The sequence below is a fragment of the Azolla caroliniana genome, unplaced genomic scaffold (genome assembly GCF_043228905.1).
Source record: "Azolla caroliniana isolate FFs.n. ecotype wild unplaced genomic scaffold, voAzoCaro1.0.p SCAF_6, whole genome shotgun sequence".
NCBI classification, from domain to species: Eukaryota; Viridiplantae; Streptophyta; class Polypodiopsida; order Salviniales; family Salviniaceae; genus Azolla; species Azolla caroliniana.
In genome coordinates this window covers 22358733-22430821 of record NW_028230441.1, presented here as the reverse complement: position 1 = coordinate 22430821, position 72089 = coordinate 22358733, and the positions used below count along the sequence as shown (strand labels likewise).

Sequence of the window (72089 nt, the reverse complement as noted above, 5' to 3'; positions counted from 1 at the left end):
TCGAGCAGTATGCGGATGCGTGTCTCATCCATGCCGGGCTGTGCTCGGATGGGTGCTAATTCTTGTTTTAAGCCGTCGACCTCGGCCTGAATCTTCTGTGTCTTTAGCTCATAGATGGTCTGACTGTTCTTTGCATCCGCGGTTACGAGCTGGAGAGCCTGCTCGTAACGCTTCGTGAGTTCTTCAGTGGCCTGCTCCCGTTCTTTCTAACACGTGGCCCGGATTTGTTCCCGTTCGACGATTTTCTCTTCTTGTAGGGCGAAGTAGGAATCTGATAAGGCCTCTTTTTGCTCGGAAAGTAGCTTGCACTTGATGAAAAACTCATCAGCCATCTCTTTAAGGGTCGTACGCTGACTCTACAGCTCGGCATTCTCCCCGTTCATCCTCTCCTCCCGTTCGCGATTTCTTTCCTCCTGCCGCTGGTTCCAGTCGTGGGCATTGTCTAGAACCTCCGTCTCTTTCTTCACTACTGTGGCTGCGTATTCCTCCAGCTTGCTTTTGAGTTCGGCTTCCTTGGCCGCGGCTTGCGCTTGTACCCGGCCCAATGCTTCGTGTTGCTCGTGTATCCTTTGGTTGGCCTGGGCTCTTATCTCGGCCATCTGCTTGGAAGCTTCTTCTTTGAGGCGAGCCATCGCCTCTTGATGTCGTTGCTCGTGTCTCTCGGTTCGCCGTTGCTCTTCTTTAAGCTCCGCACGGTAATCCCGGAGCGGGGGTTCTGTCTGGGTTGCCACCTCCTTGGTTAGTGCGGTTAGTTTGGGTTGCTCCACGGTCGTGGCCGCCTCGGTTGTTGTGCAGGCATCAACCATTTGTAACGAGTCCGTTTGTGTACTGGCCTGCACCTTCAGGATGGAGTTGGTGATGGTGCTTCCATCCATCATCGTTATGCGTGGGGGCGCTGGAAGGCCCTCGGTCGTTATGCGTGGGGGCGCTAGAAGGCCCTCGGTAGTCGTTACTGGAAGGCTCAGGACTTGTTGTTCCAGCCGGTTTTGCTCCCAGGCTGCCAACTTCTGGTTCGCAACGTGCCATAGCTCTGTAGCCATCTTAGCCTGTTTTTGGGCTACTTTTATCTTTCGGGCCATGTCTTTGGCTGCCCGCGTAGTGTGATCTAGGTCTCGATATGCCTCGATAAGGGCCGTGTTCAACTCGGGGACCTCCATGAGGAGAGTGGCCTGTTTTGCCTGCTTCTTCCTCCCGATTTTTTGTAAAGCCCTGTCCTCCTGGGGCTCAATTTCACCTATTAGCGCGCGTTGAACCATTTTTGTTTCGGTGTGCTCTTCCGCCATCCGAGCGGCTGCCGCGACTTGGGCTTTGGCGAGGAAGTCGACCAGCTCGAATGACGTACCAAGGCGGAGGAGCGCACTAAATTCGTAAGCCTCCGCGGGGAGGTCCTTATACCCGAGGACTTCATCCTCCGAGATCTGTGTTGTCTGCCCATGCTCGATCGTTCCGTGGTTCAACGATGCCTCCGCAGGGGTGGTAGCCAAGTTGCTCTGTCTGACCACTAAGGCTTGCTCCTGTTGTGGCTCCTTCCGTTCTTCCGAGGACTCGCGGTTGAGTCGTCTTCTTTTGCCTGGCTGTGGTTGGGGTTCCGGGGCCGGTAGTGTTGTTTCCTCCGCCTGCTTCCTTTTCTGTGGTCGTGGTGGTGCAGCCTGCTGTGTGTTGGGGCGTGGGCTAGGTCCTGGGGACGTTACCGAGGGCCGTGACGTTGGCTGTCGAATGGTGACGTCATCAGCTGTGTTGTCTTCCGCGGCTACCTCCCCCTCCCATTCTTGGCAGGTCTCTGAAACTACCCTTTTTTGTTGGGGTTGGGCAGGTAGTGGTGCAGATGCGGTTGTCTGGTCGGCGGCAGGGGGTGAAGGCGATGTAGGCTCCTTCCCAGGCTTCGTGGCTGATGGCCACGAATTTCTCTCTCTGCCTTCGTGGTGGTGGTGGGGACGTGAGTGCGCGAGGGGAAGGAAGCGAAGAGGGTGGGTATAACACCATCAAAAAGTGGGTAAGAACAGACAACATCTTCTTACCGGACTGAAATGAAGCTCTGGCGGCGCGGAGTTCTTCACCTGTGATGATTCCCCAATCGATTTTGTTTCCTTCATAAGCGCTGATGATGATGGCTGCCTTGTTCTGCGGCATGCTCGTTGGGTTCGTATGCACAAACGCATACTCCATCAAGATACGCGCAATCTCCCCGAAAGCTTTGTTGGGCCCGCCATACGTGCGATATGCCTTCCCTGTGGCTGAGTACTCCCCGAAGTACGCCTTCATCTTTGATTCCAAGGGTATGTCGACCTCATGGTCCCCTCCCCATTGCAGGTCCAAAACAGCCTGAAGCACGTTGTTGGTGATGGCTTTGGGACTTATACGTTTCGCCACATTTTGGGCATCTGGGTGCGCGGGGGCATCGATGATCTTCAGATAACCGCCCATTCCTCGTTCCTGGAGCCAGGTGCGGGTTTCTGCTGAGGCGGTAAGAGGCATAGTGGAGATGGAAGCGGGGTTCGACTGTGTGGAAGCGTGAAGCAAAGTGATGAGGCGAGGGCGAGCGACCGCAGGAGCAGCAGGAAGTGGAAGTCCAGCAGAGAGTTTATGAGAGTGGAAGAGGGCTTGAGAGCAAGAGCGCTTAGTGTGTTGAGAGAGAGATGGGGTTTCTGATCTTGAGAGCAATGGAGATGGAGAGCGATAATGGTCTGTGCTGCGTTTTGGAAACGGTTTTGGAAACTTCTTCCTAGGGTTTTGTACCTGCAGCGAATCCTGAAGATTCTGAGTCGTGGGTGCCATAATAAGTGACTAGCACCACGTGTCCTGAAGGTGAGTGGGGTGCTTCTAGTGTGCCTTGCATGTGGTTTGCATGTGTGAACAGTTTAAATAGGTACTAACTGAGTGGTGGCGAGGGGTGCTCCTAAAATTGGGGTGCCTAGGTGGGTGGTGTAGGTGTAGCTAAACAGTGGCTAAACTATGGTTAATCCTACTTACTACTACTTTTATTAATTTCCAGAAGGTGGGTGAGTCCTTATTCAGGGGCACCCGTGGCGTCCTCTGTGGTGATCTCCCGAGTCTCGTTGGTGCCATGTGGCTTGGTAAACGGGTTGGGTGGTGTAGTCCCGCGATATGGTCTAAGCCGAAACCCATTGGCCCAGCTTTTGACCGTGTCGCCGGCGAGTGTGCCGAGCAGGAACGTCCCGTTGGACCGGTCCACCGAAATCTTAATTTTCTCGGCATTGACCCGAGTCGTGTTTGGAAAAGAAGGACTGGTTTGCCGATGGTGTGCTCCTTCTCCAGCCCGTGTCGATGTCGATCCACGAAAGCCTTGCGTTGCCGTTGGCGGTGTTCGAGCTGGGCCATACTCTCTATCCTATCTTCCCCGAGTTTGAGGAGTTGTTCCAGCTGGTTTTGTTCGGATTCGGCCTCGGGGAGCCGTGCTTTGACTTGAACTCGGAGGCTCGGGACTTCGAACTCGACAGGCATTACAGCTTCTAACCCGAACGCCATTCGAAAGGGGGTTGATTGGATGCTTGTTTTGAAGGTCGTACGATACGCCCAAAGCGCGCTCTGGAGTTTGTCATCCCAATCGGTCCTGTTTTCATTGACGATCTTCTTCAGTATGGTTTGGAGGATTTTAATTGTCGATTCTGCCAAACCGTTCGCCTGCGGGTAGTATGGTGTGCTTTTCTTGTGCACCACCGCGTAGTGGTGTGTAAGCTCACGTATTATATGATTGATGAAGTGCCCACCTTGGTCACTAACGAGCTCGATTGGACATCCGTAACGGCACCAGAGGTGCTCGTACACAAATTTAGCCGTGGATGCCGCTGTGTTATCTCGGAGTGGCTTAGCCTCGACCCATTTGGTGCAGTAATCCGTGGCCACGATAATATATCGATTCCCTGTTCGGGCCGCGGGTGGTTTGAAAGGACCTACAAAATCCAAACCCCATTTTTGAAATGGGTCCAACGGAAGAATCGACTGGTGTGGTATCCGTGATTGTTCCATTGGTTGCCCCAGACGTTGACACAAATCGCACTGCCGGCAAAACTCGTGAGCGTCTTTCTTTGTTGTCGGCCACCATAATCCACTTTGCCAAACTTTCCTTGCCGTAGAATCCCCGGCGTAGTGTCCCCCAGATACTCCCTGGTGGGCTTCCTGAAGAACCGCATTCTTCTCGAACTGCCGAATCGCTCGGCGCCATATGCCGTCCGAGCCTTTGTGGTAGAGAATGTCCGAGACGAGGCAAAAATTCCGGCTCCGCACTGCTAGGCGTTTTCTCGTGTCAAGGGTCATGTGCTCGGGAGGTACACCGGTAGTGAGAAAATGGGTCATCTCCGTTATCGTCTGGTACCAAGGTCAGGTTAAATAGGCTGGCGTCTGGTAGCTCGTCGTACATTGTTTTCGCCGGTTCTCCTAACTCAAGACGGCTCAAGTAGTCGGCGACGACATGTTGTACCCCGGGTCGATGCTGAATCTGAAAATCAAACTCTTGTAGTAGGAGCATCCATCGAGCCAACCGGCCGGTGAGGGCTTGTTTATTGACCAAATAAAGAAGGGCCGAGTGATCCACGTGAAAGGTAAACTTTCGGCCCAAGAGATAATGCCGAAATTTATTGATGCTATAAATCATACCAAGAGCCTCCTGCTCAGTGGTGGAGTAATTCTTTTCCGCAGGCGAGAGCCGTCGGCTGGCGTAGTATACGGGCCTATACCAATTCGGGGGTGTGCATTGCATTAGCGCACTTCCGATGGCGATGTCCGAAGCATCCACGAAGACATGAAACGGTTCGGACCAAACCGGAGACTGGACCACCGGGGCATGTGACAGCATTCGTTTGAGGGTTTGATAGGCCGTGTCCTCGACTGATGTCCATTGGAAAGGAAGGCGATGGACTGCCGCGTGTAAGGGTGTCGCGAAATCGGCCAGGTGTCGTATGATTAGGTTGTGCCACCGGATCTGTCCCAAAAAACAGCTTAGTGCCTTTGCGTTCGAGGGTGCAGTGGCCTCCAGGATTGCCTTTACTTTATCTGGGTCCATAGCAATGCCTTCTTGACTAACAATGTGGCCGAGAAGGTTGCCGCCGGTGACTAAGAATGCGCATTTCGCCGGGTTTAAACTCAATCGAGCTTGGCGACATCGGTCCAGGCAGAGTCGTAACTGGGTCATGTGTTCCCGTTGATGGCCATACACGGCGAAATCGTCGAGAAAAACTTCCATGAACGCCGGAATGTAGTCATGAAAGATTTCAGTGATGATGCGCTGGAACGTAGCCGGCGTTGTTTTTAGACCGAACATCATCACTTCTGCTACAAACACACCCCATTCCGTGACGAAAGCGGTTTTCTCCTGATCCTCCGGGTGCATTCTTATCTGGTTATAGCCGCTGAACTCGTCGAGGAAACTGTAGCATTGGTGGACGGCTACCGTGTCGAGGACGCTATCCGTGAATGGGAGAGGGAAACCGTCGGTGACTGTTGCCGCGTTAAGCTTCCGATAGTCGACACAGACGCGGATGTTTCCGTTCTTCTTTGGGACCACTACGATCGGGCTCAACCATGTAGCCCGTTTAACAGGGCGAATGAAGCCCACTCGGAGTAACTTGTCAATTTCCTCTTTGACTTTAGCGGTGTAGTTGGGGTTCATCCTGTAGCGCCTCTGCTGAACCGGCCGAGTGTCGGGCAAGATGTGAATTTGATGTTGGTAGTACTGAGGATCCAGCCCCTTCATATCGGTGTAAGACCAAGCGAAAACATCCTGGTAGTCGGTGAGTAATTTTACGAGGCATGCTCGTTCGCCGGTTGGTAGATTATTGGCAATTTGTACCGTACGGGGATTCTCGTCCGAACCAAGGTTTATTGTTTCCAGGGTTGATGCTTTCACTCGTTGTGAAACGGCGAGTTCGCGTTCGAAAGCCTCCCGAGCATGACGTAGCTTGGCCACTGTGGTTGCATCGAGTTCATCCTGGGTTGGTGACTCCTCCGTGACTCCCTCGTCTTTAGATGGCTCGATGGTTGGTAAGGCATTGATTTTGAAGAGAGGAATGATCGTGGGATGATCATCTAGGAAGTCATCGACCTCCGTATGGGCCAATCCGTCGAGCATATGGACTCCTTCCGCGTATAACGGCGAAGTGTTGAGGGCGACGGGGACTCGTTCTTCAGTGATGATCCAGACTTTTGTCTTCCCTTTCCGGAATGAGATCATGTTGCGTTGCCAATGTTGCTTGATATTCGTTGTACGCAACCACGGTCGACCTAGTAACATTGGGTAGGCGCCTTGTGTCTCCAGTCGTAGCACGACGGCCGAGATCGTGAACATGTGTCCTCCGAGTGTGAAGTCGAGATGGTGGATTAAACCAATTGGGCGAACGGAGCGGGTGTCGGCCATCCGAAGCCAAAAGGGGCATGGTTCCCATTGATTCAGGCCGAATTTGAGACACGTTGATTCACTAATAACGTTTACACCGGACCCGCCGTCGATGATGCATCCTTGCAGGTCTTGTCCCTTAATGATGATTCGCACGGCTGGGTTCTGAGAATCCATGAGTGGTGGACCGGTACCTGCGTCGGTGAGGTGTACCGGTGGTGTCTCGGTCTTAGTATTGGCCCGTAGTGCCGCTAGGGTGTCCCGAAATCTCGGCATGAGTGGTAGCAATTTATGTAGGGGCAGCGAGATGCGGGAATTGGTAAGCACATCCCATAGTTGGTTGTCCTCCGACGACGTGGGTGGGGCCGAGGTGTGTGGTACTTCACTGGGCCCGTCCCTCATGTCAGTTTGCATGCGTGCGGCATTATTTTTATTGGCCGTGTCGACCCATTCTTTTGCTGCTTGTCGTACTTCATCCTGGATTTGCCACTGAGTAGGTTGTGCTTTACTTCGGGTAGTGACCGTTTGCACATCGGCCATGATACTGTTTACCGCGGGTGCCTTGCCACGGTTGGTTGTCGGACATTGCGTGGCGTAGTGGCCTGGTTGGTTACATTTAAAACATGTCACGTTGGCCGAGCTGTTGGTGTCTACTCGATCTGTGTGTGGAAGCTGTTGTTGTGGATCCTCAGTCTCGTTTAGTGAAGGGTTGTTCCGAGGTGTGTTGGAGTTGCGTTGGTCCTGTTGAGGAGCGTCCCGTCGGCGGTTGTGATTAGGTCTTCTGTTGTTGCGTGTGTTACGATTGCCGTTTCGCCGATCCATGCGTGAGTTCCTTCGGTCATACCGATCATCGCGATCGTCATCGTACCGAGCATAATCGTCGTGCTGGTCATCGCGATCATAATCACGGCGATTATCACGTTGGTAGTCATCGTTTCGGTGCCATCGATCCGGGGATCGCGGTTGGTTCTTATCCTGGTCGCGGTAGATGTATCGCTTGTCCTGCCGAGAGTATGTATTGCGTGGCTCGATCTGGCGGACTGGTGCTGCCGTTGTGCGGTTCAGCATATTATATTCGCATTGCTCGACCGTGTGAGCTCGAGACTGACAGATCGGACACTGTGGTCGGTGGGGACATTCGAGGGCCAGGTGCCCTGATCCTGAACACGCAATGCATTGGAGAGCTTGGCGAAAGCGATTGTCCTCTTGGGGAAGAGTGGTTTGCAAGGATGTCATCGAGAAGGCCGTGCCGTGTTGGTTCCGATCGAGGGCGAGAACGCGCGTTATGACTTGTTCGATAGTATGGTTGGCGAAATTTGTAAGTGCGAGAGTCGTTCGTAGAGGCTCTCGTAAACTGGATAGGAAAGTGTCCGGTATATGTTGTGCCGAGACATCATCGACCACTTGTTTGTAGAGGTCCTGGAACCGGATCGTGAACTAGGTGACCGTTTCGTGCGGTTCCTGGCATATAGAGAAGAATTGCCGTAGCAGTTCCCGTTTAGGCACCTCGCGATGAAAAAGTTCAAGGAACTTTGTGCGCACGATTTGGAAAGTGGGGGTCTCTCCTATTTCAAGACGAGAGTACCATCGTGCGGCCGGTCCCTCAAGGGAGTGTGAACTCGGCAATCTTCGATGCATCGATTTCGGCCGGTGTGAGGCGGTGCGTGGAGTGGTTAGCCTGCCACGTGGATATGAAGGCACGGACATGTGACTCCGCATCAGGTCCGTCGGCATATCGTGGGTATGGGTACGGCATGATGTTGTACTGTGGTTCTTCTGGTAGCACTGGAAAAGGGTTTGGTTCCGGTTGATTGACCTCCGGAGGGCTCGACGGGGGCTCTGGTGGTGAATCCACTCGTGATCGAGTGTCCGGTGGCGAGGATTGCATTGGACAAGCCCTCGATTGATCGGGAAAGGATTGGTCAGTGATCGCCGAGTCGGAAGTTCCTTCGACTGGCTCAGGGCGTCGGGCATGTGGCCGAGACCTCGTGGTGCGAGAGGGCGCCGTAACGACGACTGGTGGTTACCTTCAACGAAGTTTGCTGTGCACTCACAGCTGTAACCGGGCGTGCCAAATTGTGTTACCCGTTCCTTTGGGCGAACACCTTCGATAGATCTGCGACTATCTGTCTTCAAGGGCGTGGTACGTGAAGACTCGTACAGAAGCGTCGAGAGAGATACAGGGTTCAGAGAGAAAACACTAGCGAGGTTTGGACAGACGTGGTGGCGTGAAACTCATAGGTATAGATCGAAACACAGAATCATGCAACCAAAATAGGCACAAATAAGATGTATTACTATGGCCGAAAGGATTACAGAACACGGCCTATGGCCGGTGACCTTACAAGTTTATCTAATTCGAATGACTAAGCTAGTGCTTCCGCCTATAATTTTCTTCTCTCCCTTTCTGAGGTATTGTTCCTCGTTTAAATAACTTTTCCCCTTACACACAGCCGAGCCCTTGGTGGCCCGTGATACTCAGACTCGGCGTCTACTAATTTCCTAATTTTACATTTCTGTCCTCTGGACAACATCCGGACCGTCTCAACCCAGTAGAATTTGGGCATGCTCTTCTCCTCCAGCATCGCCCTTGCCACGTCGATAAGCGATCGCTTCCTCCTCTCGGCTACACCATTTTGCTCCGGTGTGTCTCTGTAGCTGAACTCTCTTCGAATTCCTTTTTGTTGTAGATAATTGTTGAATTGACCAGAAAAATATTCTTTTCCGCCATCCGACCGTAGGCACTTGATCTTCCTCTCCATTTCTCGTTCAACCAGGCTTTGCAGGTTCCAGAAACACTCGAAGACTTCGCTCTTCCGCTCAATGAGGTAAATCCATGTGTGTCGGCTGTCGTCGTCAATGAAGAAGACGAAGTATTGACTCCCGCCAAGACTAACATTCTGTGCCGGTCCCCATACATCAGAATGAATAAGGTCGAGCTTGTTACGGCTACGGTTTCATTCGGTGGGGAATGGAAGCCGGTGTTGCTTCCCAAGTTGGCAGGCTTCACATATTTGGGCCTTCCAGCCACTGAACTTCGGCAAACCGAAAACAACTTGTTTCGTTTGCAGGACTTGAAGCCTCCGGTAATTGACGTGGCCGATCCGCTTATGCCAGAGATCAATATCCATTTCAATCTTCCGTCATTTGGCGAACAAAGCGGTGCCGACGTCATTGGTGTCGAGGATGAACATCCTCCCATCTCTACGCCCTTGCGCAATAATCTGACCCTCTTCCTCGATGAAACACCCGAGGTGCGTAAACCACACCTGCATTCCCTGGTTGACAATCTGTCCAACCGACATCAGGTTTTTCGTGATAGTCGGAACATGTAATACGTTCATCAACTTCCCCCTTTGTCTGACGTGGCTCAAAGGGACTTCTCCGACGTGCATGATTGGATGAGGAGTGTCGTCTCCGGTTTCGACAACTCCCAGGTCCGGTTTCTCCAGGAAAGAGAACCACTCCTTGTGGCTCGTCATGTGATTCGAGGCACCGGAGACAACGTACCACACTTCCTCCGATTTGGAAGTGATCTTCTTCATCAAGTTAGCCTCATGTTTTCATCACCAACGCTGGCCCTTTACCGGCTTTTCCAGTTTTGGATCCTCCCGATCCTTTTGCGTAGTGCAAGTATTGCCGGTTCTCTCTGCCAAACTTGCCGGATCCGGATCTGTTCGAATCGGCGCGCTTCTTCCAACACTCGCTTTCTCTATGGTCCTTTTTACCATAGTTCCAACATTTCGTGTCGGCCTTTGCTTGCCGACCTCCGGCGCTGCCTTGACTCCCCCTACTTGTGGAGGGTCCGGAACTGCTGTCAGCACGTTCTATGTGCCTTTGGTCCTGCTCTTGCTGGCCGCTACCATTGCGAGCCGACCCGCCTCATCCACCACGCCCACGGGGCCGATCTGCCTCCGTGTACAGCATCCGGTTGTCGGTGGTTGCACTTGTTGACGCACCGACGTGGTTCTCCTCTACAAGGAGCATCGATTGTAAGTCGAAAAATGACGACATATTCTCCCTTGTACATACCACCGTTCGGAACGCTCTGAACTTAGATGCTAGGCCCCCAAGACAGATCTGCACCATCTCATCTTCCTCCACAATGACGTTGATAGAGGCAAGTGAGTCACAGATCTCTTTGATTCAGGTCGTGTAATCGGCTACCGACATGTCCTTCTGTTGGACATTGCTCAACTCCTGTCGGAGTTGCAGCTTTCGGGCCGTAGTGCTTGCCGTGAACACCTTCTTCAGGTTTCCCCAAGCTTCTTTTGACGTCTTGGCATCTCGGACATGGCTCAATAGCTGGTCTCTGACACTAGACGCAAAGCAGTACATCACTCTGCTTGCGGCTTGTTCCCACACTGGGAAATCCTTGTGTGCCGCATCAAGTGTTGTGTCATTAGCTTCATCGACATAGCTCCAATAACCATGCCCAAGCAGGTATTGGTGCATCCTGTAAGACCAAGATGCGTAGTTGGATTTGTCGAGCTTCTCCCTCGGGAGCGAGCTAGCCATTCCTTTGTCCATTTTGTTTTTCATATTCTTTACGAAGGTTAGGTTTTCTTCTTGAGCTAACCTTGTGTGCCGCATCAGGTGCTGTGTCGTTAGCTCCGTCGACATAGCTCCAGTAACCATGCCCAAGCAGGTACTGGTGCATCTTGTAAGACCAAGATGCGTAGTTGGATTTGTCGAGCTTCTCCCCCGGGAGCGAGCTAATCATTCCTTTGTCCATTTTGTTTTTCCTGTTCTTTAGGAAGGTTAGGTTTTCTTCTTGAGCTAAGGTCGGCTGCAAAGGTTCTCAACCCTCTCGCTCTGATACCATGTAGAAACGAATAGCGTGCGGAAGCAATAGAAAACCGAACACAAAAACGCAGGTTTAATGGAGAGCTTGACAGTATGCGGGAGAGATAGAGAAAGAACAGAACAAGATAAATCTATTTCAAAAAATAATGGTTCTTTGTACATAAAACATGTTCAACAACACTATTTATACAAGTCCTAAGAGGACTGACAGAAGTACTATGTACTTCAATGCTCATACGAGTGTTTGACACTAACTATGAGACATTAACTACCTAGTAGTCTAGGCTGCTACTAGGCTTCCGGTTATTGTTGGATCCGACTAACCGGCTCACTTGCTCACCGGCTCATCCTTCCGGATGTCGATCTGGCTCATGCTTATTTAGCCGATTCGGATCCGGTTGAACTTGCCGCTCAACAAAGATTAACATTCCCAAGAGTTTACAAAGGCTCCATGAATGAGGAAGTGGCCAATAAACATGGTGAAGAATTGAATGGTTTTCTAGAAGTCCTAAATGTGCATATGAAATAACACATTCAGTAAGGCAAGGATGCCCACTTGCCTTTTACCTATTCATTTTATATGCAAAGTCTCTATTAGCAAGTTTACAAGTTGATGAGCCACAGATTTAAGGCTTGTGATTTCCAATGCATGATAAAAAGTTGATTATATCAGCCTTCAGTTATGATACGATGTTGTTTGTCAATGGGATGCAAGAAAACTTCTACAGATATGAAAATCTTATTAACAGTTTTTGTAGAGTTTTAGGGGCCAAGATAAATTGTCAGAAGTCCAAAGGTTGGTTGATTGGAGGCAAGAAACCATAGTGGTGCCTAAACCCTTCATTTTGTTGGTTGCAAGAAAATGTTGCAACCAGATACTTAGGTTTCTAGATCAAGATTAACATTCCCAAGAGTTTGCAACTAGAGGGGTTGCAACGCTCAGTAAGAAACAACCTGAAATACTGGAATTCTGCCCAACTCTCAATAGCGGGTAGAGTACTAATAGCAAATCAGATAGTGCTTGCAACCATGTGGCATACATTGTCATGCTAGATCTTTGACATGAAAGGTATAACTAGTATAAAATATAATATTTGAATATTTTAACGGGCAAGAAAATCGAAGGGTAAAGTGACAACCAATGGAAGAAAATAACACAATGCAATAAAAAGAGAGGACTTGGACTCATCAATCCAGAAACTCAGAGCAAAGCATTATTGGGAAATTTAGTAGTAATAAGTCTCCTCCCTAGCAAGGAAATTTGGAAAGTGTTGACGAGCCATAGAACATGAGGCAAATGGTTGCCGACAAACATATGGCTTTTTGTAAAGGAAATGAAGCTAAAATCTTCCAAAGTTCCTAAAGACCATCTGATGCTTTCCATCATTACTACTTGGAAGATGCTCAAGGAAGAAATCCATTGGAGGTTGCGATCCTCTCCCATGGAGTGGGCTCGCCAACCTCTTCTATGGAATCCCAACATTACAAATGTTACCGGTAGAATATTGGGAATGGATGTGATAATTCCTTGGGCAAATCTTGAAAAGCAATGGTGGCCCATAGTGGCTAAGTTGTGGGAGCACCAACAGTAAATCAATAACATAATGGAAATTGGCAATATAAAATGGACGAAAATGATAACATCCGTAAAAAACTCTATGTGGATGTGTCATTTAGAAGTGGTCCATCTTATGTGGATGCCCACTACGTCAAGAAAGGGAGAGGACGACCATTGTTGGATAAAGGCTGAAAATATCAATCATAATCTCCTTCACGTTGACATCCGTGTGATCTTCTGTAGTCCATATAAGACTAAAATCCTTAACCTTATGCTCCTAGAGTAAGCTTTTACAATTGAGATACGCCTTTTTACACCTTATGTGTCTTCTTCTATACATATCCTTGAACCTTTTATTTAGATATAGTTTGACTTGTTTCCTCATGTGTGCTCCCTACATCATGACATCATGAGGGTAAGGGTGGTGACCATAGTGTTGAATACTTTCATACAAGGCTTTTGGAAGTTTTATTGGTGGTACTGTAGGTCTAACATGGTGAGAATTGCATAACCTCGAGTGAGTTGATACTTGGCGGCTTGGATAATAGAGAAGCATGCAATCATGCCTCTAAATGTGACTATTGTGAAATGCACATAAGAGATCAAAACCAACCTACTTAGCTTCTTACTTATTGCTCAATTTATAGTCAATACAACGGTACCCATTTGGGTTGGCTTAGCTACATGCATGCTAAAACGGGTGTGCTAAAAGTATGGGTTGACTTAGCTACATGCCTACTAAAAAGGGTGTGCTAAAAGGGTGACACAAAGGAACACATGCACACCACATTTCCCCCCTGAGAGAAACAAGGAGGTTTGCAACATGGGAAAAGGACGGGGGTCAATGGATGATTCTGGTGGGAGGCGAGGTGTTACGAAGGCGCTACGGCTCTTCTGTGTGCACAACGGATCGTGATGTGCTGATCGTTTAGCGCTCAAGACAGAAAGGGGAAGGGGAAGGAGACTTACCTTTGCACAATCCAAAAGCTTCTATTCAATTACACGCAGAGCTCAACTCGCTCTCATCAGTTTTCTATTTTTCTGTTCTTCTCTCTACTCTCACTCTTCCTTACTTTACTACTTAGTTTTTACCTAAGTTATAAGTGACTTATATATGCAGTTAATTAGCTGCCAATAGCTAATTCGTTGTTTGTAGCTAAATAGCTATCTGTAGCGAAATAACTATGCATAACTAAATAGTTGTTTCTGTCGAATACAAGTGTATAATGGACGTATTCACACTATCCCTTTGTATAGATCAAGTTTGGGCCATTTGTGTAATTAGCATAAATGGTAGATGCCCTAAGTCTGTCACTATATATAGTGACCTTGTAACCTTTTTGTAAGGTTGGGTTGTATTATTGCTTTATGGAATAGAAAGAGTCGTTTTGTGCCTCTCTCTCTCTCTCTCTCTCTCTCTCTATCTCTGTGCAACGACCTAAAATCTGTCATACGCAGGTACAGAACAGAATCGAATGCTTCTTGATCTTCCGCATAGACGACCTTGTCTCCAACATCTGGTATCAGAGCCTGCACAGTATTCGGTCCTTCAATCCGCTGTCGGACGTCGTCTCAGCCTGCACAGCATTCGGTTTCCTGCGTCATTCGAAGAAGAGAGAAGAAGAAGAAAAAAACGAGGCTTGCATCTCATCGCGTTAGATCATCTTCGCTTGGAGTAAGCCAGCCGGTTGTACTCTGTTTCTTGTGATCGTAACCGCTCGAGGTGAAATCCCCTTGTGCAACATTGACACGATCGTGCTCCACTCGGTTAAACGGCATCCGAAGAGGTCATCAAACGCTGCTCGCCGCTCATTGTAACCACTCGGTGCAGATCGGTCTCAAGACAACAACCCCAATTCGTGCTTCATCCGGCTGATCGACATTCGAGAGGATCAGTTGGATCCGTCTCTCTCGTCGCTGCAGTCACCCGAAGCAGAATCGGTCCAGACAATCGGATTCAATAATCGGTATTTGGCATATATATTCGGAAGCGAACCGGGCTCACTCCGACTCGGCAACATTCGGGAAGACCAGTCGGTTCTGTCCCTCAAGTTACCGGAGTCAATTCGAGCAAGTTCAACAATACATATATCCGAAGCCGAACCGACTCGGGTTCAAATCCGACTAGAACGATACCGGGTGAGCCAACCGGCTGCACTCCAACAAGGTTCGTAGTCAACTCCGAACCGAGCTTCGTCAACCGAAACCAAATTTGATGGCATCAACATCCGGCTCGTCAGAAATGAGTCTACGAAAGTTCGATGGATTGAACTTCAACTTCTGGAAGGAGCAAATGCAGGACTATCTCATAGTCAAGGGGCAAATCGATCCCATCGAAAATGAAGAACCTCCAGAAGGATACAAACCAATTGAGTGGCAGAAGCTGGACAGAATCGTCCGCGCCACGATTCGGATGCACCTATCGGAATCGGTATACTTTACGGTGCAATCGTGTACGACAACATTCGAACTGTGGAAAACACTGTCGGACACCTACGAAAAGAAGGTCGCTGCAACGAAGATGTTTCTGATCCGGCGCCTCTACAACTTGCGGATGAAAGAATCCGATTCGGTTCAAGCACATCTCAATGAGTACGAAAGCATAAGCTCCCAAATCTCGTCACAGGGGACGGCAATCGAGGATGAACTCAGAGCAATGATACTCATGAACAGCCTTCCCTCATCATGGGAAACTTTCGTCACAACCGTGTGCAACGTGTCAACCACGGCTGTTAAATACTCCGAAGTCACGAGCGCAATCCTGACCGAAGCAGCTCGGAGAAAGTCTTTCGCCAAAGACTCAACAGACGATGCTTACGTAGTACAAGGTTCGACAGACCGATCGAACATACGAGGAAGAGATTCCTCACGGCCGCCGAACAATCAGCGAAGACGGAGCCAGTCACGGGATAATCGAATCTGCAACTATTGCAAGAAACCCGGACACATCAAAGCCGACTGCCGCGCACTCAAGAACAAGAACGACAAGTCTCAGAGATCAGACAAGAAGAGTCGCCGGCATGAGGAGATCAATTACGTCAGCTTCTCAGCTGATGTACTACCAAACGACCCGAATATACTATCAATCGAAAATCCAGTCGGATCAGAAGTTTTGCTCACGACTGAAGAATCGAGCACATGGCTCTTAGATTCGGGCGCGTCATTTCACGTGACTCCTCATCGATCCCAATTTCGGCAATATACGATCCGTCACTCCGACTCAGTTCGAGTCGGTAACTCGCAACACTGTGACATCATTGGAATCGGCACAGTAGAGCTCAACCTTGTAGGTGGCTCTACACTTGTACTTCACAATGTCCGACATGTACCCGAGCTCTCAAGGCCATTGATCTCAGTCGGACAACTAGATGAAGACGGCATTCGTGCCGGTTTTTCTTCGGGAGGGTGGACACTCCACAGGGGGAACCTCCTGCTTGCTAGAGGACCCAAGATACACTCACTGTATCCGTTACATGTTACGCTCAGAGAGGGTAACCTGTTTTTGGTGGATATTCCTGTGTCATCACTATGGCACAGAAGATTAGGACACCTCAACAAGGCCGGCATTACGCATCTATCTAGAGCCGGATACATCCCTAAACTCTCCTTCTCCGACCATCAATTCTGCGAGCATTGCCAATATGGCAAACAAGCAGCCGCATCACACCCGACATCAACACCAAGAGAAACGAGACCTCTCGATTTGGTCCACTCGGACGTCTGTGGCCCAATGCCGCATCAGTCTCTTGGCGGTGCCTCTTACTTCGTCAGTTTTATTGACGATTCGACTCGAAAGGTGTGGGCTTATCCAATTCGCACCAAAGATCGTGTCTTCTCGATCTTCTCCGATTGGCTCGCTATGGTAGAAAATCAAACCGACCGAAAACTGAAATGCTTTCGGACCGACAATGGGGGAGAGTTCAAATCAGAAGAATTCGTCAAATTCTGCCGACAACGCGGCATCCGACGTGAATTTACGGCACCACACAGTCCGGAGCAAAACGGGATTGCCGAACGCATGAATCGGACAATCCAAGAACGGATAGTTTCCATGCTCCAACACTCCGGACTGTCAGATGGCTTCTGGGCAGAGGCTCTACTCACGGCAGTACAAATAATCAATATGTCGCCAAGCAGACCTCTAGGACTTCAAATTCCTCAGGAACTATGGATCGGCAGTAAGCCGAATTACGACAAGCTGAGGATCTTCGGATGCGAGGCGTACGCCCTTATTCCGAAAGATGATCGCCGAAAACTTGCACCTCGGTCCAGGAAATGCATTTTCCTTGGATATGGATCCGACGGCGAAATGGGATACCGACTCTGGGATCCCGAACGCAGACAAATCGTCCGAAGTTCGGACGTTGTGTTCAACGAGTCGGCTATGAATCCATCAGTCAAAACACCGATCGAAGTCTGAAGGGTAACATTTTCCGATGTGCCGACCCTTCAAGAAGGCCCCGCTCTTAACACACGGTCAGCTTCACGGGTAGTTGAACCTTACACTACCGATTCGGACAACTCTGACTCGGCACAGCAGCTTTCGGACCATCTGACCTCGATACCCGATGCGACCAGTCCAATCATACCTCGACGATCCGAGAGACTGTCGCAACCTCCGGAGAGGTATTCTCCTGGAATTTTCTTCACCGACGCCGGCGAACCGACGTCTTACGAAGAAGCATCGACATCTGTCGATTCCGCCACCTGGCATCTGGCGATGGAGTCGGAAATGCACTCCATTCGGGCAAACAAGACTTGGGATCTGGTCGAATTACCTAGGAACCGACGTGCTCTTCCTTGCAAGTGGGTTTATCGACTAAAAGAGACGTCTGATTCGACCACCCCAAAGTACAAGGCCAGATTAGTTGCGAAGGGCTTCCGACAAGAATATGGCGTCGACTTCGACGAGATTTTTTCACCAGTGGTGAAAATGACAACCCTTCGTTTTCTACTCGGCGTAGTGGCAGCCGACAACTTGGAGCTGATTCAGCTAGATGTCAAAACAGCATTCCTCCATGGTGATCTTGAAGAGGAAATTTATATGGAGCAGCCAAAAGGCTTCGTGGCAACTGGCCAAGAACATCTAGTCTGCCGACTCAGGAAGAGTCTATACGGCCTCAAACAGGCACCGCGACAATGGTACAAGAAGTTCGACGACTTCATCCAATCGATCGGCTTCTCAAAAAGCGATGAGGACCATTGTTTTTTTACCAACACAGCTCAAGATGGATCACCCCCATCTTCCTCATCATTTACGTGGACGACATGCTAATTTCTGGACGCCACGCGGGCGAACTTGCCGATCTCATTCGGCAACTGCGGTTGAAGTTTGCCATGAAGGACCTCGGTCCGGCACGACACATACTTGGCATGAAGATTAGTCGGCATCGCGATCAACGACATCTTTTTTTGTCTCAGACCGACTATATCGGACGTGTCTTGGAACGCTTCAACATGCAATCAGCCAAATCTGCTTCAACCCCGCTCCCCATGAATCTTCGGCTCTCTCAGCGAGACTGCCCGACATCCGGTCCGGAGGGGGAAGATATGAAGTCGGTACCGTATGCACCGGCAGTCGGCTCCCTTATGTACCTGATGGTCGCGACACGGCCTGATATTTCTCATGCCGTAGGAGTCGTTAGCAGATTTATGCACAATCCTGGCCGATCGCATTGGAACGCAGTCAAGCATGTGTTCAAATATTTGGCTGGCACAAAAGACCACGACATTCTTTTCGGTCCGAACTCAACTATAGGCGTAGTCGGTTACACCGACTCGGACTTCGCCGGCTGTATAGACAGTCGGAAATCAACAACTGGATACTGCTTCAAATTCGGCAATGGAGCAATTTCGTGGAAGTCGAAACTTCAGGAGTGCACAGCGACCTCAACGACCGAAGCAGAATATGTAGCTGCGTCCGACGCTGCAAAAGAAGCTTTGTGGCTCGGCCGGCTGGCGCACACGTTTCGACAAGTCGACCATGACTCGGCCCCAGTTGTCTATAGCGACAGTCAAGGTGTTGTTGCCTTGTCGAAAAATCCGGTTCACCACAACGCCTGCAAACATATCGACGTTCGATATCACTTCGTTCGGGACTGCGTCATTTCAGGGAAAATCGGTCTAGAGAAAATATCCACAACCGACAATGTCGCAGATGGAATGACCAAGTGTCTTTCGGCAGACCGCTTTCGGTCCCTTCGGCATCAGATGGGCGTAACGACAAACCAGTCCGGTTAGAGCCGGACACATCGCAGGATGGTTTCCGACAACCGACATCAGTTCCTTAATGATCGGCTTCAACTCTTCCGACCCGACCAGTTCGGTCTTCTGCCTTCGGACCCTGCCGACTCGAACAAAACTGATATGTCCGAGAACCTAGGTTTATGCCTGTAATCTTAGATAACCCATGTATACGCCCATTACAGGGGAGTGTCGAATACAAGTGTATAATGGACGTATTCACACTATCCCTTTGTATAGATCAAGTTTGGGCCATTTGTGTAATTAGCATAAATGGTAGATGCCCTAAGTCTGTCACTATATATAGTGACCTTGTAACCTTTTTGTAAGGTTGGGTTGTATTATTGCTTTATGGAATAGAAAGAGTCGTTTTGTGCCTCTCTCTCTCTCTCTCTCTCTCTCTCTCTCTATCTCTGTGCAACGACCTAAAATCTGTCATACGCAGGTACAGAACAGAATCGAATGCTTCTTGATCTTCCGCATAGACGACCTTGTCTCCAACAGTTTCACCTTTATGTCCACTAGTAGCTAATTAACTAATAGCTACTATAGCTTATTTTTTAATAAGCATCACATAGCTTTGTTGAGATTGCTTCTCAACACTCCCCCTCAAGCTCAACTTATCCTTTCTTGGGATCATCTTCAATCTTCTTTTCTTCATGTTTTTCAGCTACCATGCTGATGGTTATAACTCCCATCATGTCTCTAAACTGTGTATGTTTTTCCATGCTCAATCCCTTCGTAAGAATATCAGCAACTTGCTGATTTGTACTTACATACAGCATATCCACTTCTCCATCAATCACTTTTTCTCTAACAAAGTGATAATGCACTTCAATGTGCTTTGTTCTTGCATGGAACACTGGGTTTTTTGCCAGTTGAATGTTGCTCATATTGTCACACCAAATTGTGACAACACCATCTATATATTCTCCCAAATCAGAAAGCAATCTTTTGATCCATACCTCTTCACAGGTGGCTATTGCAGCTCCTCTATATTTAGCTTCAGTACTTGATAGTGCAACTGTAGCTTGTTTCTTGCTACTCCATGAAATGGTTGCACTTCCCAATGTAAACATATATCCGCTTATGGATCTTCTGTCAGTTTGGCTTCCAGCCCAATCAACATTTGTATATCCTTCCAGCTTTATGTCCAAATCAGCCCTGTAAAACAATCCATAGTTCTAGGTAGTTTTTACATACCTCAAGATTCTTCTAATGCAGTCCAAGTGTGGCTTTGTGGGTTGTTGCATAAACTGGCTAACTAGTCCAACATCATAACTCAGATCAAGTCTTGTTATAGTCAAATATATGAGGCTGCCCACCATAGACATGTACATGTTTACATCTTCTATTTTGGCTCCCAGATCAACCCTCAATTTGCAGTTCTTACCTAGTGGTACACCAATAGGTTTGCATCCAAGCATTCCATACTTCTTCAACATAGTTGTTGCATACTGTTTTTGCAACATGTATATACCACTTTCATATCTGATCATCTCAATGCCAAGAAAGTATCTCAGCTCTCTCAAATCTTTCATATGAAATTGCATTTCCAGAGTTTTTTTCAGCTTTCTTATTTCATCCATGGAATCACCTCCAATGATTAAATCATCAACATAAATCAAAATAAAAACAATGCAATCATTTATCCTTTTTACATACAATGATGGATCAGCCTTTGACATTTTGAAAGCAAATTTTTTCAGAGATTTTGAAAGTTCTTTATGCCATGCCCTTGATGCTCGTTTCAATCCATAGAGAGCCTTTTTAAGCCTGCATACATATTCTTGATGCTTCTTATCTTCAAAACCTGGTGGTTGACACATATACACTTCTTCTTCTAAGTTACCATGTAAAAAACATTTTTTACATCCATATGGTGCAGAACCCATCTTTTGGCTACACTCACAGCAAGTAGTGTTCTCAATGTTGCCATCTTTGCAACCAGTGCAAATGTTTCATCATAGTCAATTTCTTGCATCTGGGCATATCCCTTTGCCACAAGTCTTGCTTTATGTCTAATTACATTCCCATTGGAATCATGCTTTGTTTTATAGACCCATTTGCAACCTACAACATTTTTTTCTTTCGGTAACTTTACCAAATCCCATGTTATGTTTTCAGCCAATGCATCTATTTCTTCTTGCATTGCATTCACTCATTTTTTCTCAGCTTTTGCTTCATCAAAGTTGTTTGGATCAGGGATTTGTACCACTTTAGACATGTATGCATAATGCATAGCCACATATGTGTCATAGCCAAATCTTTCAACAATCTTTTTCTCTCTATCTGATCTTCTCAGTTTCTGATTTGCATCTTTCATTGCTTTTTCCATACTAGGGATTTTCATGGCCCATATACCAAGCTCATCATCCAATGATGTATCTGAGTCTACATCTTCCATGTTTCTAAACCCATCATCAAGCATTTCATATTCTAGCATCTTCTATTTTCCCTTTATATCATCATATTTTTTGTGTCTTGCATTTTTTCCACTCTATGCATTAGATTCAAATTTACTACCTGAGCTTTCAGATGGTCCAGTACATTCCATTGATGTGGAACTTTGTTGTCCAACATTGTTTCCATCTCCATGGCAATCTCTAACATTTTTAGATTTATCTCTGTCTTCATTTTCATTGTCTTCATCAGTTTCTACATTTTGTTTTGGGCTGTACCAACTGCCCAACTCATCAAAAATTACATCCCAACTTACCACAATCTTTTTTGTCAAAGGGTTATAGCATCTATACCCTTTTTGCTCCTCTGAATATCCAACAAGAACACATTTTTCAGCTTTTGGATCAAGCTTACTTCTTACTTCAACAGGTACATGAACATAAGGCATCCAAACACTTTCAAGTGTCCTAAGCTAAGTTTCCTTCCATAGAAACATTCTTCAGGAGTTACCTCATGTACTCCAAAGGTTATACACCTATTTAGAATGTAGTTTGCCGTGTTTACAGCTTCTGCCCAATAGTACAATGATATATTTTTTTCAGTCATCATGGCTCTTGCTATGTTCACCAGAGTTCTGTTTTTTCTCTTGGCAACTCCATTTTGTTGTGGAGTATATCTACATGTGAATTGTCTCCTTATCCCTTGATTGCATAGAAAATCAGAAAATTCATTTGAGAAGTACTCTTCTCCTCCATCAGATCTTAAGCATTTTATTCTAGTTCCAGCTTGCTTTTCCACCATACATTTAAACTTACGAAAGCAATCAAATACTTCACTTTTTTCTTTCATGAAGTAAACCCATGTTTTCCTTGAACAATCATCAATAAAAGTTACATAAAACTTACATCCACTAATTGATGCATTTTTTGTTGGTCCCCATACATTTTTATGTACCAAATCAAACAAATTTTTGCTTTCATGTCTTTCATGAGGGAAAGGCAACTTGTTTTGCTTTCTATATTGACATGCTTCACATATTTTGCTCATCTCACAGTCTTTTAACTTAGGCAGTTCAGCCACTGCTTTTTTCCTCAACATATTTTTCAATGTTTGCATACTTATGTGACCGATTCTTTTATGCCACATTTCCACATATGAGATCACACTCATTCCTTTTGCAAACATGGTTGTAATCTTTTTAGGCATATCCACATCTAACACAAACATTCTTCCTTGACGTTTTCCTTTCGTAATATTTCTCTATAAAGCATCCACTTTGATTAAACTTAACTTGCATTCCTTGCTCCACTGTCTGTCCAACAGAAATTAGATTTTTTGTTTGGTACATGCATAACATTCAACATATATTTTGTTTTTCCATTTTCTTCCCACAATGGGATATCTCCAACATGCTCTATTTGGTGAGTAGTATTATCACTTGTTTGTACATAACCAGGAATCTCTGGTTCTCTTAGACTTTCAAACCAATTTGCATGTCATGTCATATGATTAGATGCCCTAGAATCTACATACCACATAAACTCTTCATTACATCTCTGTGAACATTCAACCATTGTTGTTGTTTCATGTTGCACCACAAATGCACCATCTTTATCACAGTCTTCACTAGTTGAGGCATAATTATTTTGCTATCTCTTCCCTCTTTTTTCATCATTTTGCTTTTTATAGCATTCAACCTGTGTATGGCCTAGTTTTTCACAATACTAACAACCATCATCATTCAAATAAGTTTGCTTACCTCTACCTCAATTGCTCCCCCTGCCTCTGATGTTGTTTCTTCCACTTACAGCCTGTTGTCCTCTTCCTTGATAATTGTTGTTGGTTCTAGCTAAACCAAATCTTCCATGGCCTCTTCCTTAGCCTCTTCCAGCACTATTGTAGAGGGCTTGCCCCTAAGTCTCAGAGTTTCCTTTGTTTACATCATCCATCTGATTTCTTTCTTCCACTACAAGCATTGAAACCAGATCTGGAAAACTTGAGACACTATCCCTTGCGAGAATAGATGTTCTGAAGCTTTTATATTGAGGTCCTAAACCTCTTAAGCATATTTCCACCTTATCATCATCTTCTACCTTCACATTGATAGAAGCAAGTGATTCACATATGCTCTTTATTTTCAGAGCATACTCATTCACTGACATCTTACCTTTTTCCAAGGTATTTAGCTCAGTCTTCAACTGAAGCTTTCTAGCCTTTGTGTTCACTGCAAACAGTTTTACTAAATTGTCCCAAGCTTCTTTTGGAAGCATAACATCCTGTATGTGTCCAAGCATCGAATTTGAGATGCTAAGTGAGAGCCAATGCAATACCTTTCTTGCCCCTTGATTCCATTCCTTAAATGCTTTAATATGTGCAACAATTGCATTTTCTTCAAGGATCTCTGGAGCCTCTTCTAGGTCTCCTTCAATGTAATCCCAGTATCCTTTTCCCATCAGGAAATTTGTCATTCTGAATTTCCACGCCGGGAAATTGTTTTTATCTAGCTTTTCTGTGACTATTTGGCTTGCATTTTCAGCAACCATCTCTCTTTCAATTAGGGCTTTTTTTTTATGATTAACTTCACAGACAACTCTCTGATTCAAATAAGCAAACAGAGAAACAACCTTTCTCAGATCTGTATTGTTCTAATCTTCTTTATGAGCAACTTAGCTCTGATACCATGTTACGAAGGCGCTATGGCTCTTCTGTGTGCACAATAGATTGTGATGTGTTGGATCATTTAGTGCTCAAGAAAGAAAGGGGAAGGGGAAGGAGACTTACCTTTGCATAGTCCAAAAGCTTCTATTCAATTACACGCAGAGCTCAACTCGCCCTAATCAGTTTTCTGTTTTTCTGTTCTTCTCTCTACTCTCACTCTTACTCACTTTACTACTTACTTTTTACCTAAGTTATAAGTGACTTATATATGCAACTAATTAGCTGTCAGTAGCTAAATAACTGTGCATAACTAAATAGTTTGTTTCACCTTTATTTCCACTTGTAGCTAATTAGCTAATAACTACTATAGCTTATTTCTGAATAAGCATCACATAGCTTTGTTGAGCTTGCTTCTCAACACGAGGGTCACGCCCATAGAGTGCTCGAAAAGGGTTGATTCGTGCGGAAACCTCCCGCTTGAGGGTCTTGTTGAGGCGTTCGGTGAGACCATTGGTCCCAAGGATGGTATGGGGACATAAACACAGGTTGGACATCTAGTTGAGTTGGAACGACATTGAGGACATAAGATAATAGTTGGATGGGGCTAGTGATGGAAAACAAGCTAGCAATTGGCGGATGGAGATCAATCGCTCCTGTGGACTAAGGTCCACCTAGACTTGCCTGAGGTGGGGGATAGGAGAGCTATAGGCAGATAGAGATCAATCGCTCCCGTGGATTGAGGGTCACCTAGACATATATGAGGTGGGGGACAAGAGGGCTATCGTATAGGAGGGGGATCATGGGAGCTCGTGGGACAAGAACTTGGTGGGCAACGAGATCAATTATAGTGTGACACTTGAGGAACCAATCACAACCTAATGTGAGGGGGAAGAGTTGGTGGGGCAAGACATAAAAGTGGTGTGAGAAAGTGAGTTTGCCTAAGGTGACGATGCAACGAGGTTGCGTGCGAGAGTGATATAGATGTTGGTGATTGCCAAAAAAGAATTGGAGGGAGGGAGTGGCGGATGTTGTGAGGCCTAACTAGTGAACTAAGGCGACACTAATGGAAGAGATCCTACTACCAGAGTCGAACAAGACGGTGTGGGTGGAGTGATTGATGATGGTGAGAGTGGTACATAATTACGAAGCGGAAGAGGCAAATGCTTGGACGTGGGGGGTTGGCTCTTCCATCAACACCCCAGGGGTCAGTTTCAAGAGCTGATTTGAAGCATAGTGTTGGAGAGGATTCACAAGAGCTGCTCCATTTGGAAGTGGGGTGGCCACTCATGATGTTGCGGGAACTCAGGTTGCATAGGGGTATCACCTTCGAAGGCAATGAGAGGGATTTGGGACGCCATGAACGAGGTGTTAGCGGCTAAAATTTTGCTTGTCATCTCCACCAATTATGTGAAATGCACATAGGATATCAAAACTAGCCTACTTAGCTTCTTACTTATTGCTCAATTTATAGTCGATACAAAGGTACCCATTTGGGTTGGCTTAGCTACATGCATGCTAAAACGGGTGTGCTAAAAGGGTTGCACAAAGGAACACATGCACACCACACTATTATAAGTCGTACATGTGAATCAAATGCTTCAAAATTTCCACATGATAAGGTGGAGAAAACTTGTTGGCATTTTGACAAGGATATGTGGATCACCCAAAATAGCATAAAAAATAGACAAGAAGGGATGTGAAAGCAAATTGTGAGTTCCTTGAGTGCCCTTGGTCAACAAAGAGAGATGTAGAGAAAGCCTAGAAGATGTTGTAGGCTGTAGCTCAAATTGGTAAGGTTGTCTAGATATGTTCGACCCGTACATTATATAGTGGCATCTAGTGAGTTAAGAAAAATATAGGGTTGAACAAAGCGACATGAAAGACAAAGGCAGTGTCGCATTCATAGATCCTAAAGCTTACCACCACGGTGAATTAATCACAAGAAAAGGAGAAGGCGACAATACTTGCTCAAAGTAGCCGATTGAATGTATGGGTATATAATTGACGATGAATTGTGAATTGTTTCATTATTTCAGCTATTAAACACCGTAGAGAAAGAATGAATTATTTAACGTCTTCTAAGTCCAAAATTGGCCCATGAGACAATTGGTTTACAACAAAAATGGGGTGTGTGTACCCAATCATCGATAAATAAAAATAAAGTAAAATAAAACTTAGATAAAAAAGAGTTCTAGTATTGTAGAAAACATGTTATGGTGTAACATATTGTCAAAAGGAAATGAGGCTACATAATTCAACCCAGAGTAATGATATAATGGATAATACGATCGATGAATTGCATTAGCGGACATATGATGGACGGATCGATGAATCGAGGAATTGATGGACATGTAAATGAAGACGTGTTGAAAGGAAGGGAAGGGCATATATTAGGAAATAATGGAAACTGGAGGGCATCTCTGGGAAATAAATAAAGGCTTTTGACTAAATTTCATTTGATTTTTCATCAGCGAAGGAAAAAGGAGAGAAGAAACAGAGGAGGAGAAAATCAGAGAAAATCAGAAGAAACAGAGGAGGAGAAAATCAGAAGAAAATCAGAAGAAGAAGATCATTAGAAGAAGAAAAGAAAGAAAGAAACAGGATAAAGAAGGCGATTTTCAAGAAGATGCCAAGCATGGAGGAGAACGATACGGAGACAGACTCAGAGCCAGAGACCGGGGCAGAGAGAGACACGGAAGGATGGGCATGGCTTCTGAGGCGGAGAGAAGTGATGCTGAGTATGGTAGGTCTCATCGTCGTCATTTTTACTCTTCTTCTAGGAAGAGTCAGTGACACCCTTCTCCTTATCACTCCATCTGGTGACTCCATAGCCTTCCCTGATGTGGAAGCGAGCTTTTGTAAGTGTTTCTTCCTATCTTTCTTATTTCTTCTTTTGCTCTGTATTGTCGTCAAATCATCTTTTGTTATTTGTTGGTTTGGTTTCTATCATGTGGATAATGTGTGCGTTTTGTTATGGAGGATATGGGAAACACAAGATAAAAGTGCATGTATGCATACATACGCATGCATATAGTATACATAGTATTTGATCTGGAAATTGAATTTCCAAATGAAGGTCTAGAAGAATTCCTCAGAATGATATAGTCAGCATTATGCTATTTTTGAAATCCTTTTATGAACCTATATACAATTCTTTTATGGCTTCCAGATGGGTGGGCATAGCCGTAAGAAGAACATGTAGTCTGATACATACACATATATCTTCTATCTGTAGACATGTATGTACATACACTTGATGAACCTACTATTGATATAGTCAGCATTATGCTATTTTTGAAATCCTTTTATGAACCTATATACAATTCTTTTATGGCTTCCAGATGGGTGGGCATAGCCATAAGAAGAACATGTAGTCTGATACATACACATATATCTTCTATCTGTAGACATGTATGTACATACACTTGATGAACCTACTATTGATCCAATGTATGTGTATTGAACATCTATCATGGAGAATGCAGAAAGTAAAGGTGGGCATGCGATCTTGAGGCCATTAGTTTTTGTGATGATGTGAATAAAATGTCCAAATGAATGTTGTTAGGTATACCATATAATATAGGATGTAATGTCGAATGATGGCTCAAGGCCATAGTGTTCAGAAAAGGAGGCCTCACTCCAGCCAGGTATACCAGAAATATAGAAAATTTCTACAGAATTGTTATAAGTTCAATGTATCCCCACAAATCATACCATTTCATTCAACACCGATGAACAATAAGAACAAAAAGATGGCATTAGCGAAATGGATCAATGTCAGGCAACATAATAGGCTGTGTTATGATAATTTTATATATGTAGAGCTCCGTAGAGAGTTGTTGGAGCATTCTACCTTCCTCTCTTAGCTTCATAGGATAAATCATTAAAATCAGATTGGGTAGTAATGCAGTGTGAAGCTAGCAATTACTCCTTTATAATGATGCCAGGGACAGAAATTTGGTATAATTGTCATTTTGGCACCTTAAGAAAACAGGCTGTGTATGCTATCTGTACAACAAATCCTTAAGAATTGCCATATTGGCTCGTGTTCAGAAAAGTATAAATCATAATATATAAAATGCCTATAGCCAAGTACTTCAACTATGTCACTGAAATATACCATACAAATAACCATAATGGGGTTATTATTTCCATGTAATGGTGTCAAGTCAAAAGTCAAAAGGAGTGACCAATGGTACCACCAAATTTTGATGAAAGCTGGCCTTATCTAGTCAGCCTCCCCGATTGAGCTAGTTGATGCATCCCATTGGCCAGTATTTGAAAAATGCTAAAATGCTAGATTTTTTTAACCCTGTAGCTTGAAAAAGAGAATTATCAACTTAAATTTGCATAGATTTAACATAAAAGATTTTGCAAATATCACTCTTTAAAAGCTTTTTATAAAAAAATTTCAAAATTTATAATGTCAACTTTAACCCTCTTCCATTTGAACGAATGAGGTGAGGCCATATAAACTAGCAAGTGCGCACTTTGGCCACTTGGACAATAGGAAAACGTTAAAAATATCCAAGTGATCTAATGACAGTGGGAATGCTGTAGGAATTATTTTAATTAGTCCGATATAAATGATTTACCTGCAATGCTAGCTTAGTTATCGTGTCAGTTCGGTAGGCCCGTGGTAAAATAAGTGAAGCAATTACTTATAATCACTCTCACGAATATATGAAGAGAGAGAATGAGAGAGAGAGAGAGGAAGGGAGATACAATTTTATGGGATGGATTAACAAGTACTCTATACCTCAATCAACCTCTCTCTCTCCTTACAATGGACTGCCCCATTATGAAGTGTCATTTTCCATTGTGCTCCCTGTGAAAGGATGGAAAATCAACAATCGTAGATCAAAATAATAATGATAAGAAATGCCTATTAGCAGTAACAAAAGAATGCTTTAATAGTGCTTAAGCTCGGCATCACTATCAAAGATGTGTAAGTGGTCATATGAAGCAGGTTTGCAAGACCAAACCTCTTCAGGAATTCCATCTTTTAATGTAGGATTAGGAGATTGATTGCAAACATGAACTGTAGTTGTCTCACCAAACTTTAGGGTGGATAAATTGTGGACAACATGCATCTCACTTTCTCACACAGAGTTCTATTCGCACAACGAGACTTGGTGCTTCAAAGGATGAATATCCCTTCTTAGGAAGGAGACACACATTAAGATAACTTTTGTATTTAGGTCCTATAGGTCAATATTGGCCTCTCTATGGACGCTAAAAAATATCTATCGATCTATCTATCTATTGTTCAGCGATACCATTAAAAGAGGGGCTATGCAGGGCTTACGAGAATCACAAAATATCTGAGATTCAGCACTAGTGAAATCCCCAGCATTGTCTGTATGTAGACATTTCACTTTTCTTAACCTGCATGGGTAGTCACAAATGCATGAAACTTCTGAGACACAAGAAAGGCATCACTTTTACTTTTCAACAAGGAATCAAAATTTTCTAGAGCAATCGTCAACAAAGGAAACAAAGTAAAAAGTGCCTCCCATACATAGACTTGGCAGACATGTTCTATACATCAGAATGAAAAAGGTCAAGTAGATTTTGCTTGTGACACACCAAGGTAATAAGAATTTCTTTCTTGCTCTCTATATTGACAATCACTACAAAATACATGTAAATTCACTATACTATAATTTACTATTTAGATAATACAAAATACGTATAAACTAATGCTATCATTATATTCTGAATTTACAACACATACTTTCTATTTAGGAATATTTCATAGTTAGTAAGTAAAGCGATAATAAACTTAACACATTTTTCAACTTAAGGATTTTTCTTGAGAAGTGATAAACCTTTAGACCACGGAATTGAAGGATACGTGAACCACTGATTATTTTTCACAATCGATGTTTTTTCAAAAGTGCTCTTGGAAAATACATCATAAACGAATTTTTTTCAAACATTGCCGTTTAGTCTTCAATGTATCAATCATCTTAGGCCAAATAATGGTCAGGCCAAATAATGGTCCAAGTGTGGGGTGTAATTTGATGCTCATCCCTGTATACGTGGGAGCATTGACTCCTCAAGATGCACCTAATGTGACAAAGATTGTGTCCCTGTGATGCTCTCCAAAGTATTCACGTGGAATCATGTCTAGCATGCATATTGTGCAAGGAACTGGAGAATATAGTTCTATGCAACGGAATAGATTAAGATATGTGTGAGTTGTGTGTATATGTGTGTTGAGGAGAGGAAGAAAGAAAGATATATTAACATCTATTAGGCCAACATTGACCTAAGACAGATTAGCCTATGTGGGTGAATTCATATTTTCCATATTGAATTAGAAATAAAAGTGTTAGCTTTCCTAAAGCATGATGATCGTGATCCTAATGGATGTCTTGAAATGATTTTGGGGATAGTGTAGATGATGGGAGATAGTCTGAACCAATCTATCATGATGGGAGATAGTTTGAACCAATCTATGATGATGGGAGAGTGAGTGGGATATCCAAAGCATCCACTTCATTCAATACAAGATGTATCTCATTCATTTATTACAATAGTGGATTTAGCACATATGTGACCCAAGGAGTGTGTTCACACACAAGGTATGTGGTTGATCTTGACATCTGAACATGTTGGATACCCAAAAACCTGCGCATAAATACGGGATTCTGGAAAAGCCCCTCACAGACTTAATGAATGCCAAGCTTGTGTTGCAACCAAATAAATAGCCCCCAAGATGTGTATAGTCCCAAGATAAGCCACATGTGTATAGTCCCAAGATAAGCCACATGTGTATAGTCCCAAGATAAGCCACATGTGTTAGTCCCAAGATAAGCCACATGTGTATAGTCCAATGTGGCATAATAAAAGAGTCATTGCATGCCAGACCGATTGCATGAGCTGCGAGCAAAGGCACAAACAGCGAACTTATGACTTCTGTACATGCCCAACACATTAACCACAAATGGGATCCTTTCCTACTCTAGGGTCTTGCATGTGCAGTCTGCCACTCAGTAAATCGCTTCGAAACAGACGTGGAGAGACCTGATGTAAATGACCCAGAAAAACGAAATTAGGTTTGGCAGGTAGCAAATACTTTATTTGCATAGGTAAAATACCTTGTTAAGTAATCAAAATATGTATCCAACCCACATAATAGAGGTGAAAGGAAGAAAATAGAGCACCTTGACGTGCATTGGATGGTGGCATTCACTCTCAAGATCCCATGACAAATGGCAAAAAGCGATCTACCCTCCCAATTCATGTCACAATTTTAAGAGTGTTTAGTCAATATTATGGATCTTGTGCTCGATGTGATGAATAAACTATCCGAACATGAGGCCAAGGAAGAGCGTTGTCACATCCACATTATACGAGAAATGTAGTTGAAGATCGAAGACATAAATCACCATAAATGTAGGATAAACATTGGGAACTACATCCCATTAAAAAATCTCCACTAGGCCATTGTATCGCATGTGCAAAATGTGCTTCTTAGCCTTTTTTTCTAGTGCTCTCTCATTTTGGATTTTAATGAGGACCATCATTGTAAAGGAATTTCTTACCAATCAAATTAGAAATGAATTTTATTAGGTGCATCTAATCTGAAAGTGAAACTAATGATGAGTCACATTTGGATATGTTTTCATCAGCTTTTGATTCACATTATTTGTAGAATGTTTGGGTAGAAGTTGCTTGGGAAGTTTCTTTCATTTTTTGTGACATATAACTTGTAAATTACATCATTAACAGTTGCATTTATGTATATATATTGATTTCAGCTCGGAGAGTTGCTGGAGCTGGTATTGTAGGAATATTGTCTGCAGCAAATCCATCAAATGCTTGTATACCTCTTCAAGCACTTGATTCTACCTTTCCAACCTTTCTTTTAATAGAACGAGGTGATTGCAATTTTGTGTCAAAGGTCGAGAATGCCCAAAATGCAGGTTATGCAGCTGCCCTTGTCTATAATAATGAGGATGACCATGATTTGGTCACAAGTAAGTATCTCCAATCCATTCTACTTCTCTTATTTGAAAATGTTTGTTTTTCTATCATAAAATAAAAGATAATCGGAAATTGAATAGATTTTTGATAAGTTTACAAGTGAGGATCTGCAAGCAATCAAGTAAAGATGGCAAAGGGGGGGGGGGTGGGAGAGAGAGATTACCAAAAGAGAGAGAGAGAGATTAATGTCTTTTCAGAGGCCAAAATGGTCTGAAAGACCAAAGAAGAGATTATATCATAAAAAATTTCTTGTCTTTGAAAACATCAAACCAAATAAATGTAACTAAGTAAGTAAAGTAAATAAAGTAAATAAAGTAAATAAAAATAAAAGCTACGAAAGAATCCTGTGGTGTACATGTAAGATTCTCAAGCCAGATAGATTGTAATTTGGCTTCCAAAGATCTTTAGCATAGGTTGATCCAGAATGGAGAAATCTTGAAAGCAAGGGAAGCATCTAAAATAGCTGGAGGTAATGGCCTTTGTTTATCGCTGACAAGGTTGGCAAGATCATTGTCCATGAGGCCCAGCCCTATGTGCATGATAAATTGCTACCCCTTTGCAATGTTCCTTTGGGGAGCCCACTTGTGCAGCCCTTGATTGACTTTTAGCATGAGCAGGATTGATGGGACTAAAGAAATTTGTGATTGTTCTTTGTTGATGAAGTTGTGTGGTTGTATTATAGTCCTCGAATATCTTCTCCCTATGTCTCTTGAGTTTTAGCAAGAACAACACCAAGCATTGTTGGTCCTCATATTCCATTATCTTGCATAGTGGGTCAAGGCCTTGGTTAAAGGGGACATGTTATCACCCTCTTATTCCATAAAAAATGCTACAATGATGAACAAAGTGTTCTTCAGATCCCACTTCAATGATAACACAATTGGTAAATTCTTTCTTTTAGTGGGGTGTGCACATATTTGCCTACCTCAATCTCTAACTGATGTAAGAGGTCTGCAGCTGCATTGGCACACTGTGTAACACATGGGATAGATGTATGTCCATATAAGAGGGCCTGATGATGAATCCATTCTCCAATGTGTGAAAACAATGCCTTATAGTTGGCCATCTTTCTATGAAGAGATGTTATGGGGTTCATCTATGTTCTATTATCCAACTTGCTAATTATTTGCTCAATCACTATTCTTTTTTGCTGTGGTCATGTTTAGATGGGAACAATCCAAGCTATATTGGAGTAGGAGTAGTGCATTTAGGCTTATGCCATATGATTCAAACCATTGTGATGTTTCAGCATATTGTGAGAGTGCAAAAAATAGTGTTAGTCCATGACTTCTTACAAGTGAAATCATTCAGAATGATGTGGCAAGAGGTCTCAAGTTCTAGCCTTCACCAAGATGAAAAGATTGAGTTTTATAAGAGGAATACACAGAAACAAATGACAACCAATTTGGACTCCCCTAGCCTCTGATAGGAAAGAAACAGGTTAAACATTGACATCAACTGATTCTAACACCGAAGTTCACTGACTCTGTTCTCCCTCTGTAGAGTTTGGTTTTTTACATGCAAATACTTGTTGGAACTATATTAAGATGGAGAACATGGTGCTGATCAGAATCTTCTCAACCAATATTGCTTGATGTCATACAATGACGGCAACAGAAACCTGCACCTCTACTTTATCACCACGGTGCAGCCACATCAACCTCCTAGAAAAGCATGTGATTTTTCATTTTCTTCCTCTTTCATTGTAGAACACAGCCCTCTCTTTTATAGGCCTGTTGTTCTCCAAAAATAACGCAACCAGAGTTAAAAAAACGCCTTCCACTATTGGTGCTGCTTTTTCTTCGTGCCTATCTCCATTTCTCTTTTAGGCACGCCTTATCTTATCTGTGAAGATTTATCCCCAAATTACATTTATGGCCTTGCCCAAATTATAATTATGGCCTAAGGCATATCCCAAGCATAAATCTCCCAGAACTTGATCCTTAATATGTTTTATTCTCCATTTTGCAATTTCTATGTCTTCATCAGTATTCATTTTGTCATTTGGATGTCGTCTGGATGTCGTCCGTGTTAGATCCAAAATCACTTAGGCCATGGGTAAAATGCAAGTCAAAGGTTTAGGTTTATCAAGTGAGAGAAACCACATGAATAAAATGAATGCATTTGGATTGAAAGGAAATGTATGTATGTGTATATAGCGTAGATAACCTCTTCATTAACTTGTAGAGTAGAATTTCTGCACATTTATTGCTAAGTTTTCCATTCAAAAGAAGCAAAATAATAATAATAAGTTTACTTTTTTACCTTTTGAATCACTTTGGTTTTTATTTTTTCTCTCCCCCTCCCCCCCAACCTCCCATGTGCTGAAAAAGAGGTCCTCCAAAAATTATCCCAACTTACCAACTTAAAAACTCTTACTATGTCCTTTTGTTTTGAAACAATTGATTGCTCTTGTCATCCTTGATGTTTAACGTTGGAGGCAATCCTCCTACTATGGATAAGGGAGTTTCATTTGGAAGCCTACCAAGCAAGCTCTCAACCAAATCCAGTGCATGTGAGAGGTTGCCTTTGGCATGTTGTGCATTATTAGAATACTGAAGCAAGCTCCACATTGCTTGTTTCGACATTGGGGAGTCCAGGGAAGTTTCTTAAGGAATTAGGTGAACTCATAAACTTATTGACGAAAGTGTATGCGTTTTGAGCTAGAATGCTTTTAGGGTGATGAGCGTTGGCATGCATCCATGCATCCATGTCAGATTTCAAGTTACGTGATTTCAATGACATACCAATGGTTTAAGTTATAGTCCCTTCAGACAGTTGGAAATAAGCTCAGTGTCATCAACATATCGTTATATTTGTATGGTTATACTCGCTAAGCATCCTTCCGATCTCCTGAATCTCTCTATGTAATGTGATACCTCATCTATATAGAGATTAAAGAGAGTGGGTGATAGTAGGCATCCTTGTTTTACTCCAACTGTGCTAGCCATAGCCTCCGACAACCTATATGAAGACCACACCTTTCATGACATGGATTCATATAGTGCATGCCATATCTGTGGGGACACTAAGGGCTTCTAGCTGCTGCATGAGGGAAGTGTGTTACAGTGTTGAAGAATTTTTGGAAATCCACAAAGTGACAATCAATCTTCTCTTTGTGGGCAGTGCCCTGCGTGATTAGGGAGGGTCAATATGTGATCCAAAGTTGTGAACCTCTTTCGAACGCTTGCCTGTCCAGCAGTGGCAGCCATTCCTCTCTGCCCACACTCTCAATTCTGGCTCTAGGATTGCTTGACATCATGGGGTTTCTGCTCTTGAAAATTGGCACAATGGTATGTTCTGTTGAGGTAGTAGTGAAACCTTCAGATATAGGTTTGTTAAAGATGTGTGCTAGCAATGGGAGCAAGGTGTTACGGGCATAGATAAAGTGCTCTCCTATCAATCCATCGCGATCTTGAGTCTTCCCAAATTGTAACTGATCAATGTGTTTCTTAAATTTTGTGGACTAAAAAAGGTGGATTCATGTGGCTGTGATCCATATAGGTGGAGTAGGGGCTGCCTGGGATACACATGTGCTTCAAATTTAACCAAATATGATCTCTTCTTCTTCCTCATGAGTTGGAAATTAGTTGTTGCTCGCTTATTTTTATGTGCAAATCCCCGAGTTTCTTTGCAACTTTTTGTATTACTACATTTCCTCATAATACAAACTATTTTGGATGACTCTATTATGTTTGGGTGCATTGCCTGTTGTGTGGGGAAAGGCATTTGTGGCTTCTTTATGCATCCTTGTGTGATGTCTTGTATGGACCTATGACATGTGGCAACACGTGGTGGTCTAGGTGCCTTAGGTGTGTTGATTATGGGATCGGCCACAACCGATTATCACTCATAAGTGGAATGAAAGAACAGAAAATGAATACACAAACAAGAGGACACAAGATGTTTACGTGGAAAACCCTGAAAGGGAAAAACCACGGGAGCCCACAGTCTCCGAACTGTTACACTATGTATGAGAGGATACAAGGAGACTCGCAGGCAACAACCTCGAGCTTGTCTTCATCTAACAAACGGTTACAACAAAGTTACTTCTAATCTCACACTCTCTCTCACAACACACTCTAGTTACAAAGGCAACTCCTTTTTCATAATGCTTAACGACTTGCCCTAACTATATTTATACTCATATACATAAATGACTATTTACAAATATAGCCCAATTGGATACGATCGATTCGGCTATTAGCCGAGTCAATTTCGATTAGCCGATTTTTCAGCATCGGCTGAGTTACCTATCGACTCCAGCTGATCCGTCTCCTGCTCTTCCCATCCAGAGGGACCTTTGTTGGTCTATATAAAGGCGACTTGCTACTCCCTTCATTACAGCTTCTTGAGAAGCTATCAAGGCTCTATTGGCGAGTCTAAGATCTCTTCTTTTAATCCATTATTCAACAACCAAGGTATAGCGTAAGGTAATATTTGATTGGTATGGGACAGTGATGGTATTTTATGTTTGTCTCATGTCCTTCGCTTGGGGGTGGTCAGTGTGGTTTAGCACCCCTCAATCCATTCTTCTCCTTCATTTCAATGTGTTAAAGTGAGGGCTCTCAGTATGAAGGAGGTTATTCTGAAACACACATTCATAGTAGAAAATTGCAGCACAAATTGTTGACCTTATGAAGTAGTAGTTTTATTAAGGTTATAGACGGATATCTATTATAATGTAAACTGTGTCATTCTCAGTATGGTTTATAAATTTGATGATATTTGTTATGCAATTGCAGTGTCTGGGGATGGATCCAACATTGATATACCTGCTGTTTTCATATCGAGAGAGGCCGGATATATACTGTCGGAGTTTGTGGATGATAAGGATGCAAGATTGTATCTACTTCCTGCACTTGAAACTAGTGCTTGGTCGATTCTTGCAATCTCTTCAATTTCTTTGCTCACAGTTTCAGCTGTATTATCTACTTTCTTTCTTCTGCGAAGGCAACAGCTTAGGCGGGTGACTATACGCATAGTGCAGGAACCTACCGGGCTGAGCAATGATGAGATTAAAACTCTTTCTACTTCCACCTACAATCAAAAGGACGTTGCAAGCCCTGAAACCTGTACCATTTGTCTCGAAGAGTTCGCAGATGGGGAAAAGCTCCGAATATTCCAGTGCAATCATGGTAAAGATGTATTTACTTATGCATGCCAACACACCTTCATACATATTTACATACATGTCCACATCCATGCATTATATATATTGGGGCTCAAATGCCATCTCGGTGATAGTTGAAGGATAAGTTGTCAATACAAGATGAGGGTTGGTCACCATTTCTACAACAATTTAAGGGTGAGAGCAGGAGTTGAACTTTTGACCCATCACTTACAGGGCAAGGGAACTAAACCACTAGGCTAAGCTCTCCATAATAATAATTCGGGAATTATCTGTTTTATTGGCTTACAATGTGTTTTAATGCATGAAATGAAGAAACCTATTTTGTTTTTATAAATATTTGGCAGGATTCCATGTATCTTGTATTGATCCATGGTTAAATCGAAGACCCTTTTGTCCGATTTGTAAGAGGGATGTATATGAAAAGGGTAAGGGAGAAGCAAACTCTTCCGAGAATATGCCTTTATTGAGTTCAATAACCTGGCAGGATGCAGCTTCTCCAAGTGGATCAGCAGAAGAAAATATTAACAATTCAGCAGGTAGGTGTTTTAGCTCATGATTGTGAACTTAAAGAAAGAATCATGTTTTTGTTCTCTTGTTTTTTTTGTATTGCCTATGGAAGTTACAATCCCATTGTTTTCGACTCTTACAATGGAACCATCAAATGAAATTGTATGAAAAGTTGATTCAACCTTTGAGATGTTAAAATTGGATTTGTAAAGCCATTTCTTTTTTAAAGGAGCAACCAATCTAAACTTTGCATGCTCATTGGGTAAGTACTCTGCAAAAATACGAAATAATAGCCCAACTAATGAGTGATGGTGGGCTTATTTGAATGGTGAAAACAATCAATTCTTTCTACATTGTGTTTTCTCTTGGGATGTTATGTGTTGTGGTTTTCAAGGTTTATTTATAGCCTCTTCAAGATCTAAAATTTTTCATGTCTTGGATTACAGGAGAGATTTGTTAAGTAGCTGCGACCTTGCTGTCGTGAAGCTCATTTTCATTGCTTCACTGGAAAGAAACATGGTCATGTTCATGTATGTACATGTTTACACAATGTTACATGAACACAGATCGGAATGGGTAACACAACACCTATTCTAATTCTTTCTAGGCTTATCACATTCTGTCAATAAAATTATTATTGTTGTATTTTTAACACCATTAATGAATATCTTGTCTTCTTTAAGTAAAATACCATGAATATGTAATATGTTAACCAATAACCAACACCTATTCCAAATTCTTTCTATACTTCCGTATTCTATTAAATTAAATGTTGTCATATTTTTAACACATGAATTTCTTGTATACGTGGGAATCAATGTAGAAAGTTCAAATGAAAGCATGGTATTTGTTTGGTGTGTTAAAAACATGAGTATTTGGATTTTTATCCTGTAAAGCGATGGATTCTTGTTTGGGAGTTATGTTCAAACATCAGTGTAGAATGTGAAAGTTGTGGATCATTCCTTGCGATCAGGAAAATGTTTTATTCTTCATTTTTCTTATGGGATTCCTTCCAGTGTTTAATTCTGTGTCGTTTTGTTATCCAAGGTGTGCATCAAACAAATTTTTTTTATTGTTTACAAGCGAATATTGGAAGGTTTTGGTTAATAAGTAGATTGAACATTGGAGAAACAAGTATATCGGAAGGTGTATTGCTATCGACCCCAAGAGTTGTCTCGTACTAGCCATCATTGCAGGGCACCATTTTAGCTATAGGTACTTACATTAAGTAGTCAGTCTGAAAGACGATGTAACTAGTCTCATTTTTTTGAACTTGATCGGAGGGAGATTCCTTGATCTATGTTTAAGCCTCCTTGTATAGTCCTTTGTAATAATCCTTCTTAACTAATGGGAAAGTAGCTTTATTTTGGAGAAAAAAGAGAGTATATCGGAAGGTGTATAGAATCCTAGTCTAAATGGGTATGTTTGATATGCATGCCTTTGCATATTCAGTCTCCCATCTTGTTAATGCTTTCTTGATGCAACCTTAAAGTAGAAATTTTGTAAAAATGAGATGTAGATTTTAATTGTAAAAGTTAGGATGATGGGTAATACAGATTCAACTCTTATGCTTGCGAGCAACATAACAAAATTATTGGACTAGTAGTAAGTCACAAGTTATTTCATGTTGTCTTCACTTTCTTTAAAAGATTTAGCTTTGGGTTATGTCTGGCAAGTAATAGTTGTCCTTGCCAAGGTTCTCAACAACTTTGAGACATCATGAAAATACAAACTTTGACAAGAAAATTTTGAAAATGCGTAAACAATGTATAGTGTACATTTACTTTATATTCACAGTGGGCCCATAGAAAATCATTGACATGAATCTCCAAATGCATCATTTTACAAATAGGTAAAGAAAAAGATGGGGAATGTGGTGGTGTGCTTTGTTGTTGTGAATTGAATAATAATTTGTATGGAAATTGTCTCATCACGTTGCAAGGCATGTGTCTTAAAGAGATTGGAGATGTCAATTTCTATACATTGTGAAATTTGTGGTTAAACGAAATTTGGGTTATGTCTAGCTAATCTTTTGTAGGTGCTCAATGTAGAAGACAAACTTGAAACGTGTCCACATGTTAGTAATGTCATATACAAATTTTTGGTAGAGGGGAAAAGAACCCAAGTATGCTTTTATGTGAAAAAAATGTGAAAATTTACACCAAAATAGAAGACAAGGCAATTTTTATTATTGTTTGGTTCAAATCAAAAGACTCATTCACAATAGAAAAATTATTGTATTGAAGTAGAACTTCTGTTTTCATTGGTGGTTTGTCAAGAGGAAGCTCAAACTAGAGCAATGAAGCAGATAACCAATAAACCAAAATTAGAATGGGTAGACTTGCGGAATTGGAGGCGGAGAGAAAATGTGTAAAAATGATAAAAAGCGAAACACATGAGATCCATGGGGATCCAACACGTTGTGCAATGTAGGGAGTCCAAAAAGTTTTTCTTCTGACACCCATAATTGTAAGAACGAGAAACGGGGCATGGGAGAGTGCATCATGTGTGCCATGGGGTATGGTTGCATTAGCAAGGATATCTAGGAATGGGATGTATGTAGACAAAAGTTGATGAGACTCTTGTGGTCTTCTTTAAGCCTACCCTTAAAAGGTTAAAGAAAACCTAAAGTTCATGGTGATGTGGATTGATGGATGGTTACCAAGTGGACAAGGTGCGCCACATTAAAAACCAACAATAAAAAAGGTGGTGAAGAAACTTGAACCTCACATTAATGAGGGCCTTATCAAATTCCACAAAATCTCTCAAACATTTCTTCTCCTCACACTTTGGAAGGTCGAATATTTTATAGTTTAGAAGACTTCTGTATCAATCTATCTTTCTCATTTTATATTCATGGCTCAATCTAGCATTCTTTCTCGTTCTTCCCTTTCTTCTGCTTTTTCTCCATTTTATCAATGTGGTTTGATCCACCTTAATCATCACATTTCTCTCTCTCGACTCGTTCCTCCCAACAAAAACTTAGCTCCAGTTCTCCGAACCTTAGCTCTCTTTGGTAGTAAAAAGAAGGTAGTTAAAGAAAGTGGTTGTAAAGAAACTAATACCATTAACTTTGTTACATGTCAAACTTGGATTCCTAACACGTCTATGTTTTGTCTCTCTTGTTTTTTCAATGTAGACCATCGAGCAAAAGGCACCACCTAAATCTAAGCCGAAACTTAAAGTAGAAGATGGCATTTTCGGAACCTCAGGTGGTATTGGCTTTACCAAGCAAAATGAGCTCTTTGTTGGTCGAGTTGCCATGATTGGGTTTGCGGTAAGAAAATTTTATTACCAAAACACTTCCATTCTTTATCATACACTATATTGCATGATTAATAGAATATAGTCCTATAGGTAGCAATGGATAATACTATCATGGCATGAAATGCTTTTTAGTTAGGTCATTTGTCTACATGTCTATGTGTTATTTGTTTGAAATGAATTACGAAACCATGTTTAAAACATCATCCATTTGACCATGTCTTTGTTCCCATGCATTTTTGTAGGCTTCTATACTTGGTGAAGCATTGACTGGAAAGGGAACCTTGGCTCAATTTGATCTAGAGACAGGGCTTCCCTTAAACGAGACCGAGCCTTTACTTCTTTTCTTCATTCTCTTCACTTTGCTAGGAGCCATTGGAGCGTTGGGGGATAGAGGGAAGTTTGTCGACGATCCAATTGATCCTACCGGTCTAGACAAAGCCATTATTGCGCCTGGAAAGGGGTGGAAGTCTGCCCTTGGTTTGGATGAGGGTGGTGAGTAAAAGCTTAAAAACCTTTGCAAAGTCTCTAGGTCATGTGTGGGTGCGTGTATGGGTCGAGGAACCAAACATAAGACATCTTTTTCAATGGTTTTGAGACTTGGCAAGTGAAAACCAAAGTGTCATTAATTCCGTTGTGTGCAATTCCCTAACCCAAAACCTTATGTAACATTTTTAACTTTGGAGAGAATGATTGTCTCACGAAGTGGACAAGCAAAAGATGTCGAAATTGCAAAAACTCATTTTTTGAAACATGTGTGTAGGTCCTACCTTTGGCTTTACCAAGGCAAATGAGTTATTTGTGGGGAGGATGGCTCAACTTGGCATTGCCTTCTCCATCATTGGGGAAGTTATCACTGGCAAAGGAACATTGGCCCAACTCAACATTGAAACTGGAGTGCCCATTAATGAGATCGAGCCCCTCGTGCTAGTATGGGTTGTTTTCTTCTTAGTAGCTGCCATCAATCCTGGGACAGGGAAGTTTGTCACAGATGACGGAGACGAATAGAATTAACAAATATATCATGTTTCCTCACTCTTTCTTCCTCCCTCCCATTGCTTGTAAAGATGCCTCTCTTATCTATAATGTTGTTGATTGAATCTCACAAATGATTGTAGGTTTTGAGCTACCATAACTAATTCACATGGATTTCAATAATGAGTATCTCTAATGTAAGTAAAAATTTCTAGCTTGAAAATACTCCTAAAACAAGGTGTGGAGTTTGAGAGAGGAACATGATATATTTGATATTTGTGAGGGGGATGTATATTAGTGTGTGGTTTAGTTGGATATTGTGGAATGTAATTAGTGAGCACTCTATGACTTGTTAACAAAGGGCATCTCTTGACTAGTATTAATGAAGATTGGTGATTTATTGTGTATAATAAGAGTGTGTAATGTGCTCATGGAGGAAATCTCCTCTACAAAGCTTCATTGCATCTACGTTGTTGAGCTTAGGATCTAGAGGCACTACGATAAACGAATTGCAAGGAGCAAGGACGATAAGATGGGCTCACTGAGTTGACAACAAAAGATGAAGGAGGAGAAAAGAGTAATGCACTTGCTTGTAGGGAGAAGTGGTCTAAGCCAAATTGAAGATTGTTGACATGCTAGTCAAGGGTTCCAATGTTAAAGTGAACGCTAGTCAAGGTTCTCATCATCATGGGGAGAACCTTGGTCAAAGACATTACTCATAGACCCAATAAACCGAAACTTAAAGGAAGCCCCAAGAAATACACAACATGGATTGAGACATTATTGCATTCTGGTAAGGTTGAGACAACAATCTAATGATCAAGATCTTTAATTGTAACCATGGTAACTCTTTAAGTGTAATGAACATGTTAGGCCTATTCTGTTGTTAGAAAGGGAGAGTGTTCTTTATGTGTATGGAGCAGGGATCTCAAGCAATTCTATGTGTATAAGAGAATGGAGAGTTTGCACATAGAGCAAGATTAAACTTGCTATGGGTCTCATATGTTGTATTGTCAAGTGGGTAGCCACAACTAGACCACATGCATTGAACCTGAACTGTACTTGGTTAATGGCATGTTCTTGGTAGTTCTGCTTTGAGAACAACTACAACAAGCCATAACCAATGAGAAATGTTTTGTTTGTAGGAAAGGGAGAAATACATTGTAGGCTCCATAGTACGTAATATACTAGAATCCATTGGCAAACATTCTATTTCATATGAATGAAAATGAATGCGTATGTTATCAAAACATTCTTATGTTTTTTCCCTTATATAATAAATAATGAATACAAAAGTATGGTATTTACCATACTTCGAGGGTGTTTACCATACTCGAATGTGAATGCACGTGTGGTACATATGGTTCATACTATCGTAAGCTCTATGTCATCCAACTTGTTAATCCTTGACTGCCAACCAAACACCATTGTTGTAGAAAACTAAGCATACTATACACGTAAAATAAATATGCTAAGTATTTTACAAGTATTCTAACTTCTTTTTTAAAATACTTAGAATACGTTCTTTACAAATAAAATACGTTAAATACTTAGAACGCATGTAAAATATGTTAAATACTTCTTAAATTAAAAAAACAAAATTCTCAAAAAAAATTAAAAACTTTTTGAAATGTTAAATAGTTGTTAAATACATAGAATACGTGAAAATTTGAAAAATGGCAATTCTAAAACATAGAATACGTGTAGAATACTTCAAAGTACTGTAAACGTAGAATACACGTTTTTAACAACTATGCCAAACACTAGCATTGACCATCGACCTATTCATCTTTCTCCAATCAAAGGGGAAAGAAAACTAGTTTTCATGTTCCTTTAAAAAGATAAGTTTCATCTATTTATTTTCCCTTATATGTTGTGATAGTAGCTACATTGCCAACATATACTATAATATAGACCCTTGATGCACCAATTCCACCATTGAATGAGACCCATTTATATTCGGTGCTCAATAGTATTCAACTCATTCTCATTGATTGGCAAGACAACATGTACCAAAAAGCCCATAAAAGCATACATTTCACAAAGAAAAGGTGGATTTTTCCTTTATTAAATCAAATATTATTTCCATTCTTTGTCTATCACCTATTATCCTTAGAGTTTTGGAGAACTTTCCCCCTTTTTTAAGCGTTAGCTTTTCTTTTGACACATGCCTTATATCAATTAGAATGGGAACATGAGAAATAATGTGCATTAAATACAAAATCTCACTAATGAGCGGAATACATGGAGCTGTAACAAATATGAGAATGAGAAGACTAAATAATATGGCAAATTTTGATTGTTTATTGAGCTCATGGCTTAGTCATGATGTTCTTCACAAGAATTACCATGAGGTCATTGTGTGGGATTGTTCTACATCTACTCTCTTGTAGGCGAGATAAGTGAGAGTATGTTAAATATCGAAGCAAACTCTAATTGTTCCTCTCAATAGTACTCTTACCACAATACATTACGAGACTTAACTACATTTACTTAATACTTAAAATAAATCACCATAATTATATGTACAAGTGTAAAGAATGCTCCTACCATAAACATTAGGAATGTAATTATCAAAGATAATTATACAAGACATATATTACACCTATGTTTGGTATCTTCATCAACCATTCTAAAGAAAGGATATGTACCATGTAAAATGTGTCTTCATCTTAAAGCCATCGCCAAAGACAACCCACTAACCATTGCATACCAAAGAAACACCTTTCCACAAAATGGAAGATGATATTGCATTGTTAAGAGTCTATTACTAATCAATAGACCAAATTAAAGTAAAAGAAAGGTGAATAGATTGGATAGAAGAACTCGATCTTCCCCACCGCCCTTGAGCTATGACCAAGACATTGCTAACCTATCATAATGTCCTAATACTGACAGATATTAGGTTGACTAGTACCTTCCCCACCACCCTTGAGCAAGAACTCGATCTTCCCCACCGCCCTTGAGCTATGATCAAGACATTGCTAACCTATCATAATGTCCCAATAATGACAAATATTAGAGTTCCTCTACTAGCAACTCTAATATTGAGCTAACTAGAATGGACAATGCCAATATTGATTGCCAAACATTACCATATCCCAAAGTTATAGGAAACTTAGTTTGCATTGGTTGAAAGGCCATGAGTTGCCTATGTGACTCTAAAAAAGTTCCAAATCTACAAGGCCAAGCCTTGCCATTCTATTGGTTTATTAACTTGAGATTTTCTTTTCTATTCCAATAAAGTTATCTCTTATGGTAAAGAATTACTACCTTTTCTATATTCATGGGGTTGTCAATCAAACAATTTCAAACTTTGTTGCCAAGAGAGTACTAACTGTTAACCCTAATAGGTTTTGAACATTTAAATGGCCAACACTTTTAACAACATGCCACCATGAAGTTGCATTGCCCATTTTCCCATAGTACACACTAACCTCATTCCACAAAATGCCAATTTATCTTTGTCCAAAATTGAGTACCTACATACATATTGCATACCTTTAAGATATTGAATTTTGAGCAACCAAATTATGTTTGAAATTTAGTAGGATCATATAGTGCTTTGGGGTATATACATATGTCGCTCCATGAAACCAAAGTCATGCCAACTCCAAGTCTTGACTCTTTCCTTCGTGGTATATATTTTAGCGAACAAGACAAATGATCAAGTAAGCGATTTCTTTGTTCTTTGTTCACGGTAAGAATAGCAAAAATAAGAAATAATTGGAATCATTACATATTACTATCTCTCCCTCACACACACACACATATTAATTAGTACTAAGCAAGGACTCGCGCGCTCCATTCACTTCAAGAATCAAATTGTTTAGGATTTTTGAAACCTAAACAAAACCAAACCAAAACCTATTAAACTAAAACTACTCAAACCAGGATGTTTGAGGGTTTTCAAGCTCAAATCGAAGCATAGTTCCTAATATTCGCATACGTCCAATTTGGTGGACATCGCATCGTATGAGTATATTAATATATTAAGTTTTGGATAAGGTGAAGCCTCACAAATGCATGAGTGGCTTTATTGGTTTGGATATACCTGTTGGACCCTTGTGGTATATGGTGATTTAAAAAGAGGCTACATTTTTTCTTTTCTGGATGATTTGGTGCCTCAATCAATGGATTCATTTCTTTCCACTCCAAAGATCTTAGGAGATGTGTTCATAGGAGTGTACCATACAGTGTTTGATTATGGAAAGACAGCACATAGGCTTTGCCAAAGCTGAATGATTTTCAATCATCCCTATATGCAGATGATTGTTATGGCCATAAGAATCATCTGCATACTTCCCACTACATATATCATCCCTGTATGCAGATGATTGTTATGGCCATAACAATCATATGCATACTTCCCACTACATAAATCTCTCTCTCTCTCTCTCTCTCTCTCTCTCTCTCTCTCTCTCTCTCGGACACACAATACGTACACCGTATGTATGTATGTATTGCGTATGGATTTCAATTATAGTGCATATAAGACTAGTTTTTTGGGGAGCAATAATGTTTTTTTAGGGCCAGGAGTCCTAATTTTGGTGGGATACTCTTGGTAGAGAGATTCAACATCAAAAGAAGAAGTAAAACTATTAGGCAGTGTTTTATGTCTGTCTAAAGTTTGGACAAGGGAGTGGGAGTCTTTAAGGTATTGTAGTTAATGATGTAGCCACTTAAAGGTTTATTAAATAATGAGCCATTATATGAACAAATTGGTCTATAACTAATGGGGGTTTTATGTACTTTATGATTGGAGCCATTTCATGTATGAGTATGGCACGAATGAGACATATGGCTAGAGCCTAGAACTATGAATTGAAGATATATACAAATCATTAAACTATGCTACCACAATTGTGTGGTTTGGTCTTGGCCCAATAGGATTTATTATGTACTCTCAATCTTTGAAATTTCAAAAAGGGTTCCATTTTAAATACCCAAAAGAGAACTAAAACTTAAAAGACTGGTGTGATTTTGCTAGGAATGTGGTTCAAAGCATAACATTTTGGTATTTTCTAGAGAGCCTTCAACCAAAATATGTACATACAAAATTTTATTGTGTGAATGTTTGTATTTTGGCATGTTGGAATGTCGATATTGACCATTGTCAAACTTTACTCGATTCTATTCACATCAACAATGCATTGTAGACAAACCTTCAATCCATTCCATATATTCAAATGTGCATTAAGCATGATACACTTATTACGATATATAATTACCAAAATCATATATTTGTTTTGGCCTTCGTATTGCCAAATAAAATAAACTTTGAGGGTGTTCACATATGCATGATCAAGCAATTAAACACCAATCAATCATAATCATGGTCATTGTAAACCACACACAATTAATTGTGTCATTAGATCATTGACAAATAAAGTGTCTTTACACCTGAAATCAAACGTCCCATCTCTTTTTGGGAGTTTTCTATAATCTATACAAAAATCCAAAGATTGGAAGATCTTTTGAGAACAATGGTATGTAACTTTCCATCTCGCCAATAAATTAAGAGCCCAATGCGAGAATTGTCTGCTACAAGACATTAGACAAATCTCAAGCAAACTTATCAATAGATTGTTGCAATCATTTAAAACAGCGTATACATACATTATATATGTATATAATACAAACTTTGCAGAAGCAACCTTTTTGATAAAGAAGACCCAGATGATCAAATCGGAAACTTCTCAAATTCAACCATCCTCACCAAATTCTTTTGTAAACCTCTCATGGACCTCGAGGTCATGTTTGCTGACTGTTGGTTTTTGTCTTGATAACACCTTCTCAAAGTCTGTTCTTGATATTGGTGGAGGTACAATCTGCAATCCCAAATGAAAAGAAAAACATTAAATTGACAAATATGCAGAAAAATATAAGAAAATATATATATGGGAAATTTGCCCAAATAATCCTCTTGTTTCACGGAATTCCGAAAATACTCTTTATTATTTGCCTCACTAAAATCAGTCTCTCTCTCTGCATCTCACTATTTGTATAGATGACAAGATTCTTTAGTCACGTCTTATTCTATTTTCATTTACTTTTTTCTTAGTTACATTTATTTTCATTTGTCGTTCTCAAAGACAAAACAACATTTTAAGATGTAATCTCTTGTTTGGTCTTTTAGGCCATTTTCATCCTCTTAAAAGACGTCAATATCTCTGTTCTCAAACTGATATTATCAACTTAGAAACAAAATAACATGTATTAACCCCACATCTCTTGGTAAGACACTTTTTACACACATCCGAGGATGGATTCTTTATCATGCCCTCTTTTGTGGGCATACATCTCTTGCATGCGCTACACACTGTGATAGGGTAGCTGTGGACCTCTTCACATTTGTTAGAGATGGAGGTAGGCAGATATATGCTCACATACCTCTGGAAGAAAGGAATTTGCCACTGTACAGGTAGTGAAATCTGAAGCACACCATATTTGCCACTGTACAGTTTTTCATGAGATAAGAGGGAGATACCATTGACTCTTTAACGAAGGCTATGGCCCACTAAACAAGATAATCAGTTATGAGGACCAATGGTAACTAGGACTGTTCTTGTTAGAGACACATGGAGAAGTTCTTGAAGGATAACAATACAACCACACAATCTCATCAATAAACAATGACCACAACTGTCTTTAGCCCATCAATCTTACTCGTGCTACAAGTCAAGAAAGGGCTACACAAGTGGGTTACAATAGAGATCTAGCAATAACAATATGTTGTGCACGTAGGGCCCGGCCTCATGGACCATGATCTCACAAGCCTTGTTATCTACAAAAAAAGGCCATCATCTCTCGCTATTGCAGGTGCTTTCCTTGCTTCCAAGTTTCTCCATTGTGGATCAAGTAATGCTAGAGATCTCTTGAAGAAAAAAAAATACAATATATCTAATTTAAGAATCTTACATTCATAGATAGCGGAATTCTTTGGTCACCTCTACATTTATTTACTTATTTATTTAGTTATATTTATTTTGGTTTGTTCTCAAAGATTCTCAAGGCGAAATTTTAAGATGTAATTTCTTGTACGTGCAATTTTGGCCTCTTAATCGTGAATACATTTTTCTTTAATTCTTTCTTTACCTCTTCAAGAAAGAATTTGTCAATTGTGTCATCAGGGAGTGGAATTTGAAGAACACTATGTTGTAATTGTACTGTTTTTTTTATGACATAAGAGGGAGATATTATTGCCCCTTTAAGCAAGGTTTTGGGCCATTATGCAAGATAATGGAATATGAGGACCAATATTGTAGGGCTTTTCTTGCTAGAACTCAAGATACATGGAGAAGTTGCTGGACGACAATACAGCCACACAAGCTCATCAACAAAATCACAACTTTCTTTAGCCCCATCACTCGTCTGTGACAAGTCAATCAAGCACTACAAAAATGGGCTCCCGACCAGGACATTACATAGGGGTTACAACAGATCGGGCAATAGCATTTTATCCTGCACATAGGCCCTGATCTCACCACCCTTGTCATCAACAAATAAAGGCAATTATCTCCCGCCATTACAGGTGCTTCCCTCTCTTCGAAGACCTCTCCATTCTTGATCAACCTATGCTAGATCAACGCATACATGGATAGATGAAGATATTCTTTGGTCGTGCCTTATTCTATTTCCACTTACTTTTGTATTTAGTTACATTATTTTGGTTTGTTGTAAAAAACGAGATAACATTTTAAGATGCAATCTCTATAAAAAAATGGTCTTATAGGCCATTTTGGCCTCAATAAAAGAAATTAATACATCTTTCCTTACAAATTTGCTAAAATTTGTCAAGGGGGAAGTAATATAGTAATTTTCATAGATACATGGAGTATTGTAGGATGTTGGACATACAATGGGTAAATTGGGAATTTTGTGAAAAAATAGGAGAATTTTATGATAGATTTCCCATGGTTATTTATTATACAAAACATATATTATTTCTTTTTTGGAAAGTTCCCATGTAGATATATGTATGTATGTATGTATGTCTATGTGTGTGTATGTATGTATATACATGTACATGTACATGCATATGTATATACATACACGTACTTCTAAATGTATCTATATAATATAATTTATTTATTGATTTTTATACTTGAAAATAAATTGATATTAATAGAGAGCAATGCACCTTTGCCGCAAGACCCTTGGCTGCAAGTTCCTCCATAGTTGTCTGCACTGCTCCTCTTTGACGTGGTCCACATGGCATCCATATTTCCTCTCCATCCTTGTTAACAATGTGTTGGAAATGCATTGCATCTTGAGTTTTACGCACAGGCTCAAATAGAACATCCTTTACCTACATATAATGAAAGGGGTCATCACTCACAAATATGCATGATAATGTCCAGTTGCAGTGTTCTTTTAATACATTATTTGAATATACAATGTGGATAAAGTATTTAAACATTCGTCGAATACATGTGATATAGAGGGTTACGATTAGTAACTCCCTCAAATGAATAAATATTGAGCACATTACATACGGTATTTAAATAGGCGCTGAGCACGAGTGATAAGAGGGTTAGCATATAGAAACTCTCTCAGTTGCCAGCTATTCTACCAATGTCCAACTCGTAATTACAAAGAGTGCAATTGTGACTTGGTTACCACCTATTCTACAAATATACAGATCTGCAAAATTCAGAGGAAAAGTTGAGACTGTTTTCTTACACAGACAGATACATCAGAACCTGAGAAACCTTCAGTCCGTGCTGCCAAATACTCAAAATCTGACTCTGAAAGATCATTAGGTGTGTCACCCAAATGTACCTACAAAAGGGATCAGGTATCACAACATAAAGATTAGTATATATGATCCCTGCCAAGCATAAATGTTATAATACATGTGTTGTAAATTAAAATACTTTGAACATATGTTGTCTCGCTTTTTGATCTGGTAAAGGAATGTAGATTCGCTTATCAAACCTCCTCCGTATTGCCTATGACAAATAAAGCCGTTGAAAAGACCAGGCATTGTTGGAAAAAGTATTATAAACAAGAATAGACAGCATCCATAAATGGGAATTTCCTTAATACTCCATTTTGATACCTGATCAAGGGCATAGGGAGTGTTTGTCGCAGCCAAAACTAACACTTTTTGGTCAGTGTGCCCCACACCCTGCACCGGCAAAAACATACAAACCGTGTAGCTAGATCACCACATGGTGCACTTACTGAATAATAAAGAGTCAGAACAACAAAATATGCCTGACATATTGGATATATACCAAAATACCAGTAAATTTTCAAATTTTACCAGAATCCCTTATTTTAGTAATTTTTGTACCATTGAGGTTTATTTGAGTTAGGTAATTTTCTCAAGACTTAGTTGTATCCTTGTAAATACCATAACAAGTTGGGAGAAATTTTGGTGTTTTTCCCAATCATAAATATAAACCTCTCATGAGTGTAACACCTGCATTTGTACGAGTAGCTCGGTCTTGATACGTCGGGATGCTTCACTCTCATTGCCTTCACCTCGTTGCCCACAGAGGGAATCTATCTCATCAATAAAAATAATCGAGGGGGCGTTCTCTCTTGCCATCTGAAAGAGGTTTGCAACAAGTTTTTCACTCTCCCCCATCCACTTGGATACCAGATCTGATGATGAGATACTGTTATAACAAAAGTCCAGCTCAAAACATTCCTCAAATAATTCAATTACCTTTCGTTAAAACTAACAGATACCACCCACAATACTATGTTTTAGTTAGAACATTTGAAAGATATCTACAAGCATCAGAACCTCTCAAAACTGAAAATAAACAAACTGTATGGAATAGGGAGCTCATTGCTGATTCATTATTATCAATCAGTCTTGCTCTACCCTTCATGAATATTGAGTTTTTCACAATGGCTTGTCATTGCATATTCAATACTGTTATAGCATATTCTACGCCTGTATAACTAAATCTTTTGTTAATAGCATTTCATAAAGAGTAACCCTAATTTATTCACTTGGAAAAAAAGCAGGTATTTCATAGTTGACTTCTTTAAACAAGGCTTTGGCCCACTACGCAAGGTACTTGAATATGAGGACCAATGGCACTTGGAACTTTTCTTGCTTGAACTTGAGACACAGGGAAAAGTTATTGAAGGACTTTAGTACAACCACACAAGCTCATCAACAAAGAACAATCACAACTTTCTTTAGACCCATCACCAATACTAATGCTACAAGTCAATCAAGGGCTAGACAAATGGGATCCTGACTAGGAGGTAATAAAGGGGTTACAATAGATTGGGCAATAGCAATTTGCCCTGCACGTAGACCCCGGCCCCATGGACCATGATCTCACTACCCTTGTCATCGACACATAAAGGTCATTATCTCCTGCCATCGCAGGTGCTTCCCCTGCTTTGGAGACCTCTCCATTCTGGATTGACCTACGCTAGAGATCTTTCAAGAAAAAAATTACAAAATATCTGACTTGAGAATCTTACATGTAGCAATAACAAGATTCTTTAGTCTTTTTTTATCTTATTTACTTTTTTTTTACTTAGGAACATTGCCACAATACTTGCAAAGAAATATGACAACTCGAATTCTACTTCAACCAGCAGAGATAGAAGCAAGGTGACCACTTTGCATACTCAGAGCTGAATGATCTTGCAAATTATGTGAAGAAGAGATCGAAAGTGAATAACATTTTGTGAGGCCAGCATTAAAGCACATGAAAGAGAAGTTACCACCTCTACGTAAACTCCACTGCAATTCAAGAAATGATGAGAACTCTGACTTATAACACTTTGGCAAAATCTTGTCCGTGCTTCAAAAGCATAAGAAATAACCCCTTACTATTATCACACAGACTACAATGGGAGTTGCTCATTACTGCCTTCTTCCATAGCTCCACACCTCCACTAACAACATGACATAGAGTGAGCAGAGAAATGCTAACGATATAGCCTAGGAATTCACTTGTTGAACTTTGTCATATCCTCATTCCAACACGGAAACCAACATCAGATATGATTGTCCGGTGGTCGTCACCACTACTCAACCCATCCATATTGGGTATGCACTTCATGCTTGTAAACCATCTCCAAAAACATTCTAGCACATGAAGTAAGAGCATGATCATTGGAGTTTTAGGAAACCTACAGCTTTTATATTTGTTTCAGTATGGATAATGTGAATCCAAGCATAATTGTAATCATAATTTCTCTTGCCATTGCCTCTTTAAACAAGGCTTTGGCCCACTACTCAAGGTAATGGAATATGAGGACCAATGGTGCCTAGGACTTTTCTTGCTAGAACTCAAGAGAGATCGGGAAAAGTTGCTGAAGAATACAGCCACACAATCCCATCAACAATGAACAATCACAACTTTCTTTAGCCCCATCACTCCTATTAGTGCTACAAGTCAATCAAGGCAGAAATGGGCTCCCGACCAAGACATAACAAAGGGGTTACAATAGATCGGGCAATAGCAATTTGTTGTGCACGTAGGCCCTGGCCCCATGGATGACGGCCTCAACAACCTTTGTTGGGGTAAAGGCCCTAAATGACCCCCCTATAGTGTGTACATGTGTATAGGCCTATTTATAAAGGCCAAACGTCACTTATCATTTTTTGTTATTTTTGGGCCAAGTTCATTGTGAACTTGGCCAACCCTAAATGGGTCATATAAAGCATAAGTTAAAAACTTTTGGATCTCACTTCAATTCTCTCTCTCTCTCTCTCTCTCTCTCTCTCTCTCTCTCTCTCTCTCTATGTTTTCGCCATCGAAATACTGCTGCACCTAAAGCCCTAAGTGTTCCTCAGCCCTTTTGACATCATTCCTGACCCTTTCAACCTTGGCATCGAAAGATAAAGGCCATTATCTCTTGCCATCGGAAGGGCTTCCCTTGCTTTGGAGAACTTCCAATCTGGATCAACCTATGCTAGAGATCTTTCGAAGACAAAAGTTACAATATATCGAACTTGAGAATCTCACATGTGTCGAAAACCAGATTCCCTCGTCTCTTTTTATCTTATTTACTTTTATATTTACTAAGTAATATTTATTTTTATTTTTATTTGTTGTTGTCAAAGACAAGACAACACTTAAGATGTAATCTCTTGTTTGGTCTTATAGGCCATTTTGGCCTCTTAAAAGACGTTAATATATCTTTCTTTCTTTATTTCTCATAGACCGAATTTTGCCTCTAGTAGATGGTAATATATCCTTATTTTTTCTTTCTTCTCTCTCTCTCTCTCTCTCTCTCTCTCTCTCTCTCTCTCTCTCTCTATAAGATTTAAAAAATGTGGGAATGAGAACACCTAAAGAACGTCGAGTCTGATTCAGTGGCAACTGCTTTTGCTAGATATGATTTACCGGTTCCAGGGGGGCCATACAATAGAAAGGCACTCCAAGGCTTTCTTTTCCCTGCAAACAAGAAAAAACGTGTCTCTATAGCAAAACAATGGAAGTCTCTATAAATGCCCCATAGTGAGACTATCAAAGTAGAAAATGTATAATGTTAGACTTTATCTTGTTATCTATGCCACAGAATGCTATCTTATATACACCCTTACAGCCAAGTAACACATCAGGGTACTCATATACCCTTTAATCTAACCATAGTTTGCATATCTGGTTAGAATTGAGAGAACTCTTACCTATACCTAAGTATGAGGTGCATCTTATATACATCCTAAGAACAATTTAATAGTGAGACTATCAAAGTAGAAAATGTATGTTGTTAGACTTTATCTCATTATTTATGCCACAGAATGCTATCTTATATACACCCTTGCAGCCAAGTAACACATCAGGGTACTCATATACCCTGTAATCTAACCATAGTTTGCATATCTGGTTAGAATTGAGAGAACTCTTACCTATACCTAAGTATGAGGCGCATCTTATATAAATCCTAAGAGCAATTTAATATCAATGATGATCAAAGTGTTCATAAACATTTGTATACCATTCTAACCACAGTTTAACATCAGATGCTCATTCATTAAACCTAACTACAGTTACCATACCTCCAAACCATAAATTAACACAGTAGGATGATCATCCCATTGAATTTAACCATAGTTGGCATACCTTCTAACCATAATATAACACAGGATCATCCCCTTGAATCTATCCACAATTAACATCCCTTCCTAAGCACCATTAACACATCAGGGTGTTCATCTCCATCAACCTAACAATATATTAAAAATTAAAGTATTCATCCCTTGAAACTTAACCACAATCAGCCCATGAGGATACTCATTTCTCATCAAAGCATCAAAGCTAACCACCGCTAACACATCAGGGTGGTCACTATCTTGAACCTAACTACAATTAGCACACTAAGTGCACATTCCCTTGAATTTAAACACAGTTAATACATCAGGGTACTCATTCCCCATGAAACTAAGTTACAACATCAAGGTATTCATTCCCCTAAAACTAATCTTATTTAAGAAATTAGTGTATTCATCCAATACAATTAAAACATGATAGTGTTCATTCCCTTGAACCTAACCACAGTTAACACATGAAGGAACTCATTCCCCATAAAGTTAGCTATACAATAAAATTCACCAATATAGCATATTGTTAGGTAAATTCACCAATATAGCATATTTTTATTTATCTAAAGTTTTATTGAAATTTATTGAGTTTAATGACAAAAGGGAGTTTTTTTAATCATACCAGTGAAGAATTGAGGGAATTTGACAGGAAGGATAACTGCTTCCTGAAGGGCTTGCTTTGCACTTTCTAATCCCGCAACATCACTCCATTTGATGTTTGGCTTCTCATGTATAATAGCAGAGTTAAGACCTAATCTTAGCTTTGCATCTTCACTACCATCACCACCACTATCATCCTTATTGGTACCCTTACTCTTTGCTTTTGTTGCAACTGCTGCATCTCCACCATTGCCCGGCGTTGGCCTTGGTCGATCTCCGCCATCGAGAATTGCCCTGATCTCCTCTGCCCGGCGCAGATAATCAGTGAATTTCTGTGTTATCGCTTCTTTGATTTTTGGGTTTTTCTCGTATTTTAGATGTGTCTTGAAGTATTCTAGTGCATTCATGTAGAGAGGAAAAGCTTTTGCATAATTTCCTTCATTGTCTTCTTGTATTGCTTGCTTCACGTACTCGATCGCTTGCTCCTTGAAGTTGCTATACATGGCATCAGGATCTCTCTGCACCACCAGATCAACGAAGAAAAATGAAGAAGCCACCAAAAGAAGATGAAGAGAAAAACAGACCCACAATCACAGACGACGAAAAATGACAAAATTAACGAAGAAGAAGAACCCACAAATAGAGAGAGAAACCATACTTTGAAATTGAAGGTATCTTGTATGTATGTATGTATACATATAGGAAGTATACATGTATATCATGTATGTATGTATGTATGTATGCATGTATGTATGTACATGTATGTATGTAGCTCGTGTCTAACTACTACCAAATATTAAAGAGGGCAAGTGAGGGAATCGCGGACACGAACGGTGAAGGTCGCTCAGGTGAAGGCATGTGCGATCTACATCGTCCGATGTGGATAAAAAGCTGATAATGTCTATCACCAGGAGCTTGACTCTCTGACAGCCTCTGACACCAGGAGCCCAACTCTGTCATAAGGAGCCCGACTATTTGACAGCCTCTGTTGACAACAGGAGCCTGATTGACTCAGGCAAGAGCCTGATTCATATCAAGAGCACAACTAACCTAGGGCAAGAGCCCGACTCAAAAACAAACATCAAAAACTCCAAAAACATCTTAGTGTAAAACAAAAATTTGCCATGAAAATGTTACATAAAAATTACTCAAAAAAAAACCTAAACTTCCAATTGCACAAAAGGAAAAACTCTATCACACAAACTTATGACTCCAAGCTTCAAATAACAAATCAACTTAAAGTTTCAGATAACGCTTATATAAAAGATTAAAACGTCAAATGTCGACAATGGGAATAATCCAAGCCAAAAACCCTAAAATGAAATCTGAATACACACGTTGCATAAGATTATGGCTCATGTTGGGATGATGACAAAATGCAACCACAATTTTTACAACATGTAACAAAAGAGTCCCTTGAAGTCCAGGTCAAGCCACTGCAATGCAAACACCGAACCTGCTCATGGGATGATGGCAAAATGCAACCACAATTTTTACATGTAATAATAGTCCCTTGAAGTCAAGGTCAAGCCATTGCAAGGCAAACACCAAGCCTTCTCATATCACATATTGGCAATCGCCACCTAGCCCGACTTGCACCTCTCTATAGTTTTCCAATGTGGGATTTGGAAGTGTTTGGGGACATTGAATAGCTTCCTTTGCCATTTGTATTTTGGACTTCCACGATTTCATCTCTGATGTTGTAGGGGTTGTCTCCCTGACTCGCTCTACCTCTGTCTCCTCAACTCTTTCTATCTCTCCCTTCACTTCTATTTTTGTGGTGTGGTCCATTCACATTTGGGTTGCGTGATCTATAAAAGGCAACAAGCCACATAAATGTGGCATATGCCTCTCAATAATCATTTGGATATCGAGTAAATGCTTACATTTAGTAGCAAAGGTCTTGACAATCACAATATGAGCATAGCAGTGAGACATTATACCATAGAGTGGTAGTCGTCGTGGTCATTATACCATAGAGTGGGACTCGTCCACAATATGCATTGTGGAAGAATCGTCGACATACCTTTCCAATATCCTCTCGCCCTCTTTAAGTTAGGACCTTTGATCCCTACAAATTGCACAGGGTGCAAATAAACCGTTCTCACATATTTCTTGTTGTTGCTTGTACCATTCTACGATCGTTCCTTCGATGCAAGTGCTAATTTCACTGTCCCTGATTAAGACATGCCCAAGGTAAATAATTGATTGGTTTATTCTTCCTCTCAAGGTAGTATACTCGATAATTACCCATGTCTTTCCACAATATTGGTGGTGTCAACATGTCCATAGTTGAACATTCTACCAAACTTGGGCCATAGTTTCCTCCACACACATGTCAAACCACATCATCCTCCCTCAAATATATATTGCCAAACATTGGGCTTGTCTACATATTCTACCTTTAAATCCTCACACATTGCATTGAATGTGAATTCAGTAATGCATTGCATGAGTTGGCACATTCATTGATAAAATGGGTTCTTTCAATTGCACTTACTTTTTGGCGACAACTTGTCCACGCATGATTTTTGGCGTGAAACTGACATAACAAAAAGTTGACAATGTGTTTGTGCCCATTGCCCACTTGTAGCTATCCAAGATTGATAGTCTGTAACTGCAACCACATTAGTTATGGCGTTATATGATGTCCAACATTTATCGATCACTATCGCATTATGGACTCACCATGGGCATCCTTGCGAATATGACTCTCAAGCAAGTTTCTAATGTAGCTTGCTCATGGTTTGACCTCTTATTAGAACTACAAAGCATGTACCATAACGAGATCCCAACTCCCATGGCATGGGGGGCAACAACTGCATATAATGGTAGACCGAATTGGTTTGTTTTAAACGTTGAGTGGATTTCCCAAGAATTGTTTAGGGTCAACCACTCAACATTTCCAACATCCATTGATCTTGAAGTATCAAGATAAATGGTTGCCTGGCGGGAAATCCTAGTTTACAAGCAAGTAGGATTGGCCATTGTTAATGGGTGGGGGGTGAAGCCTAGAACGGCTCCACCCCCCTCCCAAGGGGGTTACGATGGAAGAGAGAGAGAGAGAGAGAGAGAGAGAGAGAGAGAGAGAGAGAGAGAGAGAGAGAGAGAGAGAGAGAGAGAGAAGGAGAGCAGGAGAAATATACATTGTCGGAATCCCTCCACCAATTGCAAATCTCCGCGACACTAGAACTCGAACAACAACGTGACCGATATTTGTAGGAGTTAGCCAATAATTCAAATCGACTCCTTTGTCGCTACGACCTACATATGAAGGAAATGGAAGAAAAGCTCGCCGGAGTTACCGTATCGTGCAAGATCCTTAAAGCTAAGCTTGAACGGGAAGCCGCAACTGTGAAAGAAGAACTGGACACCCTCCGTGCCAAATATGAAATGGGCGAAACCCGAGTGAAGGCACTAGTGGCAAACAAAAAGTCGAAGAAGCACTCGCTCGCGGATGGAATGAATGGTCGGCTCAAGCTGCTGAGTTGTAGGTCTTTCGAGCAGATGTAGAAAATTGAAGAAAAGAGGGACGTTGTCATGAAGATTTTCGGCAACGGTGTGAAAATCACGTGGAAAGGAGAAACCCGAGAAGGTGCAATGTGCACATGCATGAAAGGGGTGATGGTTATAGTTGTATATTAACACATTAATATGCACATGGTTTTTGAACCTTACACCCCCAAGATAGAAGACAATTGACATACCATTAAGCTAAGGAAGTTTATTTTCATTATTATACTTTTCACATGTAAATTCTCATACATGAGAGCTTCGATGAGCGACATGAACATCATGCATCACATGTAACGCATGAGCGCCAAGTGGCAAACATGTATCGCATGCATTTCATGCATTATATGCATTGTATGCATGTCTTACACCCTGACATGTATCATATGCATGGGGACATCTATAAAAGAGTGGAGGAAAAAGAATCAAAGAGGGGAAGCTATGTACTGAATCAAGAATACAATAATAAAATCTAGTTATCTTATTGGTGATGTATCTTGTCTCTCAAAATTGAAGTCAAGGGTTCAATCTCTCTCCCTCAATCTGTCTCATAATTGGAATCGTCGTCTCTCAATATCTTTGTATCTATCTTAAATATTTTCTCGCTAAAGCTAGTGCAACCTTCGAATCCTTCCGGTCTAGGACCCCGGTGGTCCCGCTTCATTTTGTGAACACGTGAGGATTTCCTCGACATTTAATGACTCGTCTTTGGAGGTTGTTAGCGACAACTCTCTTGAAACTTGAGATTTGACGTGCTTCAGACACGTCCCTCTTACTCATCTCACTTTTGTATGCCTCAAGGAACTTCGTAATGTTCCTTCCACCAAATCGACCCTCGATCTCCACGACACGGTCGATGGCCTTCTCCACGCTCGCATCGTTGTCCCGAGATTTCATCATTTGTTTGACGATTACCATCATCCTTTCGAACTCTCCCACTTGATTTCTTGGGGATGCCATCTCCAAGTATCGGTCGATCCTCGTCTTGATCCTTCCTACTGCTTCTTCACGTCGGGTTCACCAAGAAAGAAGGGAAGACAACATGGACCGAGTTTGAGAAAGCAATATTAGCGGAATTCGTGATGGAAGATTTGTTGAGGATGACTCGACATGTCTTGATGAAGTGGATAGAGAAGAAGAATAAGAAGATGAGCGCCTCGAGGGTGTACGACGAGTTCGACTAGATGTTTAGTCGTCTCCCCGCCACGGACCAAGTGCTACTTGAGGAGGACAAGCCTTTGTACTTCCTAAAAGTTGTCGATATGAAGGATAGATGAGAATTGGGGACTCTCCTCGAAGATGATACCCAAACGAATAGGCTTGTGGCAGACTGGATTGCGGTGAAGTGAGCGTGCAACAAGCTCGACAAGCGTCATCAATGGGTTGATGACACTGACTTGGCAAGATTGAGTTGGGGAGAAAATGAGACAACCAAAAGTGGCTGAGCCGCCCAAACAAAGCAACCCGGAAGAAAAGAAGATTGATGATGACATCATCGAAGAACTGGCAAAGAAGTTCAAGACGGTCACACTAGCAAACATGAATCGCCAGGGGCCGAAAGGAAAAGAACCCTTTAGATGTGTGTGGTGCGATAGCATGGACCACATGAGAAGGGAGTGTGCGATCCTTCGAGAGGCCATCCGACAAAATATTGTATACATGGATGACAACATGATCTGCTTGAGTGAGACTCAAAGACCCATGCGGGTGAATTTCGGAAGAGGGGGAATGAAGGAAGCTATGGAAGATGTTGAGGTGACTCATGTGGATGTGATGCACTATGATGCATTGGCCGGATTAAGAGTCGGGAAAGATAAAAATGAAGTTGCTAGAATGGGAACAAAGTTTTGGTCTTCTGTTCTCGAGTGGAAGAAGAAGGGCAAAGTTACTTCAGACGATGTAGAGCTTGTGGACCGAAGTGTACAAAGTATCACCGGATGGTCGGATCCGGTAGATGGCAACACCATACTCGCGGAAGTGATGTGTGACAACCACAAGGTGTTTGCGGATGAAAAGAGAAAAAGAATGGAAGGGCAAGATAGCTCATAAAAAAGACATGAAACAAGGAGCGCGAAAAAGAAAGAAGATGCAGAAGCAAGTCGAGCTTTACGAACGGAGGATGGAGACTCGAGCCGGAAAGGGGAGTCGAGCAAATGAGTCAAAGAAATGGTTCGGCCCGTGAGGTTGATGTCGAAGACCCCGTTCGAAAGACAAGAACTATGCCTACCTATAAACTAAGGTCCGACATAGAACAAATGACAGACCTAAAGAAGATTCTCGAGGAACTTGTTCTTGATAGCCACGTGACCTTGTCCTTGAGGGAATTTCTTAGCATTATGAAGGAGTTCCATGATACGATCATGGACCTCGTAAAGAGAAAAAGGCAATAGTCGGACGAGGAAGAAGAGAAGCCACTAAAACCAAAAGTGAATGCCATAACGATGGGAAGGGGCGAGGTCAATTAAGATATGGTGGACATCCACTATACTCGGCCTCATTGGGCACGAACGACGACGGCGATGCCAGTAAAGTTGGGAGAGAGAAAAGAGACAGTTGTAGCTTTAATAGACCATGGGTTCGAGATCAACCTTATGTCGACTGAGGTCTACAAAAAGGGAAGATGGCCCATAAATACAAATCATGGGTGGAAGATACGTGCGGCTATGAAAGCTACCAAAGACTTGTATGGTGCATGTCCTAATATCCCCATCATGATTGGCGATGTTGTGATAGATCAACAGTTTTTTGTTCAAGATTCGGCGTCCCATCCTATCATTCTTGGGCAACCATACATAACTTCATCCCTGATGCAAACCAAAGTGTTTGACAATGGTGCGGCATTTGCTCGAGTAAGGAGTCCTGATGGGAAGAAAGTCGTACAGTTCTTGATTGTACGTGCCAACCACGAAAGGAATCGGGATTGTCTCGGAGAAGATGCTTCAGATTTTTAGGATGGGATATTTGCAAGAGGGGGTGAATAGTCCAAACAAGTGTATGCCCCAAGAAGATAGAAAAGTTTGTGAATTTTCAAAATGAGGGTTGCGTGTAGCCCCTAATGGAGTGCGCAAAATCAACACGTTTGACAAAGAAGAGAAGTCTCGAATGCAAAGCTTCGAGGAAACCTTAAGAGAAGAACAAATCATGGAAAGAGATGAAAGCATCAAATGGGTAATGGAGGAAGCCTCATTTTACGACACCATTGGCGAAATGAAGAATGTCGTGGACTTGGGCCCTCGTAGCCAACGATCAATTCAGATAAACTCCATCGACATGTATGTTGCCATCGACGAGTATAGTCGAAGTATCATGGCAAAGAAAGTCAAAGTTAATCTGAAATACAAGAAGGTAAAGTTTGTTGCTATTTCGCTACCAGAGGATAGCTGGCAAAGAATGAAGGAAGTTGCATGGGATCCAAGCTTATGGGATCCGAGAGGAATCAAACATGCCTTCACTAAAGAGACAAGAGAAAAGCTTCGTGTCGGGAAAGATGAACTTCTCTTGCCAAAAGAGGAAGTCACATTTTGGGAAATGCTTGAAAGACATGGGAAAGCATTTGCTTTCTATCCAAATGAAATCGGATGCGTTGATCTAAAGATAATAGAACTGGTGGTGATATTCACAATACCACATGTGTCGTGGAACCTGAAGCCGATACCAGTCCCAAGTGCACACATTCCGAAATTAATCAAGCTCTTGAAAGAGAAGGTCGAGATGGGAATTTTGGAGCCGTTGAATGCTCCTTACTCGAATAGGTGGTTCATGGTACCAAAGAAGAATGGAACCTGAAGGTTCATACAAGATCTTCAACTAGTGAATAAAGTGACAATCCGCAATGTCGGGATCGGTCCAAGTATCGATGAGTTTGCGGAAGCATTTGCGGGAAGGTCCATTTATTCTATTGGTGATCTCTACTCAGGCTACGATTAGTTTCAAGTAGTAGTCAACAGCAAAGACATCACAACAATGAGAACTCCGATTGGATTGGTATGGATGTGCACCTTACCTCAAGGCGCAACCAACTTTGTAGCACACATGGTAAATGCCATGAATAAAGTTCTAAGTGACTGCATCCCAAATATTACGATGCCTTTCCTCAATGATATCCCTATAAAAGGGTGCCCTGAATCAGAAAAGGACGAGTCTTTAGATCAAGATGGATGTCGAAGATTTGTTTCAAACCATATTGAAGACTGCGAGAGAGTGCTACAGAGACTAAAAGGAGTCATGCTCACATTCTCCGAAGAAAAGTTGGCATTCAGCCAACGCGAGGTCCTAGTAGTGGGACATCTTTGCGGACCATACTCACAAAAACCCTCTCCTAAGAAGGTGAATGTTATTCAAGAGATGCGAGAAGAATGTATATCCCAGACACAGGTGCAAAGATTCTTGGGAGTGTGTGCCTTTTATAATATTTGGATTTTGCACTGCGCTCATGTCGCCGAGCCATTATATGGATTGCTAAAGAAAAGAAAGAAGTTCGAATGGCGAGAGGAGCATACAACGCGATGCGAAGATTGAAGAAACTACTTCTTGAAGCTCCAACGCTAAGAAAGGCCGACTATACTGAAGGAAAGCCGATTTATGTGACTGTGGATACGAGCCCAACAAGAATCGGGTGGGTCATCAACCAAGAAGGAGAAGATAGTGCACGGTATGCCATCCGGTTCGGAGCAAAAGTTCTCAGCGAACGATAGCAAGGATACGCACAAGTCCAGCGAGAACTTTGGGGTATTGTGTCTGTGGTGAAGATAGACAAAGACTACCTGATCGGGTCGGAAGTCATAATTGAGACGGATTATCTCCCAATCCTCAAGATGATCTCAGGGTGTGCGACACCAGATCTGGCTATGCTAAGGTGGATCGCCTATATCAAGTCTTTAAACCCAGAGATCCGTCACATTGCAGGAAAGAAGAACCCCATGCCTGACATGGTGTCTAGGGCCAGATTTAAGAATAAAAGTGACATGGTTTCGGAAGATGAAGACGTCACCCTCGACTTCTTCAAGATGGCCCGACTATTGGCAGAAGACAAGGGCACGCCATCAATGAGAATGAGTACAAAGGAGAATGGTTACTGATCGATAGATTCTTAAAAATAATGACGGCAGATGCTTCATGGACGATGGAGGAGGCTCTACGAATACGGAAGAAAGCCTACCAATACTTTTTGAAGGGAGGATTCCTCTGGTGCCACCTAAAGAGAAGGACAAGAATGCCACATCGAGTAGTGGTGAAGAGAGGGGACCAAGCGATGCTGATGTCTGAATTCCATGAGAGTCCTTGGTCAGGTTATAGGAGAACATGGGCGATGTTTGAAAAGTTGAAGGAGAAGTACAGGTGGTCGAGCATGTACAAAGATGTACTTCATTTCATATCCACATGCGAAAACTACCAAGTACATTCGAACATATGTCACCATGATGAGTTACGACCGACATACCCACTCACCATACACTTCAAATGGACAGTGTATCTGGTCTCGATGCCAATGGGAGTGGGACAAATGAAGTATTTATTAGTTAAATTTGCCTTGCATTTCTCATTTTATGTTTTCTTGTTGTTTTTCTCTAAGCCTTGTAACGATTCTACATTTGGAGCATATTGGAGGGGGATTGTTCAATGATAAATTGTAATGGAATTGTGTTATGAAGTTCAATGATAAATTGTAATGGAATTGTGTTATGAAGTTCAATGATAAATTGTAATAGAATTGTGTTATGAAGTTCACAAACCAGTTTACAACCGTTTACCAAGCTGGTTCATAAATTGGTTTAGCCCAAACTGGTTTAGCTTAAACCGGTTTAGGGATCGGTTTGGTTTGGTTTGGTTCAAGTTTGAAAATACCTAAACAGTTTAGGCTTAGCCGGTTTGGCTTGGGTAAGGCCAAACCGGCTAAGCCTAAACCGAACCATTGCCGATCCCTAGTACTTGGTACTGGCAAGAGAAGACTTGACAAATTAGGTAGAAGGTCACGCCTTGGCAAATAAGACAATGTCAGCCGTTTGCAAATTTCTACTGGAAGAGGTCGTCTACCGATATGGATGTGTAGGAAAGATAATGGTTGACCGAGGGGAGTTGGATGCATGCGAAGCAATGGAGCTCTCTGAACGATTAGGCGTGAAGCTCTCCCTCACGACTACCTACAATCCGGAAGCAAATGGGAAGATCAAGCGAGGTCATGGACCAATAATCAAAGCCATCGTACGAGCATGAGACGGTCGAGTCGGGAACTGGCCACGACTATTGCCCTATGCCTTGTGGGCCGATAGAACTACACACAGTTCTGTGACAGGGTATATGCCAGCAGAGCTTATGTATGGGCAGAAGTCGGTAATGCCTATCGAAAAGACGATCGCCTCTTGGGTAGCGATACCATGGGAGAGCGAGATGACCCGAGAAGAATTACTAGCGACACGAATAAGGTAGCTCGAAAGAAGGCTTGAAGATCTAGAAAATGTGTGAAAGATAATGGAGGCAGCTCGAGTGAAGAACAAGATTCGGTTCGACAAGACACATCGACTATGTCCTAAGATAATCGAAGAAGGAGATTGGATATTGGTCTACTACAACAACCTTGACAATCAACACAAAACAACAAGAAAGTTTGCAAGAAGGTGGTTCGGACCGTATGTGGTGTCCAGTGCCAATGACAATGCCACCTACCACATTGCGGAGCTAGATAGATCAACATTGGCCATACCCATTGTGGGGAAAAGAGTAAAGATCTTCAAGAAAAGACAAAATGAGGGTCCTGACCTCGATGGCCTCAACAATGAAGATGGTAGGGCGGAACCCGCATACGTGAGTGAGGTCAACGAGGACGTGTAGCAATCGGATTAAATCATCGTAGCCGAAATCTCACTCTCTTTTTGGCACGTACCGGAGGATGTGTCATTTGGTGGGGGTGGATGTCGTGAAGATTTTCGGCAATGGTGTTAAAATCACGTTGTCATGAAGAATGTGCTTCACGATATAAAAATGAACTTAAATATTGTATTTAGTATTATTTGAGAGACTTGAACCCATACCCTTATACACCAAGCATAAATATACATACCTCTAAGCTAGGCTATTTTTACAAGTATTGAAAAGAATATTGTATTGAGTAAAATTGAGAAAATTGAACCCTCAACCTTGTATACCAAGCACAAGGTATTCACCACTAAGTTAGGTTATTTATTTCAAAAGATATATTTCCATCACTATACTTATCCTATATCTATTTTCATACATGAGAGCTCAAATGAGCATGATGGCTATCATGCATCAATGTAATGCATGTACGCCAAATGGTGATCATCCATCACATGAAAGACATGCATTGCATGCATGCCATCCTCCCACACATTACCATATGCATGACAATACTTATATAAAGAGGGGCAAGGAAAACAAGAGAAGAATCAAAAGCAAGTGAGAGAAATAATATGATTAAACAAACAAGTTAGCTCATTTGGGAAGAGGCTCGTGTCTCGAAGTTAGAGTGAAGGGTTCAAATCTAGAGTTCATCGAACGAAAGGTCGCATCTTGTGATCGATATTGTAAAATATTGTATTGTTAATCTAAAGCTTGTTCTTATAATGCATTTTCACTTCTCCAATCATACATTGTCTCTTATCTCTTATCTATGCTCATCTGTCGCACATTACTTCTAACTCTTGTTCTTCCTATCCTTAATCATTCTAACATTGTTGCACAAGCCATATAAAATATACAGCCAACTCCTTTAAACCTTAGTCCCTGCGACTTCGCCGCACGAGCCACAACTACCTCGACATATTTGGTGAACCCGACGTGAAGGCGGCGACAAGGAAAAATGGAGGAGCAAATGAGGCTTATGTGTACGATGATGGAAGGAGTGATGCGAGATCAAGGGATGATGGCAAGCATCGACAAAGCCGTCGACAATATTCTTGCACGAGTAGGAATTTTCGAAGGTATAAATTTAACACGATTTCTAATTTAGATTTACAATGAAGAAATTCTTAAACGTGGTGTCAACGAAGCTACAAAAATTAATAGCATTAGTCGAGTCGCGCTGTCGTGCCTTTCGGCTTCGGATCATTGCGTGAGTCGGGTGGGAACCACCGGGGTTTTGGACTAGGAAGAGGAAGCATTTGAGACAAGTTTATAGTTATGGATAGATTATTAGAAAGAGAGATAAAAATCTCGTGAATCCCACGAGTGTATTGTATTCAATTAATCAATATTTAGATAAGAATATGTATTTAGATTGAAAGAAATAGATTATATAAAACTTCGTGAATCCCACGATTCTATTTTATTATTGGTTTTTTAGGAAATATATCCAATTTCCCAAATATTTCCCACACTTACATTGTGCTCCTCATCCTTATATAGAGATGAGAGAGTCTTAGGAATCCATGCTTTTTCTTCTCTAACTATAGACTCCATGCTTTTCCTATAGATAGATTATATGCTTTATCTAAAGTGATCATGCTTTTTGTAACTTGTGCGTTTTTTATTAACTATAACGTTCATGCACGCTAGATGCGCATGCGTAGCTTTTTTCTTTTAGCATGCGTTTTTCTTTTAACTAAAGTTTATCCTAGGTAAACTGATCTTTCTATGTGAAACATCTACTTTTAAACACTAATGAAATGCCAGTGCAATGGTAAGACATTACATTATTAACATGGAGGTGCAAGGTTTGAATCTTGCCCTATGCATGTATTATTTATTTTGAGATTTTCTTCTATTTCTTCATATTTATTAAATCGGTACTTTATAAGTTTTTCACGTAGTGTACGAAATACACTACGACAACGCGATTGGGCTACAAGAGAGGATCCAAGAGCTACAGAGGAAGCATCAGACATGGGCAACTTACGAAAGGGCATTATTGAATGAATACAACCTGAACGACATGTCAAGGATGACAAGGCGAGCTTTCATGGATTGGGTAGAGTCTAATAAACATTTAAGTGTTTTGGAAGTGTTAAAAAAAAATTTAGAAATATTTGAGCAATTAAATGTTAGGGATAGAAATATAATATTGTTAGATAAAATAATATTATTACTACAAGCCACTTAGATTAAAGATAGGAAGGACTTGGGAGTGCTTCTGGAATATCAGAATAGTCCGAGTGGACTTACCAAAGACTAGGAGGAGGTGAAAAGGGCTTGCGCCCATTTCTGTAAAAGAAAGTTATGGTTTATGGACCTATCAGAGAGAGAAGAACAATCTCTCCTACATGAAATGGTGAAAGGAATGAAAGACTTGTCGATCAAAGTGACGAAGTTGGAATCGGGACAAAGCTCAACTTCATCAAGGCAAGGAGGTGGAATGGTTTGCAGGTGTATGTGGTGCGATAGTGTTGACCACCAGAGGAAAGATTGTCAAGAACATATGGATGTGCTTAATCTTAATAAAATCTACTATTAGGATGGTAAGATTCACTCCACAGAGACTTGACAACCACTTCAACTCAACTTTCGGCGAGGTGGAATGAAAAAACTAATGGAAGATGCCGAGAGAGAAACAACTCAAGCAATACAATCTGTGGCAACCTTAGGGTTGCGCATAGAAGAATCATATGGTGGATTTGGATTTTGGCAAGATTTGATGGAGTATGCAAGAAAAGGGAAGGTTCGAGTGAATGAATTAAAAAGAGTGGGAGATGAAATACGGAACTTCATTGGATGGGATGATCCAGTAGACGCAGTATCAACATACACCCAAGTGAATGCACAAGAGGTACTGGTAGAAGAGAAGCGAAAGAGAGTTGAGGAGGCTGATTCAGCAAAGAAACATGTGATACGAGAACAAAAGAGAAGAGAGATGGAAAAGGGTGCTCTTGAGACGAAGGAAGCTGATAGAGTAAAAGGGAAGACATGCCCATCTTTCAAGCTTGCTTCAGACATAGAAACAACGACGGATATAAAAAAGGTACTAGAAACAAAAATATTAAATAGTAAGGTAGAATTTACTTTAAGAGAAATGTTGGGTATGGCAAAGAAAAAATTTCAAGAAGTTATCATAGATATTATTAGAAGAAAGACACATGACAGAGGAATTTACGAGAGGGTGTGCGGCAACACTCCGAGATTTGTATGGTGGCAACATTAACACTGCAATGTAAAAAACAGAAATGATATTGGGGTTCATGAAGAGGATAGGAGTCACTATACAAAGGACCATTGGGCTCGAGCAACAACGGAGGCCCCTCCAAAAATTGGGGAGCAACAAATTCCATGTATTGCTTTGATCGATCATGGATCTGAGATTAACATGATGTCGTCGGAATTTTACACTCAAGGACGGTGGCCGATCGACAAGAATCATGGGTGGAAGATAAGAGCTGCCACAGAGACTACAGAGGATCTATTTAGAGCATGCCCCAATGTCAAGGTAACAATTGGTGATGTATCGGTGAATCAAAATTTCTTTGTGCAGGATCGATCAACCTACTCCGTCATCCTCAGTCAACCTTACATCACCGCAATTAGGATGGAAACAAAGGTGATCGATGATGGTTCAGTTTTCGCGAGAATCAAGAGTTAAGATGGAAGAAAGACAGTCCAATTCTTAACTATGAGGTCCAACCACAAAAGAAATAAAGAATGCTTGTGGGAACATCCAGTTCGGGAGGTGGATGAAGAATTTTCCCAGGATTTTTAGATAGGGCTTTTACAAGTAGGGGTTGTGATAGCCCAGACATGAAAGAAAACCCCATAAATAATAATGTAAATAAAGATATTCCTTGTACAATCTCATCTAGTGGTGCTACTTTTATGCTAAAAGTAGATAATAATAAAATACAAAATGCTTCTGAGTACTTTCCGGATTAATAGATGATGATGATGAAGAAATTCAAGATATGTTTGAAGAATTAAGTCTTGAAGATACAATAACTCATCTGGAAGCAATGGAGGACGACAACGAAATCCAAGTTCCTATCCATTCGATCAAGATGTACGAGGTCATTGAAGAAGTTGCTCGAAATGATCATGAGGCACATGTCCAAACAAAGTACAAAACAGTGGAGAAGAAGGTTCTTCCTATTGTTGCTCCACTTGTAGGGGATAGTGAAAGGGCAATCAAAGAAGCAGCCACAGAGCCAATGATCAGAGACCCACGAAAGGTGGGACATGTGTTTACTCCGGAAACAATATAAGGGATGAAAATAGGCGGGGGTGACTTCCTATTACCAGCTGAAGAAAACCAATTCAGGGAGATATTAAAAAGGCATGGAAAGGCGTTCGCATTCCAACCTGAGGAAATAGGGTGTGTGGATCCAGAAATTGTGGAGCCCATGGTTATATTCACTATCCCTCATATTCCATGGAATTTCAAGCCAATACCCTTGCCTGGGGCTAGAATACCTCAACTATTAGAACTTCTAAAAGAAAAGATAAGGATGGGTATCTTGGAACCATCAAACGCTCCTTACTTGAGTCGATGGTTCATTGTGTTAAAGAAAGATGGACGACTCCGATTTATCCAAGATATGCAACCCATGAATAAGGTAACAATCTGAAACTCGAGAGTAGGGCCAATTGTGGCTGAGTTTGATGAGATGTTTGCAGGAAGAGCTATATATTCAATGAGAGACCTTTATTCCGGGTATGATCAATTTCAACTTGCTATCAAAAGTTGAGATATTACTTCTATCAAGACACCTATAGGGTTAGTATGGATGTGTATCTTGCCGCAAGGAGCAACCAACTCAGTGGCGCATATGATGAATGGAATGAACAAGGTACTTCCTGATTTTATTCCTCATATTACAATGTCTTTTTTAGATGATGTTCCGATTAAGGGATGCAAGGAGGAAGAGAAGAATGAGGAATTGGACGAAAGTGGTTGCCGACAATTCGTTGCCGACCATATCAAGGATTGTAAGAAGATACTATCAAGGATGGAAGAACTGCATTTGACCTTATCAGGGGCAAAATCAATATTTGGGGCAAAAGAGATATTAATAGTTGGTCATATGTGTGGCCTGTATGGGAGAAAGCCATCCCCCACCAAGGTCAATGAAATTCAAAACATGCAAGAGGAATGTGCATCCGTGTTAGAAGTACGAATGTTTCTGGGGGTATGCATTTTGTTAAGAATTAGGTAAGTAATTAAGCAAGGATTAATTAGTACCTAATTATGTGATTAATTTATAAGCGCGAAAGATTAAGTGATATGTGTGTGTATGTGTGTGAGAGGAAGAGAGAGAGAGAGAGAGAGAGATACACTTATGAACAACACAAGATGGGGGATGAGTAAGTATATTAAATTAGCATTATCATCATCGTCAAATACAAAAATACCCACAATGAGGTATATGTACATCTCATGTGCAAAGGTGCACATGTGTGAGTGGAATATAGGTACTAAGGTGTAAGTCCTATATTAAATGTACTTAGGAGTGGAGGATCTAGAATATCCCACTTAAGTACAAGGTCCTATTTAAGGCGTTATAGTCAACACTTCTAGCTAGATTCTATCTAGGTAACTACAAAGTTACATGGTTGACTAACTAAATAAACTAAGTTGAGATTTATCTCTCAATACGTTGTCGTGAAGAAAACCGGCCATAGGCGGAATCGAAGAAAAGGGCGCATGAACCGGCTCTTACACGGGTGGATGCGAGGATTGATATATTGTACATAATTTGTAATTAGGGTGACTGGTGTAAATACTAGGTAGTGCACATTTATTAGGGGATTTTGTGCGTATCTCTGTCGACAGGGACAGGGAATAAAGCAGTTTGGCTGAGGAAAAGGGGCACCCCTTTAGGGGGGAACTATTTAAGGAGGGAGAGAAGGAAGGAACGAGGATCGCGCGCTAGGGAGGACGAAGTGTTGCTGCAGATTTGAGGGCCGAGCTCTCTCTTCTCCTCCGACCGTCGGTCTCTGTGGGTCGGGAGCTCGCTGCCTCTGCTTCGTGGATAGCCCGTGTGCTTCCAGCAGAGTCTCTCCCCCTTTGTTTTGTTTCTGGGAGTCGAGCGATTGTTGTCTGAGTGTGTGAGTAGGATCTTCGGGTCGGGTCCATCGTCGCCTTGTCGGTTGTAACCGTCAAAGTTGTATTCCCTTG

The 72089-nt window shown here is 41.5% G+C and overlaps 3 protein-coding genes across 3 annotated transcripts; 2 read left to right on the top strand and 1 right to left on the bottom strand.

Moving 5' to 3' along the window:
* Positions 1–26586: 26586 nt before the first annotated feature.
* On the top strand, positions 26587–38440 carry LOC147863371 (receptor homology region, transmembrane domain- and RING domain-containing protein 2-like). The gene is made up of 5 exons (XM_087321389.1): positions 26587–26875; positions 31787–32005; positions 36758–37150; positions 37491–37682; positions 38100–38440. The coding sequence occupies exons 1-5, from the start codon at positions 26644–26646 to the stop codon at positions 38111–38113; spliced, it is 1050 nt and encodes a 349-aa protein (XP_087177515.1). The 5' UTR covers positions 26587–26643; the 3' UTR covers positions 38114–38440.
* A 2023-nt stretch (positions 38441–40463) lies between these two features.
* LOC147863370 (photosystem II 22 kDa protein 1, chloroplastic-like) lies at positions 40464–42038 on the top strand. The gene is made up of 4 exons (XM_087320619.1): positions 40464–40683; positions 40793–40930; positions 41163–41412; positions 41681–42038. Exons 1-4 carry the CDS (start codon positions 40510–40512, stop codon positions 41923–41925), a joined length of 807 nt encoding a protein of 268 aa, XP_087176745.1. The 5' UTR covers positions 40464–40509; the 3' UTR covers positions 41926–42038.
* Positions 42039–47248: 5210 nt separating this feature from the next.
* LOC147863369 (protein SUPPRESSOR OF K(+) TRANSPORT GROWTH DEFECT 1-like) lies at positions 47249–56116 on the bottom strand. The gene is made up of 8 exons (XM_087321249.1): positions 55548–56116; positions 54173–54278; positions 51323–51521; positions 50957–51025; positions 50772–50846; positions 50578–50676; positions 50036–50203; positions 47249–47723 (listed from the first exon to the last, which is right to left on the bottom strand). The coding sequence occupies exons 1-8, from the start codon at positions 56026–56028 to the stop codon at positions 47598–47600; spliced, it is 1323 nt and encodes a 440-aa protein (XP_087177375.1). The 5' UTR covers positions 56029–56116; the 3' UTR covers positions 47249–47597.
* Positions 56117–72089: the final 15973 nt, after the last annotated feature.

Excerpts from the sequence above, each read along its gene's own strand:
- LOC147863371 (XM_087321389.1), top strand. The coding sequence starts at position 26,644 with ATGCCAAGCATGGAGGAGAACGATACGGAGACAGACTCAGAGCCAGAG. Across the intron at positions 26,876-31,786 it reads TGATGTGGAAGCGAGCTTTT|CTCGGAGAGTTGCTGGAGCT; the intron begins GTAAGTGTTTCT and ends TATTGATTTCAG. Across the intron at positions 37,151-37,490 it reads AATATTCCAGTGCAATCATG|GATTCCATGTATCTTGTATT; the intron begins GTAAAGATGTAT and ends AATATTTGGCAG.
- LOC147863370 (XM_087320619.1), top strand. The coding sequence starts at position 40,510 with ATGGCTCAATCTAGCATTCTTTCTCGTTCTTCCCTTTCTTCTGCTTTT. Across the intron at positions 40,931-41,162 it reads TTGCCATGATTGGGTTTGCG|GCTTCTATACTTGGTGAAGC; the intron begins GTAAGAAAATTT and ends GCATTTTTGTAG. Across the intron at positions 41,413-41,680 it reads CCTTGGTTTGGATGAGGGTG|GTCCTACCTTTGGCTTTACC; the intron begins GTGAGTAAAAGC and ends ACATGTGTGTAG.
- LOC147863369 (XM_087321249.1), bottom strand. The coding sequence starts at position 56,028 with ATGTATAGCAACTTCAAGGAGCAAGCGATCGAGTACGTGAAGCAAGCA. Across the intron at positions 50,204-50,577 it reads GTTCTGATGTATCTGTCTGT|GTAAAGGATGTTCTATTTGA; the intron begins GTAAGAAAACAG and ends CATTATATGTAG. Across the intron at positions 47,724-50,035 it reads CCAAGGGTCTTGCGGCAAAG|ATTGTACCTCCACCAATATC; the intron begins GTGCATTGCTCT and ends TTGGGATTGCAG.